Here is a 71,893-nt window from a genome sequence, read left to right on the forward strand (position 1 = left end):
CAAGACTAGATGGCTTAGATGATTAGTAACACACAACAGTCACCAACTGGGCACTAGCCCAAAGCTAGCCAAGGCTGGTAATCACCAGGGTGCTTTGTCGGTGCCTGGGCCTGGCTGATGCTGGCTGCAGCGTGACTGCTGGCACCAGCCCAGGGCTCTGGGAGGATCAGCACCCTCAGTGCCCTTCAGGTGCACACCTATGCTGGAACAGCAATCCTGTCCTGCGGCTGTCACCAAGACAGCTTTATGAATCAGAAACAGTAAATAAAATAATCATAGAATGGTTTGGAAGAGACCTTCGAAACTCATCCAGTGCCACCCCTGCCATGAGCAGGGACATCTTCACCCAGACCAGGCTGCTCAGAGCCCCGTCCAGCCTGGCCTGGGATGTCTCCAGGGATGGTTCATCCACCACCTCTCTGGGCAACCTGGGCCAGCGTTTCACCACCCTCAGTGTAAAAAATGTCTTCATGTCGAGCCTGAATAGGAAAGACTATGCAGCCCTGCCAGCCCACCTGCTTCTGCAGGTAAAGCGCTGTCGTCTCGTCAGCGGTGGCAACAAGGACCTGCCGGGGCACGGAGCGTTTTCAAAAGCCACCAGCAAAGCTGGAGGACACGGAGAGCGCGCCTGCTCCGCTCCCGCCCCCCTCTCTGGGGTGACCTCCGGGCCGCACCCCGCCCGCCACCGCGGCCCCGGCCCCGCTCCCGCCCGCCCGGTGCCGCCGGCCCGAGGGGGACGCCGCAAGGTCACGCAGCCGGCGGCGCCGAGGGGAGAGAGGCGAGGCCGGGCCGGGCCCTGCCCCAGGGTAGCGAAGGCGCGGTAACAGATTTAACCGCCCGCCCGCCAGCAGTGCCAGCCCCCTGACTCCCCACCCGCCTTTCCAGGCGCAGCCGCGAGCAGAGGGCGGGCGCCAGCAGCAGCGGGCAGGCCGGGCCGGGCCGCCGGCTCCTCAGTGCGCGAACGGTTGGCGGCGCGGAGGCCGGCGGAGCAGCTGAGGCAGCAGCAGAAGCGGCAGCTCGGGAGCCCGCCCGCGACAGCCGCCGCTCCACACGCCGACAGGCCGCCGAGCCGCCTTCCTTCGCTTCGCTCCCTCTCCACCGCCGGCTTCTGCTCGGGCCGCCGCGCTCCGGCGATGGCGGTGCTGGCTCTGGCCCTGGCGGGACTCGCCATCTTCGGGTTCATCCTCTTCGTCGTTCTGTGGCTCATGCACTTCATGTCCATCATTTACACGTAAGCGCGGGCCGCGGCGGGCCGGGAGAAGGGGGCACATGGCGCCGGCGTTGTTCCCTCACCCCACCCACCCGCCCGCCCGCCATCGCACCGAGAGCGGCCCCGCTGCCGAGGAGACGGGCAGCGGCCTCGTCTCCCTCCACCGCGCCGCCTCCCCCGCGGGCCGGCGGCACCTCTTCTCCTCCTCTCCCCCCGGGTGTCAGGCGCGGGGGGCCTCCCGTCCCGCCTCCCCTGCCCCGGGGCCGGCGGGTCTCAGCTGAGGGCCGGCGTGCTGGGAGCGTCCGCCGCCCGTGTCCGGCGGCCGCCGGCGTCAGGCCCGGAGGAACCCCGGGGGTCGGTCGGGCTGGCGGTTGCGGGGGCACAGCTGGTATCGGCCTTCGGGTAAAAGCCGCTCTCCGCAGCTTTCTGCCGCCTGCTTTTGCACCGTGATCTTTGTTCCTTTGCCTCAGCGCTGGTAGGGAAGGCTCGGGTTTTGTTGTGTGCTGGTACACCTGTGCAGCCGCTTTTCTGCGGGTGGTGAGGGACAAATGTGAGCAGCAGTTACAAAGTGTGTGTTTTTTCACTGTGTGCTGAGTGTACAGTAGAACCAAAGCAGCGCAGTACCCTGTGCTGACCAGACAGAATTTTAGCTATAAGTACGCCTTTTTTTTTTTTTTTTTTTTTTTTAAAGAAATAATGGTAGGGCTAGTAAAAATATATATGGTGTGCCCATACCCTTGGATAACTCCGAGGAAAAAAATGCTTTAGGGTTTTATGAGGAGTGTTTGCATTTTGGTGGCCAACAAAGAAAGCAGATTCCTGCTTGAGCTTGGCAAAGGAATTGTCTGTGGGTATGTGGGGAAAGGATTAAGAACACACCCCTCTTTCTGTGAAGACCATGTTTTTACCCTCTTAAATAAAAGGCCACTGTTGCATCACTGAAGGGATTAAAAAAATCTGAATTTCTGTTTGCTTTACTTGTGCTTATCTGTTCTCCTTTCTTGCTGTTACACATGCATCTGATAGGTATCTGTGATAAACCTCAGCCCTTGTTGAAGGCAAAGCTCCTCTTGAGTTCGTGAATGCTAGAGAATTGCTTTTGGTACTCTTGGTCATGGTTGCCTTTTTCTTTATGTGAAATCACTTATAAGCTCTAATAATCTTCCTGTACTGTAGTTCAGTTGTCTTTAGATCTTATATTTACTGAAGTAACTAACTTCTTTCTTGAAAACTAGCAGTATGGGTTGTCTTGGGCACAAATGGCAGGATTTCAGAACTGATGAGCTGCCTAGCAGGGGAAGAGAATGTGGACTACCATGGGCACAGCTGATTCTGGACTGCTTTGAAGCTGATGAAAACAGCCCATTTCATGCTGAAACCTCTGTCTATCAGATGAGCGTGTGTGATGTTGCTGCTCATAAATCTTTAAGGAAGAGTGGCAGCTGTGTGGTGCAGGAGATACATGTTTGAGACGATAAACAGGAGAAAAAAGGATGAGATACGCTAAGAGACGTGAGACGAGAACCAGAGGAAGGGATCATTTTTGGGCAGTGCACACTGCAGAAGCTGTGATCCTCAAAGGGAGTACCTTCTGTGGAGGCTGCACGTGGGAGCAGGGGCACTCCTGGGTGGTCTGTGGGCTGCAGGTAGGTCATGCCAGAGCATGGCCTGAAGGAAGTGACCCGTGGGCAACCTGTGCTGGGGTAGAAACACCCTGAGGGACTGTAGCCGATGGGTGACCCACCTGTGAGAAGACTGCAGCCCATAGCAGACCCGTACTGGGGCAGAGAGTGCCAGAAGGGTTGCAGCCTGTAGGTAAGTCACTCTGGAGCACGTACACCTGCTACAGCAGAGGAACAGTTGAGAAGCAACTGGCAGTGGAGAAAATGAGTAAGAAATGTGTCAGAAAAACCATTACGCACTGACCCTTGCCTCCTGTATTGCCTTGCTGAAGGACTTGGGAAGAACTGAGTGTAAGGAGCAGTGGAAACAAGAACAGTTCAGACAGAAAGGTGGGGAGGAAAGGTCTCTGACTGAGGCTGATCCTGGGGAAGGAGGACAAATGCTGCTTCCCTAGTAGGTTGGTTGTTTCTATTTTTTTTTCCAGTAACCAAATTGGTAACTAATTGGCTGTTACTTTGCAATAATTTAAGTAGAGTTCCTTGAGTTGAGACTGTTTCTACCAGTGACAGCAAACAGTTGGGAATGTGGGCAGCAGCTCGACATGATGTGGCATGGGGCTGAAGTACTTGCCATGGTGTGATTGATTATTTTTTTTTTTTTTTTTTTAATTGGGAATTTGTGTTAGAAATGTATGTATTGTATATGGTGAGTTAATCCAAGCAATATTTTAACAGGTGGAAAACTTGCCAGCTGTGAAGGGGCTGGATAAGAATTGGGGTGATCTTGTCCCAGCCTGTGAGACCCAGAAGAAAAGTGTGCTTCCAGTAGGGCTCTCAAGTTACTGTCTCAGCAGGTTCGGAGCCAGGAGCTGACTGTCTTTGTCAGAGTAATGGGCTGGTGGTAACAGGTCAATGTAGTGTTCACTGCGAAAAGGTGGCCCTTGGAGCTGAGCAGCTGGTAGCACTGAAGTCACCAAATTGCAGCTGTGCTGGGTTGGCAGGCTGTTGTGTTGGAGCTGCCCCAGTTACAGTGATTTGGCAGATCTGTGGAAACAGGACCACTGCTCCCCATAGCGTGACCACGTAGCTGCCCTTTGCTTCCAGTGAAATTCAAGAGATGCTGGACACCTACAGCAGCCATCCCAGGGAGATGTCCTTGCAGTGGCTGTGGTGGTGCTGGGAAACTGAAGCTGGTGGGATATAGCTGATGGCTGAAGAAAGCATTGCTCTGAGTTTGGAGCCTGTGCCTCTTGTGAGCGCTGCCCTGCACAAGGGACGAAAGCTGTGGGCTTGTCTAGTGGAATGGTATGTGGAAGAAGGGCCTTGTCCTGCAAGCAAGACACCCCTGTGAAGGGAATTAGCAGAGGAAGGTAACCAACTGTGTTTGTGTCAACTGCTGGAGTGCATTTTTGGGGAAGGGACCACAGATAGATGGTTGTTAATTCCATGGCCTGAAAATTCTGGTGGCTGGATATTGTCATTAGTGTCTCTCATCATATTGAGACTCTTTTGCCCTGGACAACAGGCACATCCTACTGCACCCTTTCCTAGACCACTGAGGTATGAAGGGGTCTTCAGTTATAGATGGAAGCTCCTTTTGATGTCAGTGGGAGGATGTAGTATTAGACACTGCATAGACACTGCACCTGTTACAGGAAGTGAAGAAGATGAAACTAATTAGTCTTCCTGTTGTGTTTTTTGTTTTTTTTTTTTTTTTTTTTTTTTTTTAGTGGACAGTGTTGTTGGTTTACTATTTTTTAGAGTCGTTGGGGTAGGGGCTGTTTGTCCTTCATCTGCACTGCTTCTAGCAGTGCTGAACTAGTGAGTTAGAAGGGCTGATCTGTGCCACTGAAGAACTAAGATAATGTTGCAACATGTCAGCAAAGCTGTTGTGGCTGAGGCAGTCGTCCTCCTGTGGTTCCCCACTAGTATTTTAGATGTTTGATTTGGCAAAATACTTGGAACATATGTGAATTAAGTAGATAAATAGGATTGTTCAAGAAAGTAAGCTTTTTTGTCTTGAAGTGGTGTCAGCAGTTGTCAGGGTTAAGGTCATGACAGCATTTCAGCTGTGTTGGTTTGAGCTGTAATTGCTTTAAAAGATGGAAGTTTGGGATGTCTAAGGTACCATACAAGGTCTTGGTTGAGGAAGAGTATCTGTTCTTCCAGACTTCATTTGCAGAATCTGGGTCGTGCCACCTCTTTCCCTACTGCCTTCCCCACTTTGAGTGGTTTTGATTTATAAATAAGTATAGTAGGATGGGTTGATTTAATATTCCTATAAAATAAACAGGTGGGCTGAATCAATGAATGGCAAATAGCCACACTGTTAAGTGAAAAGGCAAATCTTTATAAATTGTCTAACGTATGTGATTATGAAATGGGTCTTGGTTTGGTGTTCTCTAAGTAATACACAGTCAGTGAACTAAAGGCAATAAACATGGAGCAAATAGCAGGTTTTTATAGTTAGTGCAGTTTGTATGTGTTGCTATACAAAGCAAGGCTGTTGTATTTGACTTGTTGGAGCTGTTGTCCTTTATGCCCAGCTTGGGACCTTGACTAAGACCCTTTCTTGCTTGTATATAGGACGTTCAGCCACCAACTGATCCAGTAGGAAGAGTTCAGTGTTGGAGATTATTTGATATACTGACTCTGAAACCATCTGAAGTTGTGTATTTGTGTGGATAACTAAAATGAACTTTGAGAACTAAACCCAGATGTATAGCTGTATCTGAAATGGAAGACTCTGGGTATGATGTGCTAATAATGGAAACAGATTTATAAGTATTGGCTAAAGTGTTGTTTAGGAAACTGAGGAGTATATATTGATATTGTAGCAGACTACTAAAATGCTTAAGTAATGATTCTTACTAACTTCCATTCTGAGCATGTACAAAGGGCACAGTAGAGCTCTTAAGAAATCACGGAAAAAGTAAAACCAAACAAAAACCGACAAAAACCCTCACAAGACCCCAAACAAACAAAAAACACCAAAAAGCAAAAAAAAATTTCCCCCACCCCACAACTAGAGCTCTTTTCTTGGGCTTTATGGCACTCTAACAGATCTTTTAGTTCTGAATCACTAGCTGGTAAGAGCTGTGACAGTGAATTTGCTGATTTAACTGTATTTCAAAATAGGTGGTTCTCATTTAATAATTATAGGAGCTTTCTGAATATGAGCCTCTTTCTAAAATAAAGCTGGCAAGTGAAGCCCACAGAACCTAGAAAATACCTTATTTAAGCATAATCAATCTGATCTCAGTTTCCTTAGTATGTCTTCAGGCTTTAGTCTAAAAATGAATTATTGAGTTTATATTTTATGTTTCTCTGAATAACTCACTTTTAGTTGCTGATGATTATTTCAATTTGAACATGAAGTAGAGGTGTGTATTGTAAATTTATTCTGGGATTGAGGAGAGGCAATAGAGCGGCTTATAAGTTAAGGAAGTAAAATTAAATCTTTGACTTGCACTCAACATAGCAAAAGAGTTCCTATGAAATGTCTGGTAAATCTCTTAATATGTTTACATCTTGTCGCTTTATTTGTCTGGTCCCCAAAACCAGACTCATGGAGTTGTGTTTTGATTTTGAGTCTCCATTGTTCTTGTAACAGTTGTTGATCACTATTTAAATATAGCATTTGCTGTAAATAACTTACTTTCTTGAAAGCATCTACAGTCAGTTGATGCTGGGGTTGTTCTCAGTTCCCAGGTATAAGTGGGAATGGTAGTGCATGTCATTTAATTGATAAACACTATTGTACTTATCTTTCAAAAATGATTTTGTCTGTAAGTTACACTAGTCAATGAAGAAATAGTGAATTCTGCATTCATGTTGGCATTTGGACAATTGGGCCCATTGTGCCGTGTTTGTGCGTGAAACCTGAGACTTTCAGATACATATAAATGTAATAAAAACCTGAATCTAACTAGAAGCAATTAATAGACTTAGCGTAATGCATATGCACACATGGAGGAAATTCAGTTTGTACAGAGGCATAAAACTTAAGTTTCCTGAAGTACTTCTGCAGGACTGAAGAGCTTTCTAAATGTGGCTTTGAAACCTAGATAAAAAAACCTGTATAGCCAATGTTTGACTTCTTTTTTGTTATTTGAAGTCATTTAGATCTTTTGGTTAATAATTTATTACTGTATAATAATTGTGACCTTTTATTCTTAAGAAAATAATTGTATTTCTCTTGGCAGTATTCGATTGTCGTGTCACCTTGTTTTTCTCTTTGTTCCTCCCTTGCTGCTCAGCCCATGATTTGTGACCAGGCTTACCCTGCTCAGTTCTCTGGCCTGTCTGCTTGTCTTCTATCATCTCCTTTTGACATTTTGCTTGTTGGTGGGGCTGTGTCTTCCTTTGAGCTGTCTTATATTTTCCACTGTCAGTGTCTGGCAATAGATTGGCTAAAGTAGCTGTTAAGAGCCATAGTAGTCATTCACTTTGCCCTCATAGGGTTGCATTTACTTTGACTTGTGGAAGTGCTTCAGAGGCAGTCTTGTCACAGACAGGAGCCGGGAGGGCATGTGGTGTAGATCTGGTTTAGAAGGTGATCTTTAGAGAATTTGCCTGTTACTGTCAAGTGTTACCAGGCACAAGTGAACTAATATTTTGGTTAACTTTGGAGATAATGTAAATACTTATTTCTGAGATTAGAGGTACCCTTGGCTCTTCTTGATGATCAAACAGAAAACTGAGAAGTGTGATTGTACTGGAGCTTCTCCATGCAGTGGCTGGAAGATGTCTAGCATGTGCAGAATGCTATGCCTGTGTTTGAGTTTGTCTTCATTCCTTAACTGAATGTTTTTTGAGCTTGAACCACTTACATTGAAGTCTTCCAGGCAGGTTGTCTGCTTCAGGGTAAATAGTTATTCCAGTTACACAGCTGATAAGCTTGATGGTAAATTGTTGGTAGCTCTAACAGCAGATTGTTGTCTGTGATCTTGTATGTGTGGAACAGTGCAACCTCATGATCTGTATTAGTAATCTGTTAGAGGTAGGGGTGAGAGTCGGTTTTCCAGCATTGCGAAGGAAATCAGAGTGCTTCAGGCTGGAAATGCCTCTTGGAGGTTCAGTTCCAACCACCTGCTCAAAGCTGGACCAAACTTTAGCAGTTTGCTGTATGTGCAGTAGATAGATAGATAGAATAATGATAGCTTGTGATAGAAGAGGGAGACCACTGTAGAGGTGCTAACCTTGAGATGCCCAAAATCATTGGGGTCAGTGTTAGGACCAGTAGTGTTTGACATCTTCATTAATGGCCTGGAAGATGGGACATAGCAGCAAGTTTGCTCACGATACAGAAACGGGATGAGTGGGTGATATACCACATGAGTGTGTTGCCATTCAGAGCGACCTGGACAGTCTGGAGAAATGGTCTGACGAGAACTTCATGAACCTTAACCAAGGAAAATGCAGAGTCCTGCATCTGGTGGGAATAGCTCCATGCATCAGCACAGGCTGGCGGCTGAGTGGCTAGAAAGCAGCTTGGCAGAAAAGAACCTGAAAGTGGTTAAATTGGTTGGATGCCAGTTTAACTATAAACAGCAGTGTGCCTGTCGTGGCAAAGAAAGCTGTCAGCATCCTGAGTTGCATTGCTGGCAGGTTGAGGGAGGTGATCCTTCCCTTCTATGCAACACAGTAAGGCTATGTCTGGGGTGCAGTGCACAGTTTTAGGCTTCTTGGTGTGAGAAACATGGATTTGGCTTAGGGCTGTGAAGGTGGTGGGACTACAGCATCTGACATAAAAGGAGGAACTGAGAACTGAGGCTGTTCAGCCTGGAGAAGGCTTGGGGGAGGCAATCCCATCAGTGTGAGTAAATACCTGATTTTTGAGAGGGTGGAGAGATGTAAGGAAGACAGGGCAAGACTCTCCTTAGTGGTGCCCAGTGACAGGATGAGAGGCAACAAGTCTCATTCTAGTGAAAGACTCTTGTTTTAAACAAAGGAAGACTTTCATGGTTGAACACTGGAACAGGCTTTCTGGAGAGATTTTGTATCCTCCATCCGTGGAGACAGGAAGGGGTGACTGGATGGTCCTGAGCAACCTACTCCAGTTAACCCCACTTTGAGCCGTGGAGTTGGAGTAGCTCATCTCCAGAGGTGCCTTCCAGCCCTTGTTGTGCTGTGATTTTTGTGAAAGATGACAGCCAGGCTGCTGCCTGGACTATTAGGAAGCGATAGACTCAGAAGGAGGTTGTGTGGAGGGTGTAAGCTGTGTATGTTGCTTATTTTCAACAAGCTGAAATTTATGTGATGCTATGTAGTCACAAGGTTTAAATTTATCTAATCCTTAGGAGAAGACAGATCTGGAGAAAGCAGGAGTTAATTTTTTTTTAATTTATGTTAAGATTGTGGTTGAATGAGTTTTTGTATTAAAAGATTAATAATTAGGGAAAGCAAAACAATGCAGAGCCAGAAATCTGAGAGTGATAATAATGTGGGAGAAACCCCATAATGTTGGATGCAGTTAGGGGAAGGCCAATTCTTTAATGGTTTGAGTTGTGAGGATAAGAAAGACTAGAAACTTTGGGGTGACAGTATGGTAGTAGCATCTCTGAACGTGAATGATTTCACAGTGCAAGGAATCAAGGCCTAGATTAGACTGTCTAGCATAGATTTAAAGGCAAGGAATTGTGGCAGACTGGATAGTATGCTTATGTTGAGAGGAGGGAAGATGGTGCAATAGTTGTGACAGCTGGGTTTTAAAACCCCCAAAAAATTGGGTTTTGTGGAAAGCGAAGAGAGAACGCTATCAGAGTAGGTAAAGTGGAAATGAAATGGGTTAGGTTAGTGCCACCCATGAAGCTGTGGGAGGGAAAAAAAGCATTCAGGTTTGTATGTCAGCTGAGTGGAAGAAGCTGAACAGTAGGATTAGGAAGAATATAACTATTTGTCTCCTTTTGTCAGGATATGAAGATTTAAAAGAGTTTTAATGAAGCTGATGCTTTACATGAACCATGTTTCTATAAAGGCATAACTTTTGATTAAGATGGGCAAGAAGAGTGGTAGATGATAAGTGACCTTAAAAATGAATTTGTGAAATTTCTGTGAGAACGGCTCTGTGGCATGCTAAGTATGTAAGTAGTTTTACTGGTTTACTAGGGCACCCTTCAGTATTTGTGTCCATCACTCCCTGGGAACTGCTTAATGCCAAGTAATGGTTTCAGAGTTCACTGGGCTTTTTACATTTTATTTTAACTGAAATGAGGTTCTGTGGTTTTGACACACTTAATAGTGGTTTTGCATTTTACTGAAAACTGTGATTTAAAATAAATTATTAATTGTGAGAAGTGTTTTGCTATAGATCAGAAAAAGCTTTTCATTTTGCTAATTGCAAGGTGAATAGTTTTGCATTTTCTTAAATATGTTGCTTTTAATAATAGTTGAGGACCTAGGCTAGACTATACCATAGCTTCTCTTAATTGCCTTAGGTTGAATTCATACCTTGAGTCAAATTATTGGAGTTGCAGCATGCATAGAGAAAGTCTTACATGCTGTCCTTTGGACAAGTAAGGTAAAAACATGTTTACAAGCACAGACAAAGATAGAAAGCCAAAATGAGGCATTGTAGTAACTGAAAGATCAGGACCATCTTGGCAGTGCTACTTGTAACTTTTTGCTTTGGAATTGTGTTTCTTAAAGTAATCCTTGAACACTTGATAGGTACTTCAAGTGGACTAATCTTTTTTTATTAAAACAGTGGGCTGACTAATAATGTACCTTTGGATGGGATAATGAATAATGTATCTTTGTTGCTGGTAGTTGGTTTGATCTGGTTTAGCACACTCGTATTATTGTCCCCCTCTTCAGAAACACTTTTTTGTAAACCAAAGACTGGGCTTTATTCCTCCCCTTGGTATGGCTCATCTTAACTTTGAGCAGTACAGTCCATGAGGAGGAATCTGTAAATGGAGTTAAGCATGCATTTTTATATTGTTTGCAAATGTCCCGTTTTTCTTGAGGTCTTTGTTTAATGTGCATGTATAGTGATGACTTCCCAGGTGACTGTTGCTTTGCTTTAATAATGGGTCGTGTGCTACATTTCATTATGAAGCAGAAAAAATGTTTCTCTAGTCATATGCTCACCTTGTTAGACACAGAGCAACCAAGCTGCTGAAATTTAGGTTTTGGTCAATGTACTGAGCTCTTATTGAGGAGATATCCTAAGCAATTTCCAATGAATTACTTTTTTAGCTTAAATCAACATGCATTTTTCTTGCAAACCTTGCTAAATTAAGATTCTGCATTAAAAAGAGGTGCAAAGCTTTCAGATTCATCTTCATGAGAACAGATAGTGTGAACTGTTGAAAATAATTATAGGAGTAGCAACTAGAAAGTAAGAAGTTCTTCCTGGTTTTATTGTCACAGATAGCTATGATGGGCTAGGGCAAAGTGGGGAGCAGACAGGATTTTCAGGCCGCAGGATTTTGTGGGATTTTTTGGCTGCTTTTTTCACCTACCTGTTATACACAGTATGAGGCAGTACAGTGTTTGGTTGAAAGACACTGTGTTGAGGGTTGTATCTGTTAACCCTTTGAAATACTAATGAGGTGCTTCAAAATTAAGACACGCCACACTTCCTTTTAAGCAGTTTTAAGAAGCATGATACAAAAGTTTCATAACAGCGTTTCCAAGTAGAATGTGTAATGGTGAGGAGGGTAAATGTTTTTCTTGAGGGTCTATTTACACAGTGTTGTGTGGCTTGTTTTGTTTTTGTTTTTAATAGAGGAGGGTGATATTTACCAAGTTAGTTTTTCTGATTTTTATCCGTTGGAAACAAACTAATTGCTTTTCCAAAATGCTGTCAAACATGGTGTTGAGTGTAGAATTGTTACTTTAATTAATGTTTTCTTTGGAAGGCTTTTTCTAATTGATTTCTTCAGTTTCTGATGTTGCTTATAGGAGACTTATTCAAGCTTTCCAAGGCATTTCCAGCACAAGGGCAGCAAGGATATCTTGCTGACAATTGTGTAGTCCAGGCAAGGTTTAAAGCTATTTTTATTATCCTCAGTTGGGGTAATAGGGCCTGGAACTGTGTGTTCAAACTTGTGAGAGTTGGTGTTTGAGTAAGGTTTTTGTTTGAGTGGTGTGCTGTTCTGTGCTCTGGAAACAATTGCAGCTGAGTTACATAGAAAACAGCCTGCCATCCACTGAAAAGAAAAAATAATATTGGCATAGTATCTGCTTTATGATTTGTTAATGTAGTTTCTGTATAGTCGTTAACACAATTCTGTTGCTGGCAGTTAACTGTTTTGGAAGTTTTTAGGGAAAAGAAACTTGAAAATGCTGATGGGTCACAGTGATCTTTGGCACACAGGGAATGGTAAAAATCAACCTGGAGCTTGTAGGAAGCACATTAATGTTTAGCAAATGATGTCATTTAAACTTATGCCTTACAAAATGAATATGGCTGAGGTATTTTAATCCTGCAGATTTGCAAAATAAAGGTCAGAAAAATGAATTTATTAGTTTCACAGCACAAATGTTCTAAGGCTTTGTGTTTTAAAAGATCCCATACTTAAAATGTGAAGGGTTGATCACGTATTAAAGCTGTCTACTGTGGTTGGTTTGTCTGGCCCACAGTTACTGCCATTCTCAGGAGGTGATTTCATAAATAAAATACAAATCATGCTGGATGCAGTTCCCTGAAGTTGCATAATGTTATTTGCAAGGAGTCTGTATCAAAAAGCATTTGTTATATCTGTGTCTCAGTGGCTTTCAGTTTGATGCTGAAAGGGATAATCCAAATCACTTCCTGCCCCTACACCTTTCTAAACACTTCTGCCATTATAATCTGCCTTTAGTGAGCTTGTGGCTACATGGTGACTCAGATCAGTAAGCTAGCTTTTTCTGTGGAATAGTTCTCTGTTTGATCAGCAGCCTGATCTAATTTATCTTGTGGTGCTGACTGCTTTAAGCCACTGGTAGGCTGTGAGGGTGTGGGAAAGCAGGAACAGGGAATGAATTGCTATTTCAATGGCAGCCTGCAAATAAACTGCAAGGAAAAACTGTGTTCATTTTAATTCTTGGTGTCATCCATGTTATTGGCAACTTGGTGTGTTTTTGTTAAGCACGTTTCATTTCAGCTTGCTGAATTGTAAACTGTCTAGGATTCGGACAGTAGAAGGGTTCCCATTACTTCAGATTTAACTACAATCTATTGTATGGGAGCATGTTTTTTTTCTCTTATCATGTAGGTGTGTGAGGACAGGGAGAGGGGAGCGATTTCTAGATTAAAAAAATGCAGTGTTTTCTGGTTTTAGGATGAGGCCTGTAGTGTTGGCTCTTTCTTTTTCCTGAATAAGGGTATTTTTTTTACTTAAAACTCCTAAACACACTTGGAAAAAAGTTTTACTTCCCCCTGCACCCTCCTTTTAAAAAGAAAGAAAAAAAACTCTGTCAAGTCATAGGTGCATCTACTGAACATGATTTTTGTGATAACATTTGGAAGATGCTTCTTAAAGAATTTCAGCTCTGTATGAATATGTCAAATTCATAATGTTGAAAAGCACTAGATCGGATTTCTATTGTTGTACATTGTATGATTTTATTTGTCTTTACTAGCCACTGATTGAACTACTACTTCCCAAAACTTTAAGAACAAATTGATGTTTGGTTTTTGAGAACATTTACCTTCTGAAAAATTAAAATTATCACAATCTAGGTCCTTTCTCAGTTGTGTCTTCTCAAGACCTTTAGTTCAACTTTTTATTTTTGGTGGTAAAGCTTTCTACAGTCCTTTTTTTTTTTTTTTTCTGTCTGTCTTTCTTTCTTTCTTCCCCCCCCCGTCTGTGGGGTATATGTAGTACAGAAGAAAATATGCATTGAAAGTGAATGAAATGTTTTGTCTGCCTTCTGCCCTGAGCTGGCATGTGATGAAGCTGTAACTAGTGGCAGCATGCTTTTCAACATAAACTTCTAGTATGCAAACAGTAGGATTACATGGTTTGTTTTCAGGTTTTTTTGCAGGCATGCACAAACCCATGACTATTTCTCTGCTGGCAGTCAGCCACAAGAAGTCTGTACTACAAAGTGGGCTTCTGAATCTTACCCACCATTTCCTTCTTTCAGACTTGTCTACTTCCCTCTACTTCTGAGCATTTTATCAAGGCCAAGTGTCACGGTAATTGGTTTTGATTACAATTGTTGTCATTTTAAAAGTGACATTAGGATTTCCTCGTAAGTCCCTTCCACTCATCCTGAACTGTGCATTTCTGCTCCTCTGTGTTGTTGGATCTAACTCTTGTGTAAGTTTTAGGTTGGTGTGTAGGTGGATCGACTTGTCATGTGTCCCTGTGGCCTCTGAATCAGATGTAGGTGAGTGGCAAGAGTGGCAGATGGGGAAGGCTGCTGACCTGAGAACACTGGTTGAATGGTGGGAAGGGTTGACCCAGGCAGATAACGGCAGGGAGCAAGCTATAAGGATATGAATGCTATAAAGGAAAACTGATGCAGAGCTGTTTATGGAAGAGTTTTCAGGAGCCTGACCCTACTCCTTATGTAAGTTTCTAGAGGAAGGTGTTGTACCCCTGGTACTTCAGTTGTGCTGACACTGGTCCTGCTCTGACTTCATGGTGAGTGGGTTTATGCTTCTCATCCCCTGGCAGCTTGGCTCTTCTGGAAGTTCACTGGAGTCTGAGAAGGAAGGAGACCCTATTCCTCCTCTTCTCCTGTGATCTTGATACCACATTCACAGCCTCCTTCTTGAACATGCTCTGCAACTTCTTGCAGCCTTCCCTAAGGTGCCCTAACTCTAATTTGGCATAAGACAACCTGAAACAGGAGAAAAAAATTCACATTTAATCTTCTGTAAAGTCAATGAGTTGATGCAGGGTTGTATGGGCATTGATACTGACATGATGTCTTGTTTGGCTGGTGTTGATGGCAGCATAGAGAAGGAACGCTGGGAGATCTTTGCTGCTAGTGAAGCTGCATGATCACCTTGCCACGTCCTTTCAAACTGTATACTTGCCAAGTTAAACTGACAAAATGGTAACATTACAAAATGGTAATAGTTATGTGTTGATATTAGTATCTTAACTGGGTGACTGTGGCATTGGACAAATGTCAGCACCACTGAGAAGCACAGCACATCCCAGAAAAAGAGGGGGAAGGAGGAAAGAGGGAGTGCCTCTCAGCAGTAGTCTGTAGTTAAACTGGTTCAACTATGTTACAAAGCATCACTCTAGGGGGGGAAAAAAGGTTGAAAACAAGATAAAGGTGTTTCATTCTTGATTTAAGAATAGTTCTGTTCATTTACTAAGAGGCCTCTGGCCACAGGTGATTTTTGTTTGTTTGTTTTATTTTGCAATTTTAAAATTTATCGGAAGTCTAGGGGTAATAGTGTAATAGGCCTCTTAATGCACAGTGGTATGCTGGTGTGCATAAATCTGGGTATAAGAAATAAGTACTTGATAATAGTGTATTATTCAGACTTAGTTGTGTCATTGCGGAGAGTCCTCTTGTGCTTGTCTGCCTCCACACTCAAGTGTCTTGTTTTGCTTCCTGGTGTGGTGGACCTTTTTTTCCTGAGTTCCAGGCAAAGCTCTCTGTTCAGCCAGGCTGGTCTTCTTTCCCATCGGCTTGTCTGTCATTACATGACAACAGCTGGTTCCTGTGACTTCAAGATTTCCTTCTTTAAGAACAACCAGCCTCCTGGACCCCTTTGCCCTTCAGGACTGTCTCCCATGGACTCGTTCAGCCAGCTTCCTAAACAGGTCAAAGTCTACCCACTGGAAGTCCAAGGTGGCAGTTCTGCTGACCGCCCTCCTTCTCTGAGAATCAAACTCTTCTTTCGTGATTGCTGTGGCCAAGGCAGCCTCTAACCATCACATCACCTGTGAGTCCATCTCTGTTTGCAAACAAGTCCAGTGGGCTGCCTTCCCTAGTAGGCTCACTGACCAGCTGTTTCAGGATATTGTCTTCCATATACTCCAGGACCCTCCTAGACTGTTTCTGCTATGTTGTATTTCTAGCAGACATGTGGTAGGTTGGAAGTCCCCCATGAGAAAAAGGGCTAGTGATTGTGGGATGTCTCTCAGCTACTTATGGAATATTTCATCTGCCTCTTCATGCTGGTGGTCTGTAGCAGACGCCTACCAGGATATGTGCCTCATTAGCCTTCCCTCCTGAGTCTTACCCATAAGCACTTGACCATATCATCACCATCATTAAGTTCTAGAGTAGGGTGTCAAACTCATTTTCACTGGGGGCCACATCAGCCTCACAGTTGCCTTCAACATTAATACAGTCCTAAAATTACTTTGGCCCTTTGAAGGCAACTGTGAGGCTTATGTGGCCCCCGGTGAAAATGAGTTTGACACCCCTGCTCTAGACAGTAAAACCACTCCCTAGCATACATGGCTACCCCACCTCCTTTCCTTCTTTGCCTATCTCTTCTGAAGAGTTCATAGCCATCCAATGCAGCACTCCAGTTGTATGAGTCATCCCACCATGTTTCTGTGATTGCAACTTAGGGTTGCAATTTAGGGGTTGTCTGTAATACTTATTGGACTCCTCCAGTCTTTCAATTATATTTAATGCGCTGAGCAGTGTGTTGTACCCACAGCAAATTTTATTTTTTCTTCTGTGGATAAAGGTACCTACATTTGGAAATGTTTTAACACAAGATACGTATAAAAAGGAAGATATGGGGAGCTTGTCCTTTTTACCTTTCTGTTGCCAAAGGAAGAAAGATAATATTATGTTTTATTTCTCTTATGCAAGCTGAGATCTCCTGCCTCTTACTCCATAGCAGACTGATACAAATACCTGCTCACTAGTGCGAAAACAAACTGGGGACAGGAGGGGCATGTAAATTCAGAAGTAGAAGCAGGAAAACAGCCCCTTTCAGAAGGATCTGCTAGCGTATGTTGGTGGTTTGTGGAACCGTAGCCTTCAAGTTGTGTTCAGTGCTGTCTTGCAATATTTAAGGATCTGATACAAATTTATGACCAAGAATTACTTACCTCCCTCTAATAGGGTAGTTCTTTAAGTAGAGTCACTGCTGAGGGAAGGCTGAAGTGACTGAATAAAGAGTGTTTAGTTTTTTCAGCTGCTTTGAGAAAGTGTATGTTACTATCTCAGCTGAGAGACACAGCAGTCTGTCTGCTGTAGCAAGCTTTTTGTTTTTCCTGGAATACTCTCCTGCCCTCAATGAGGTAGGCAGAGGAAGTGTAGTCTTGGCCTTTGAAGTAAGTTTTGTTGCTTAATTTAATACAGGTTAGCAAAAATTCATCACGTAGTGTACTGGGCAGTGGTAGCTTAGTTTTTTTCTTTGGAAACGGTTATTTTTGTCTGAGAGAAGAAATCTAGATTGTAGATGTTTCTATTGGTTAGTTATTATCATGGTGAGGAACCTAAGTTTGAGAAAATTTTGCAGATGCATCTTATGTGGTCTAGGAAAGTTGAAGTATAGCTCCTGACACCATTTTGTATTCTGCTGCTTTTTTTCTTTTCTCACGTGCCTACGGCATCACCAGACTGCTTAGACGGAATTTCACAGTTTCACTATCTGGGGATTGCCGGCTGATCCGTTTAATATGTGTTGGCACAGAAGTGCCTATGGGTAATCTGGCTACTCATCTTTCACACATAGGATCTGAAACTGCCTTTACATAGTGCTCTGCTGGTATCTGTTTCAGAGCTCAAAGTTGTTATACATTCCTTGGTGTAGTGTTTTTCTGCATCTTGCTTCATTAGGCAGAGGTAGAAAAAAAATGCATTAAGCATGTACAGTATAGTTAATGTTTATGACTGCTTTGGGCTAATTTCAATGCAAAATAATATATTCTATATGTAATACAAACTTTGTGACAGGTTTGCTTTCCTTTATCATTTTGAACTGCACATGTCATATGTTCTCTGTGGTAGTGAAGATCATCGCTATGATCACATCATCTGCCTGAGAGAGCTGAACCACAATGACAAGTTTGTGCTCAAAGTACCAACTTACTGCTTCATCTTACCTGTACTTTGGCAACTTTGCATATTTTGTAACACTCAACTTCATCAACAATGTTCCTGTTGTTTAAATTTAGTCTATTTTGACTTTCAGCCTTAGTTGAATATTGTAACTTGTTTTGTAGAATTACAGAATGTCCTGAATGGGAAGGGACTCACAAGGACCATTGAGTCCAACTCCTGTCCCTGCATATGACAACCCCACAGTTCACACTGTGTGTCTGAGGGTGTTGTCCAGTCTCACTGTCAGGCTTGGGGCCATGACACCTCCCTGGGGAGCCTGTTCCAGTGTCCAGCACCCTCTGGGTGAAGAACCTTTTCCTAATGTCTGACCTGAACCTTCCCTGGCACATCTTCCTGCCGTTCCTTCAGGTTCTGTCACTGGTCACTGAAGAGAAGGGTTCTGTGCCTGCACTTACTCCTCCCCTTGTGAGGAAGCTGTAGGCTGCAATGACGTTTCCTCCAGGCTGAACAAATAAAGCGACTTTAGCTGTTCCTCATATAGCTTCCTCTCTAAACCCTTCACCATCTTCGTAGCCTCCTTTGGACACTCTCCAGCAGCTTTTACCCTTTTTATCCTGTGGCACCCAGCCCTGCACACAGTGAATGCTCCAGGTGAGGCCGCACCAGTGCAGAGCAGAGCGGGACCATCCCCTCCCTGCCCAGCTGGCGATGCTGTGCTGGATGCACCAGGACACGGGTCCCTCTTGGCTGCCAGGGACACTGTTGGCTCATGTTCAACTTGCCGTTGACCAGAACCCCTAGATCCCTCTCCATGGGGCTGTTCTCTAGCCCCTCGTTTCCCAGTCTGTATGTACAGCTAGGGTTGCTGTGTCCCAGATGCATAAAATCTGGTATGATTCTAGAATGGTTGGTCTGCTTCTTGGGTGATGGTAGATTTTCAATTGCAATTTTTGATTCTTCAGAATATGCAACTTCACAAGTAGTCCTCAGTGTAAAATAAGAATGTTAAACATGAAAATGTTTACTGTTAATTTGCCTTTTACTCTGTAGAGTCTAACAAACCATTGCAATTACGGGTGTAGAAATTGCTTTACCTTAGTGTCACAATACCACAGTACCTTCTGGATGGCTGGCTGCCACTTCTGTGCAGTGTTATGAATAGAACATGAACTGGAGTCTTATTTTTTAAGACAGCATATTAGAGACAGTCAAACCATACTCTTTGTCTCAGTGTTTGGTGTTTCATAGCTGAGCAGATCCTCAGTGCTTCATCCCCTATTTATGTTTTCCAAGGTTTCCTTCTTGCACCATGTGTAGGCTTTTCCGTATGTAATTCAGTCATCTGCGTAGTCCTATGTGTCAACATGGTTTGTAATACAATGCCTTGCAATATTCTGCAGTGTTATCACTTGATGCTTATTTTTTATCACGGTCCTGCCTCAAGTCTGTCTTCATCCTTTTTTCCACTAACTGTACCACTTATTTCTTCTTCATCAAGGCCTTTGTACAAAGCTGTGAGCATTGCTGCAGTCTGTTGGTCTGCTTTAAATAGATTTTTTTTTTTTTTTCCTTGCATTATCTCCCTTTTGTCCCTCTTTGTCCAAGTTGCATCCTTGAGACTCTCGTTTCAGGTTGTCACTAAAGCCTTTGTTTGCTGTTATGTTTGTGAAAATTGGTAAGGCAATCTCTCTCTGTGGTAGCTATCTGATTATTGCTTCTCTTACTTTGGTCTAACTGTCCTTGGCTGTTAATTGCTCAGCAAGACTATTTCAGTTTACCTCTGCAGTGCCCAAGCTTGGACTCAATAACAATACAAGGATGTAATCTGCTTTTCTTTGTCTTTGTGGTGAGCCCAGTGTTCATTCTCTGTAACAGCATTATGCCCCTGGTGTCCAGCTGCAAACTTGCCTGAAAGGAGTGTGCTGGAGGTGGGGCTGATGAGGTAACACATGTAAGGATGTCACTATCCCATTTCAGGAAAAAATAACTCTACAGAGCTACTGGAATCTCTTCTCCTAGTGGAGCTCCTTCATAGTTCAGTAACTTCACTTGGTCAAGCAGATTCTTCAGGAGCATGCTTCTTAAGAACTTAACTACTTTTTTACCATTTAACCAGGATGAAGTACTCCATAAAGCAACCTTACTCCCATTTTTGTTTGTTTTGAGGCAGCATCTTGTGAATTTTAAAGTGTGAAAGTTTTAAATTTAGTTCATGCAGTAGTGTAGGATTAAACAATCATGCTATTGAGTAGTGACATGATCATCAATTTACTTCATACATTCATTACTGAAATACTAGTGACTGTTTGAAATTCTGTTGTCAGTTTGTCTAGATTTCTGACCCAGCCTGATGTCCAGTTTCTGGGATTTTTATACTGTAGTTGATTGATCTGTATCTTTTTCTCAGAGGTGTTTGTTAACAAATTGATTGGTAAAATCAACTGTTTCCCCTGTGCTTTCAGCTTGCTCTAAGTTTTACGTAACTTAATGCAGGAAAAACCACCTGACCTGTTTAATTTTTTTGCCTTGTTTACAGTAGATTGGTTTATCTAATCATTTTGTTACAATGCTATGAGTCTTAACGTTATGGAGGAAGGCAGAAAAAAAATCTTGTCTCTGTAGTTTGAAAAAAGGGATGCTCTTATTCTTCAAGTGCTTAGTGCAAAATACATTAATCTGAAATGTCTAAGTTGAATTTAACCTACATATGATGCTAAAGGTTTTTTAGACATTGTCTGTGAAACATCAGCTGTCAGATATAAACGTAGCTGTTTCTTCAACCAAAATTGGTGTGGTGTTTTGTTTTTTTCCTCAGTAATTTTAACTTCCAATCTTGCTTATTTCTGACTGTATTTTGAATTGAATTCTCTAGCATATTTTCTTTATGTGGTTGTATACATTATTTCTCCCTACAGACGGCTCCACCTCAATAAGAAAGTCACAGACAAGCAGCCATATAGCAAGCTTCCTGGTGTTTCACTTCTAAAGCCATTAAAAGGTGTGGATCCTAACCTGATCAACAACTTAGAAACCTTCTTTGAACTGGATTATCCCAAAGTATGTATACTATTTAATGTCTGTTTTTCCTTCTCATGCCCTCCAAAAGTTGTATCAGGAGCTTGGGCTAGAACTATGCAACTTGATTATGTCTCGGATTGTTCTTCCTTCGACAGCAAATACATAATCGTGCATTTTACATGTTGCAAACAAAACTTACTCCTTTTTAAAAAGCTGTCTATAGAGGCATGAGCAAAGCTTAGAGGCAAAATATTGTCTACACTAAATTTGTTAAATTATTATTCCCATATTGTGGTGGTTATAGCTATATGAAACCCGTCAGTGTATAAAAGATCACTTGAGAGGCCAGATACCTTCCCTAATTAGCTACTACTGGAGAACAGTTGAGTTGTAGCCTGGGACTTTCTGCTGCTTCTTACTGGCGGATTATCTCATGAAGAATTGCTCAGTGATGAGGTGGTGTACCTCACCAGTTTTGGTAGGTAGGATAGTCTCCAAGACACTTGTTGGTGTTGGGAAACAAATAGTTAATAAAAACTTGCATTTGCTCTTGAACACTGTTTGACTTTGTAATACAAGTGATAAGTAATGTAAGTAATCAGTGTGTCAGATGCTGTCCTTGCTCTAAGGAGCTTACAACTTAAAGGAGAAACCTGTAAATGCTTGCCATATCATTTACTACTTGGTGTATGTTCCTGTGGATAGAAAAAGGACATTTTTCTACTGCATACCTCCTGAATTCTAAAACTTTTAATTTACCTTTAATAAAAATGTTCTTAAGTCTTCTTGAAACTGCTGCTGACACTACTGCTTTATTTATAAGAGGTCAAAGGTATGTGTAAGCTCTACAGTGAGTTTCCTTTGTGTATTCTGACCAAAGGCTTTAAACTTACTCCTAAGTAGGCAGGGTAAAACAAACAAAAAACCCACCATTTGGAACTTATTGAAAATTGGATAGTTTTTCTGTAATGAAGCTTGGGACCTTTTGAAAAGCTTCAGGCATAAACATTTGAATCCTTTTAACTCAATGAAAGTGCAGTAAGGATTGTGTGGCCAAGACAATTTTAAAGCATACTTGAGGCATGCTGTGTATGCCAGTATTGCAAACAGTGCAAAGAAGCTGCAACAATATCTCAAGCTATTTTATTACTATAGTGAGCATCAGTGTTATGTAGCTGGAATATTTGACTGCAAATACAATTTGAGAATTGAGAAAAAGTTAATGCTGGGTCTTGCATTGAGAGATAGTTTTGACTCTTACTTCTGAGAGCTTACACATATGGGTGACAGTCAAAAGATTGTTACTCCACACAAATCTGAATTTCAGAAAATAATAGTGACAATCATATTTTTCTCAAGGAGAGTAAAAATGCAGTTATTAATGCTTTGGTTTGCTGGGGCACAAATTATACAGTGCAAGCAAGTCCTCAAGCTGTTTGAAAACACTTCTGTACAATAACTACAAAAATACCTAATTGATTGTCATTATACAACAAAAGTTAGAACAACAGTGTTGCCTTGTATTCAAAGTTCAGCTGCCCAACGAAAAATTATTAAGAAAGAATAATGTTAAACTTGTTCCAGTGAGGCTGAGTTCAACCTGCAGTGATACTGATTCTCTGATACTCTTTTGTGATACTTCATGTGTGAAATAATCTGATCTTGCATGGAATGCAGTTATACAGCTTCTAAACTGCAGGACTTACACGTAATACTTTTATCAGTGAACACTTCTTACATACTGTGCATATCGGGCATTTGGCAGAAACCTTTCTATTCATGCTATGTCCAAATGAACCTGATTGTAATGTTTATATAGATACGTGTCTTTGTATTTCTTCTCCCTTAGTCGTATATTTTGTAGTTTTTTACTTTCTTACTGCATACGAAGGCCGTATATTGTGCATTTTTCTGGTTTTGAATATTGGAGTCCCAAAGCTTTCTATTATTTCTGCTTGAATTTCTTGGAGAATATGGATATAGAAGTGTCACAGCAACTGTGGTTTGAAGATTAGTTAATAAATTAGTAGCAAAATTAGTTGTTCTTTTACATATTTAATTGGATGAACAATAAATAACTGATTTCTTCAGTTGGTAATTTCTATGGTGTTCGTGCTCTCAGGATTGTTCTGTTGTGGTGGAAGGACTTGTCGGCATAATGAGACATATCTTTTACCCTTCAAATTCTGTTTTCCATTCTGGTAAAATGACAGGAAGCAAATACTGCTTGCTCTTTAGGCAAATTGGCTTTGAGTTTGCATTCCCAGAGGTATAGATGTGTTTGTCTGATAGTTTGTAGTGCTGGATCAAGTCTTACTGACTCCCATTTAGTGGTAATGATTAAGTTTCCACAGTATTCTGAATGCAGCTAGAGTAATTGTTTTTTTTGTGTTTAACAGTATCGGGTTTTTTCTTGGAAGAATCTATTAACTTAATGTCTTCTCTTTTATGAATAGTTCTAACTGAACGGGAACATCAGGGATTGTCATCACTGAGCCCACAGGCAGATTTTGAAGTTCAGATCACTTTCAGTAAACTACTTAAGCAAAAAGTAAAGGGCAGCAAGATGACAGAATAGTGTAAGGGAGAATAAGAACTGTTTTGGTCACTATTTGGGTCTCTTATTTACAGGTGCTATATCAAATGAGATACAATAAAATTGTTTTTATTGACAGTGAATTTTTAAATCTTGGACTATAAAAATGTCTTCTATTTGTCTGGATGAGAAATCAGTTTTTTCTGAATTTTATTGTTTGGACTGGATTTCTAACTTGTAGTAGTTCAGTAATTTTAACTGGGAGAGGGGAAGGTTGTATCAAGCAAGGAGTATTCAAGGAATTTGCTGGTAATGCAGAAACAGAAATGCCTCCATCAAAGCTTGCAAAGCTCTCTCAAAATTCTGAGGAATTTCTAAAATGCTATTCCCTCATCTAATGTCTGCAGCTAATGTGTAACAAGCAAGTAGTTCGATTGCTGAAACAACTACAGTTTTCACTTACCTCTTCTTGAGTTTTTTAACCATTATTCTATTAATGAGGTAAATACATATGTATTACACATACATATACCAGTTCCTGGAAGTAATTTTGTTACACAATTCAGTGTGCATGTATTGGTCTCTGTGGGTTGTCTTCCAACTCTGTTCTGCATATGCATCTACAAAGTAAGGGAAAGGAAGGTGTAGTTCCGAGATGTACAGTCAAGTGTATCATAACATCATTCCTTTAACATCTTGTGTGCTGTAATTTCACTGAATAAAAGATTAGATTTAAGATTCATATGTGAACAAAAATGGAAACTTAAAGAAAAAATTTACCATGCATAACAGGATGTTTTGGTTCATGCGTAATAGAAACTCTTCTAATAATTGGAAAATGTTCCTCAATACAAAAGTTTACTGGGATACAGGGTCGATTATTTTTCTCAAATACTTGGTTTTGCATTAAAAATAGTCTTATTTAGCTGTAAAAACAACTCCTTTTGTTTTTATTTTAAATTCTATAATTATATATACAATTTTATATATCTATAAATTTATATATTCAGTGTGGGTTTTTTTTCAGTTTGGTACAGTTTATTCCCTAGATCATGTTGACACAAAGTGTGTATCTGTAAATAAATTTGTATGTGTATACATTTGTTTTCACTAGTATGAAGTACTACTCTGTGTACAAGATCATGATGATCCAGCTATTGATGTGTGCAAAAAGCTCCTTGGCAAATACCCGAATGTTGATGCTAGACTATTCATAGGTAAGCAGTGCAATGCAAAGGTGGGACTCTTGCTTGTAAAATGTTTTTAGGCCTTCAACACCATATACAATATTCTAAAATAAATAGTTGTCATCTTCAGCCCATGTTGGCTCTGTACCTTAGTCATCAGTTTGGTATAAAGAAGTGAGTTTGTAGTCACAATCTGTGATGTCACACCAAAATAACTTTTGGAAGAATGATTTATGCAACCTCTGCAACTTTTTCTTTCTAAATCTGAAACTGCAGTTTAGATCCTGTCTTTGCACTGAACTAAATGTGCAGAAATAGACTTGGACTGTATTTGACCTCGAGGTGCTGCAACAATCCCTTTTTGTCACCTTAGGCTGTAGGGGTCTTTCTTCACTTTGTTTGAATTAGAGGAGGGAAGAGATATTAAAACTAGATGGTAGAATGTAAATTTTTTATTTCTGACATGAAACACACTGCACCATGTCTGTCAGTTGGAAGCAAAAGAGTGTGTCTCACTTTATTCTGCTCCTTTTTATTTTTTCTGCTGAAATTACTGTAGAGTATAATGGTCATAATCAGTAGTCTTAAGAAATAAAAGGTAGAATGTGGTAGAATGTGGTAAGCTTTGTAGTTCTGCTACCTTTTTAATTACATTAATATTGTTATTCTGCCATTTTGAAGAAGCATTTGAATTTTTTCTCCCTTCATAATTCTCTGCATGATTGTAGTAAGATCTTAAGTACAGAAGTGAAGGAATACTTAGTCCGCTTTTATGGGAAGAATTGAAATTTTAAGTATTAATGGGTAGACATCTACTGTTCTTTAGTCAGCGTATCTAAATATTTTGGGTATTGAGTCTGAATTCTAAAAAAACCCCAAACATTATTTGAGTGTGATGTTTGTGTTTTTTAGGTGGCAAGAAAGTTGGCATCAACCCCAAGATTAACAACTTAATGCCTGGCTATGAAGTTGCCAAATATGATCTCATATGGATTTGTGATAGCGGAATTAGAGGTAGGTGTGTGTTGTAATGTACGGTTGTGTTGCTGTTGTTCCCTATAAGCAAGTAGTTGTTGGAGATTTTTTTTTTTACCCAAAATACAAGGAGAACTAAAAGTTAAATCTGGAAAAATTATTTTCATGGTATAAAAGTGTTTACTCTCTGAAGGTAAAAATCTCATTAAATATACTGTCAGACTGTTTCATTGTATTTGTTGCCATAATAATGGTGTTAATCATTATTATTTTTCTGAAACTTTGCTCCAAAATACTCTGCATCGAAGTATACGTGCTCTTGATATTGCTAATCGAATGAGAATTAATGTCTCTATAGAGTAGTGTGCTAATATCAGAATTGCTCAATGGACTGTCTTTTGTTCATTTGTCACTTAGTGACGCCGGACACACTGACAGATATGGCCAACCAAATGACTGAAAAAGTAGGCTTGGTCCATGGCCTTCCGTATGTGGCAGACAGACAGGGCTTTGCTGCTACCCTCGAACAGGTGAGTGGCATGTTGCTGGTTTTGTTTGCTTGTGGTTTTTTTTGCAAGACCTGTCTGACCTAAAGTTGTACAGTGGGTCCTGCACCTTTTACATGAAGAAATGTTCATTTTCAGCTGCACTTGCACTTCAAACCATCTAGGATAACTTGATCCAAAATTCTACTGTGGTGCTCTGAACATTGATTCCGTATTTAAGTTTACAGTACAAATAATAAAGATTACAGATGAAAATTATGGGTTTTATTTCAAAATTTATTAAAACTGAAGAACTCTTTCTAGTGCATAGTCGGGAAGGGCCACTAATTTTTATTTTGATGTATGAAAAGGAACACAGAAATGGCCATGAGAAGTCAGAGCCAAGTCCAGCTCACACAGTATCTTATTTCCAGCAGAGGTTATAAGCGGAGTCTTTGAAGAGAGTAGAACACAAGCAAGTTTTATATCCTGTTTTCCTGTAATACTGCCTCAACTTTCTACAATTTTAAGCTGAGAGACTTCCTGAGCAGGAAGTAGACTTGTGTATTTGCTAATCCCCAATATATTAGTATTTTAGTAAGAACAAATTTCTTACATGAACTTTTCCATTCCTTCTTTAAGTCTATATAGATTTTGAACATCTGTAACTGCCTGTACCAGGAGGTTCCATAGATCTACTGTCTGTTACAGGAACCACTGCCTTGTTCACTCTGACCTTTGTTCTTCTATAGTGCTATTTCATGTCTCCTAATACTTGTTTTGGAAGAGAAGGTGAAGAGTTGATTTCTATCCACCTATCACTCATTCTAACCTATTCTTCCCTCTCTTCTTTCTCAGTAAGTTTTCTTTCGTAGAATGAAGAAGTTGAGTTTTCTCGTTTGTTCCTTGTATCTCAAGGCATGTAATTTAATCAGCCATCTTTTATTCTAAGCTGACATGTACAAGGTATTTTGGCCCCGAGGCTAGCTAATGTGTGTCAAAAGCAGAAATGTGAGATGAAAGTGCAGTGAAATTCATTAGGCCTTCTTCATTGTATAGAGAGGGTAGCTCAAGTGCTTTTTTTTTGTTTGTGTGTTTTTGTTTTGTAACACAAAGTCTGTATTTCCTCTTACAAAAGAGGAGCAAGCAGCTATAGCACAAAGCTATAATACTGCTATATGCTAAAGCAGCCGTAGCTTTTTGCTTCCAAATCAAGTATACTGCAAGATGGGCATGCGTTTTCTTGAATGAGTTACTATATTGGTAATACCAGTGTGAAGGTCATATGTAGGAAGAATAATAGTGACAACCACTAGCACTTCATCCTCTTGTCCCTTTATAGGACCCTCCTGGTTTAAAGTTATTTAATTTTGTAAAAAGACTTGCTCACAGTCTGAATATTTTCTTAACTATTTCTGTTAGCAAGTACATTAAGTAAACAAAATTCCCCTGCTTCTGTAAAATTACGTAGTAAGTTTCTAAAAATGTGCATGCAGTAATGCAGTTACCTTTAAAAGAGGAAGGGGTGACAGCATCTCTGTCAGCTGTCACCAAATAATGTATTAATCTTAGTGATTAGTAAGTTACTTAATGGATTTTAATGTATGTATTCCATGAGAACAACCTCAATAATGTGGTAATTTAATATGTAGATTTAAAACCTGTTTATAGGTTTGTAAAAATATGGCCTATATCGTACTAGATTTGTCAGATTTTGTGGTAGATTACATTTCTTAGGTTGGTGGTAAAGATCTTTTCAGATACACCATTATAAGTGGCCATGTCTAGCACTCTTTTCCCTCCAAATATTCTTGGAGAAAAACTCATCAGTGAGTAGTACTTGCATAAATACATATGGAGTGTTAAACGCCTTATCTTTTTTTGGCAGGTTTATTTTGGAACTTCACATCCAAGGTCATATATTTCAGCCAACTTAACTGGCTTTAAGTGTGTAACAGGTATGTCGTGCTTGATGAGGAAGGATGTCTTGGACCAAGCTGGAGGACTGATAGCTTTTGCACAATATATTGCTGAAGATTACTTTATGGCCAAAGCTATAGCTGACCGGTAAGTTGACTCTGAAGCAAGCTTACTGCTTTAAGTGTAGTTTAAATTTATTTTTTTTTAATCACATGATACATACTATAAGCGTTCACGTCAGCTTCACATGTGTATAGCAAACATGCCTATGATATGTGCTTTGTCTTATCAATATAGTCTTTTAGAAGTAAAAAGCCAGATCATTGTTGATTTGTTTAGAAGAAGGTTTCTGAGAACTTGAACTTCGTTTAAGTATTATATACAGCTGCATTTTTTCTTTTTTTGTTTATACCTGTTGTAATAATATGGCATGTGTGCCAAAGAAGCTTTTGAAGCCTAATAAAATCTTTGGGTGTTCTAACTAGTTTTTTGCATCTCTTGTTTGCACATTTTTTATAATACTAAATTCATATTCCAGGGGCTGGAAATTTGCGATGGCCACACAAGTTGCAATGCAAAACTCTGGTTCATATTCGATTTCTCAGTTTCAGTCCAGAATGATCAGGTAAAATTTTATTCTTCTCCCACCTACCCTTGTCACCTGCCTCTCATGCAAATAACCTGATAAGGAGGGAATACTTTTTCCAAGCTAATTTATCTAAAGTCCAGAATGCTGAAGTTCCAATGCACAGCTTGAGGCACGCTTCTCATTAGTGTTGGGAAGGAGGTACTGACTTTCCACAGAAGCATGACTGATAAGTATTAAAAAAAAGTTTAAAAAACTCCTTAGTATCTTTTAAACACTACGTGCAGTATCCTTGAAAGGGAAAATTTTGCAATATTTTATTCAGAGGTGTAAATTAAATGAGATTTGAACTAACGTTGTCAGAAGAGACTGTGGTGGCTTATCATTTGATGAGGTGGAGGAGGAGGGCAAAAAGAATAATGTCTAGTCCGAACTGATTTGTTTGTCTTTTCTAGGTGGGCCAAACTGCGAATTAATATGTTGCCTGCCACCATAATTTGTGAGCCAATCTCAGAGTGCTTTGTTGCCAGTCTAGTTATTGGATGGGCAGCTCATCATGTGTTTAGATGGGATATAATGGTATTTTTCATGTGTCACTGCTTGGCGTGGTTTATATTTGACTACATTCAACTAAAAGGTGTTCAGGTATGTAGCTTCAATTTCTTTGGAGGTTATTAAAGTTAGTAGTACCACCTACTTCAGTAAAAAGCGAAGCCTAATTGTAACAAAAATATTTTCTTGACATCAAGGAAATAACAGTTCAGATACCATTACTTCTCAATCTTCCAGCTTCAATTAAAGTAGCACAAAAACGAGTTAAGTGTGCTTTGTTCTAAGTTTGTTTCTGTCACAAATCGGAACAGCATTTCTTTTTCTAATGCTGTAGGAACTATTCGAACAACATTCTGCTGTGACCATATTCCATCCAAACCTGATCTATAATTACTTGTATATTCAGTCAAATAGTTCTCATCATACTGAAAAGTATTCTTTTGGTAGTTTTAACACATACTAAAAAAAAAAAGTCAGCCTTGTGTTGATTCTGTAGGACTCCAGAAGGTCATTTCAGCTGTCACCTTTCTGATTACTCCTCTCACCATGTGCAGTGTGTGAAAGTGCTTTGTGGCTACTTTTCCTCTTTTGAAACTTCTTTGATTTCCTGCTCTGCCTATAGCTGGAAGTTCTCAAAGGAGCAGAAAATTAGAGAGGATGTAAGTGTGAGTGTGTTTTTGTGTGCGTGTTTTTTGTTGGTTCCCCTTCTGCTGTGCAATAGCCCAAAGGCTTATTTATTTGAATTTCACTCCTCTGGGAATATGCAGGAGTGTTCTGTCAAGATGCTGTTTTTCTGGGGTCTGTGGCAAAAACCCAGTGTCTGCTTGAACAAAGAAAAAAGTGAAATTGTGACACTTTTCCTTGCCTTTTGCTTTACATAGAAGTCTCTTTTCGAACCTGGATCATTCTGCCAAGCTCCTCATGTTTAATATGGGTAATCCTGTCTTGACCAGGAAAATGTCACTGGCTTATTAAAAAATATGCTGTTATATGTAAATCTGTATAATAAGCTTTAGCATAGATTTATCTGTAATATAAATGTTTTAAGTTACTTTAAAATTGCTTCTGAATAATCACTATTTTATGTACTTGTTTTTTGTATTCCTAGGGTGGTGCTCTGTGTTTTTCAAAACTTGATTATGCAGTAGCTTGGTTCATCAGAGAATCCATGACAATTTATATTTTCCTGTCCGCTTTGTGGGACCCCACTATTAGCTGGAGGACAGGACGCTACAGATTACGTTGTGGAGGCACTGCAGAAGAAATCCTTGACGTATAGCCTCAGCTTTGTAACTGTGAATGTCAAAAAGAGAAGGGGGAGAAGAAAAGTACTATAAATTGTTTATATAAATACTTAAAAGAAGATCTACCTTCAGTAGTTTTATTACTTGTATGTTTTGGTATCTGTTCTTTAATTTATTTTTGCATGGCACTTGCATCTGTGAAAATACATCTGTAGTCTTGGCCAAATGGTACCTTGCTCCTATGTACAAATAGAAATGGAGAGAATTGGTCCTGACATCTACAGGGTGTTTCAAAAAGATGGACCCAATTTCAAATATACTGATTTCAAATTGAGTCCATCTTTTTGAAACACCATGTACTTTCTGTAGGAATACTCTGCAGTAAACTCTTCAAAAAAGTATCCTCCTGGATATGAACAGCTTCTTACTCCATGGTATGCTAGCCTAGCAAATCCAGGGTTCATATAGCTATTTTGTGTCTGGATTGTGCAAGGCTGTACCTAGTAAAGTCACAGAAGTACAGCTGAACTCTGTTTCATCCCACTAAATTGAGCTAGTCACAGGACCTTGGGAAAGAAGCTCTTAAATGCTTTATGCCTACCTCTTGTAGTTGCTGCAGAACAAAATGAATGGAAAGGTGAAAATGCTTTGCAAAAACAAACTAAAGTAAAGCTGAAGTCTTGTGGTTATCTAATGTATATATGAAATACTGTAGTCATTGCAATGAACCAAAAGTGGACTGAGTTTGATAGAATGAGTTGGAAGAAATTACTGGTCAGGCATGTGTTGAGGGCATCTTTTGGCCAACTCTGATCTGGTTCTGTCTTGAACCTTGTTAAGCACTGTGCTGTAACTAGCCAAGCTGGTCCCCTTCAATATTTCCATCCTTTTTTAAGGGGTGTTTGTTTTCCCCTGTGAGTGAATGCTTTGATGGGGGGAGGGGGGATGTGGTTGTGTGGGGGACGTAGTAGGGGGTAGAAGGGAGCAGAAACACATTTTGGGAACATTTCACACATGAGCTATTTTCTTACACAATGTCTTAAGAATGTAATTTCATGATGCAGGTATTTAATATCTTTTTAAAGTAAACATACATACCTATACTAGTCATAATTACGTATTCAATTGCAGTAGATATTGTGATTATATTAAAGGGCCAGGTGAGTTTGCTGTTACTATTAAAACTGTAATCTTAATTTAAATGTCAAACTAAGTCTACTCTTGGCTTTTGCCTCTACCATTAGTCGAGCCTTTAAATTGGACTTTTGTATTCCACTGGTATGACTAAAAGGACTAGATTATAATGCATGCTGTGTTTTTCCCCTCTCTGCTCCCTGTAGCTTGGTTGCCAACCTCATTGTGAGACTTCCTAACTTGTGGTGAACTGGACTCGTTTTCTTTGAACAGTTTTATTTAAAAAAACACAGCAAAGCTCGAGAGGGATGTTGCATAAGGCTTTTGTTGTTATAACTGTATTTATGCTGCTTTACTTTTCTTCATATGGAATGGCATATTGTTACTAGGAATGCGAGCTGCGAATTACAAGGCTAATGCCAACAAAGCAGCTTTAAAAGTTGGATGATAACGTGTAGCACATTAGCAATAATGACATGTATTTATAAAAACAGACATTTTTACCCTACTGAGCCAATCCCTTACGTGTCATATGCTACACGGGTATAATGTGTATGTATGTGTCATAAAACATACTCTGGGCCAAAATGGTTCATCCATGTTTATCTCTTTGCCTTATGATACCATGGAACAGTTTCAATGGGCATTTATGTATGAACAAAGGCTTTTGCTGCATGCTTCATTCTTTTCATGTGAATCAGGAAGAAGCACTTTTCCTGAGGAAGGTTGCACACTGAAAACTAGTCTAGTTGTGACCCACAAAAACATTCTGGTTTTGATACTGAATTTTGCTGATGTTTGTATCTTTGTTTGTTTTATGAAGTTTGCTATTCATTGCACTGCTAAAGTGAAGCTTAGCTTGCAACTTAGCTGTATGCTGATTTCTATGCAGGCAATGGAACAGAACCAAAAAAAAAAAAAAAAAGAAAAAAGGAAAGAAAAAAACTGAACAAACTTCATTTGAAAAAAAATAGATGGGGATAATTGTTTAAGAGGTGCTTTTGTATTAGTAGAACCATCTTTGGTCACGAAAAATAAAGCTTCACTTAAGCAAATAATTTCATTTGGGTATTGTTCAGTTGATGATGAGATGGAAACCAACACTGTCAAATGTAGAAGATGCTGCAGCAGAACTTCTAAAAGTTAAAAGTGGCTAATGTAAAGTTGTGTTGATCTACAGATGTGTAGAATATACCATGTTTATTTAAAATCATTGTCTTGTTTTTTCTTGTGTTTAGAAATAAATTTAGAATACAATCTGTTTGGAATACAGGTTTTTTTTGCCCTTTGTTCAATGCTTTAACATGACAGCTTTAAGTATTTATAGAGTGTTAATAGATTTGATTTCTAGTTAATCTTAACAGCAATAAATGGATGTGGCTTTCTTTTGAGTTTTTTTTAAACCTGGGCCGTCTGGTTTGGATTTTATATTTCGCTGTAGTTAACTCACATGTGCCTAAATCTGATTTTGAGTTATCCTTATTATCTAAAATAACTTCAGTGTATAAAGACATCACAACAGAACAGATGGTTCCCTGTGTATTGTACCTGGTCAGCCTAAATTTGGACTTTAGAGATGGATGGGTATTTTTGTAACAAAACTTGTTGAAGTTGAGGAGTAGTGTTGATACTTTGCTTTTAGGTACTCCATGAAGAAAACACTCTGTGCTTGCTCTATCATCTGACTTGTCTTTTTCTTATATTGTTCCTGACACTTATTAATATTTTCATGCAGAACTTAATAAGAGACTGTGTGTATGATGATTGTTGGAATCTGGGAGACATATTAGACAAACACCACTGGAATTGTTTGAAAGCTAGTTATAGAAATGTAAATATTCCTGAGTGTGTTTTGTGCTCAGTACATTTGTAGACACACAGCACAACACTAAAGTCCCCTTTCCTGAGTCCTTTTATTCTTTTCCTACCTGATAGCAAATGATGTTTTGATTTTATTCTGTGTTTTCAAATGAAATCTTTCCCACTTGAATTCATTTTGTTGCCACGCTTCTGTCTCCTGATACTGACAGTTGATTGCCTGCATTTCCTCTGTCTTGTCAGCTGGAAAACTTTCTCTCTTTCCAGCCTTCTGCTTCACTTCTGGAATCTGTTCCATTCATCTTAAAGGCTTCTTTTAATCCTCACACCTGATTTCTGATTATCTAATTCTAAGGTAGGTTTGAGCTTCAGCTGGTCTTGGGTTGAACTGGTCCCCCAACAGCTATGATGCTAATTCTGGCTATTGAGACTGAGGAAACCCGAAACCTTGTATGGCAATAGACGAACTTTTTACAGTTACACAAAGTGACTTCTGCTTGGATACTCTCCAGGCTTGTGTAAATATGTGGAAAAAAGGATGGCAGTGTATAGAACTTAGTCAAACTTAGTCCAGCTTTTGGGTCTGAGGATGCATAAACTGAAGTTTCTAACTGTCAGATCATTCTGCTTTGGTCTACTACTTGGATACTCAGGGTGAATACACAAGTTTATTTAAAGGTGTTTTCTTAGCTCTCCAGATAAACTGCTCCATAACAATTAGTGCTGCATATCTGGGCAGATGAGAACCTCCCCTGGGAAAGTAATCTCTGCCTTCATGTTGGCCTTAGAAATCATACATGCCTTTTCCATCTTAGTGTTGTAGAACTGCACTGTGGCTCAAGTGGGAGATCTGGGATGTGCTTTTAACAAAAATGTATATATTAAAAAAAACACACCCCCTGTGCCCAAAAAAACCCAAAACCAACCAACCCCCACCCAAAAAAAACCCCAGAAAATAACAACCAAAACCAACCAACACCACCACAAAACACAGAACCAAACCCCACTGGCTTTGTGTATCCTATAGATGCTGAGCATTTGAAGTCTGACTGCTTTAAAGGTTGTTACTTATGCACTGCATAAGTGAACTTCTGTTGCCAGCTATCAGACAACTGAGGAGTTACATTTCTTATGGTTAAATTCCACACATTCTGCTTTCAGTGCTTATTTGTCTGCTCCTTAGAGAATGAATCTTTCACTATGGAAGCAAAGTTTATTGAATCCCTTCACGCCAGTTCAGTCACTTGCCATTTTGTGTTAAAGAGTCTGGTTACCTGTTTCATGTAAAAGGTTGCTGTTGACTATATTGCAAATCTTTGCTGAATTTTTTTATTTTGGTGGTAGTTTCAACTGACAGCTGGCTCTGTTTTCAGTTTTAAGTCCTGCATGCAGATCAGTGGCCAAGTTCTCCTTCTAAATCTGTCTTGTTCAGCTACAAGCAAACCAGCCATTCTTGGGGATCCTAAGGCTTTGTTGATGTTCAGCTATAACCTTGCAACATTATGTCCAGTGTGTTTCCTTTTCAAAAACAGATATAGGTTAGTGTCTTGTATGTGTTCTATGTTTTTCTATGCTGAAGCTGTGCAGTCTGTGTATGGAAACAAGTGTGTCTGACTAGCCTTTTCAGGGGAATATGTTTGTGGTTCTTGTCTTCACACTTTGCTTAGGTTAAAATAACTAATCAGCTTATTCCTGTAAACTAAGACTAAAAAAAAAAAAAAGAGAAAAAAATAGTGTTTCTAATACTTTCCAACGCAATTTTTGAAGTGCTTTATTTCTTAATTTCTCATCAGATCGAGAGTGGGCTGCTACTTCATTGTGCTTCTGGGCAGGATGTGCTTCCTCTTCTTGATCTTAACCAGCTCTAAGTATTTTTGCCTGTTGGTGTGACTGTAGATGATCAATTAAGAGGTGCAAACCAGGCAGCTGGCAGTGGAAGTCTGTGGATTGCTGCATGTTTCCGTCTCATCCCTCCATGCATCCCCCCAGCTCGTTTTCCCTGTAGCTGACAGGAAGGAAGGGCCCCAGCCAAACCCGCGTGCCAGCTGGAATTAATGGCCATTTTATAGACAGCCAACTTGTGGGTGACTGGGAGAGGTCAGCCCGTGTGCTCGTGCAGGAAGCGAGCCAGCTCACTGGGAGCAGGAAACGGGAGCTGTCGAAAGAAATCTCGTCACCGGGCTTTCACATGAAGCGGGTTATTGTTCTTGACTTGGGCTTTGCATCCTCTGGGCCTGTGTTAAACTTAGATCTGCTCAGAGGGTTGTAGTGAGCTCAATTGAATCTAAAGCTGCGCTAGCCTTCCCCTCCACCCTTACTGTAGAGGCGTAGCTTTTCCTCTTCTAAGGCTCGTCTGTTGCCTGGAAAGGGTGTATTTTATGTATTCAACAGTAACTTATTTTTGGTGGTAATGGCTCCTTCCTTTCTCTGATACCAAAATATTGGAGGAGGTGATGAGATGACAGAAGACTCATAGAGCACACATGTAAAATGCAGTAACATATTCAAAAGTGACCCCCCCCGCCACAGCCCTGTGCAAATAAGGAAATATGGAGAAATTATGAAGGCTTTGGGGGATTCTGTCAGTATAGATAATAAAGTTTATTTTTCTATTTGCACATACATAAAATTATATATAAAAATTTATAAGTACATACATTTTTTATATGAACTTTTATATAAAATCGTATCTGTACTAATGCCAAAATAAAACCTTGCAAGAAGACTTGAATTTGAAAAGCCCATTCTTTTCTGTGGGTGGACTAGACAGGTAAAATAACATTTTTTGAATATAAAAAGCCAGCAGCTCAAATAAATCATGAACCACCGGGGCTCGTATCCAGTTTCATTTCATCTCTCAGTAACCAGACAGAGGAGGGCTCGAAAGAACGTCAGAGACTTTTTTCTGGACTCCGTAGTCATAACCTGAACAATCTTTTATTCGTCTACCCTCTGGGGTCATCTCAATAAGTCCCCACTAAGGGAGAGTTCAGAAACTCTGCTCCCTTACCTGGCAGCCCTGCAAAATCTGAGCAAGGCAAGGCACGTACTTCTGTCACTCGTCTCCTTTCTGTTCAGTTTCACTGGCTTCTGCTCTTTCCTCTTGGGATGACTGTTTTGCCCATGAAGTTCTTCATAGAAGTAGCTTTCTCCTAGGACAGAAACGTGGGAAGAAGAAAGAACAGAAAGATGGGGGGAACTGTAGTGAATGCAGGAGTTAAATTTGCCTGTGACTGATGCTCCGGAGTGCAGGAATACCATCAAATCTGGGTGCTTTTGCAACAAGTTGGGTAAAAGGAAAGAATATCACACAGGTGAAACCTTAGGAATGTTTTTTGAGGGTTCTTGATTGGGTAGAGACAGACCTTTGGGGTGTTCCTCCAGGCCAGCTCTCTACAAGAGGCCTGTTTCCCTTGAATTGCACGGAGCTTCCAGCAAGATCTGCTGTAGGGTTATGTTGTGTGGCTGGAAAAGGAGGAAGACAGGTCAAGAGGGGTGTCTGCCCACCCTGCAGCTGATTAGCAACACATGAGAACCTGCAGCTGTTTTCTCCTGCTTACAGATCACTCTGAGACCTTCTCAGTTTGACTCCCCATGTCTTGGAGCGTTCGGTCACATGCCAGCTCCTCCAGATGACTTGTAGGATAAGGATGGCTTGTCACTGTTGGCCCGTTGGAGAAGATCCCGGTTTGGCCAAGTTTGGGAGTGTCTGCAGCCACAGGCTTTATTTGAGATGCCAGTGGGTTACTCTTGAAATTGCTGCTGGCAAATTTCCCTACTGTGAAGGGTTCCTGCTGATGATGTGGGACCTGAGGACTCTGTTTGTCTAAAGCAGATGGTGTAGCAGGGAGGTAGAAGGGTGCCGGCAAGTGTTAGGAGTGTTGTCCTGTGAGTTCAACCTGTCTAGCCCTGGTGGTGTGGACTACAACCCTTTTTTTCAGATACTTAACATGTCAGTGTGTTTCAGGCATGCCCCACAATTATGATGACAAACTGAGCTGTGTAGCACATGGCCAATGATGACTGCATGTGAATATAAAGTGTATCTTGTCTGTATGCGGACTGATATAAAGAATGATCTCATCATAACACGTCAGCAATATGCTGACTGTGCTAGGAGTGAACAGTTGTATTTGACATCCAGTGGTACTTTCATGAAGATAGTCTTTGTGCAGCCAGAGTACAACTGCATAATATTTTCATGTTTTTTCTGTCAAACAGGTTGCTTTTGTATGCAGCAGGTGATGGCTCAAGAGGTGATTTCATTTTGCTTAAAGCCATAGCTGAAATGAGCACCAGAAGTGAAATTTGGCATTTCCAGCCCTCTGTGCTATGATAAACAGAGAAGCTGGTGCATTTCTGCCTGTCAGTCTGCTGCTGCTGTTGAACAGTGGACCCATTCTTTATCGATGTATAAAGCTGTCACGGTTTCTCTTTTCTTTCCCTGTACGGGCCACTAATTAAATCTGTCAGGGTTTGATTGGAATGTGACAATAAACCGTGGCAGATGCTCTCCGTTACCTAAGTGACAAGGAGAAAGGAAAAGAGACTTCAAGTTGGAAAGGTTCTAAAGGCTTTACTAATGCCACTAATAAATAGAGAAAATGATACAAAATATGCAAAACCAATCTTTAATGTCCTGGGGTAGTGCAGGTCATCTTATCAGTCCTGGAGCAAACAGTGTCTCAAAAAATATGCAGCTAACTTCAGGAAAGTGCAGTTACTTAGAAGAAATTAACTGAAAGGAAAACTCACTAAAAGAGGACTGGTCTTTAACAAAACCAGGACAAAAGTAATAAAACCAAGTCCATAAACCACAACAGACTGCACTTATGCATAGGATCTGTCTCCAGGCTGGTTTTGCAGTCTCAGCGAAGCAGCCTGAACCCAGCAGCAGAGTTGTGCCCAGAGGCCGTGTACCATAGAGCAGTTCAAAGTAAAACTGCTACAGCTGTCCTGGGAGAAATGACCCTTCAATGGCATGGCTGGTGACATCTGTTAGAATCATAGAATCATTTTGGTTGGAAGACACCCTTAAAATCATAGAGTCCAGCCATAACCTTGCTCTAGCACTAAACCATGTCTCCAAGAACCTCATCTATATGTCTTTAAAACACCTCCAGGGGATGGTGGTGTCTGATGTTCTGCAGGACCACAGTGGCCGGTTTGCTGGCCACAAAATCATGCCATTTTACATCGCAAGAGTAACATTTCCTGATGTTGCTGTAAGTCTAAACACAGATCATGTCCTGAAGGGAACTACTTTACAAACTAAAGGAGGTCTTTTTTACTAACCTCTTTCTTCCGTCTCCAAAACCCAGTAGTTTTCCCCTCTAAAAACCTTTGTGGAATTAGCTAATTTATTACAGCACATTGTTGTTTTTCCCCCCCCACTTGGCTGTGAATTGTTTTGAGCTTCTCGTTCTCTGGGAAGTTGTTATCATCATAAATTTGCTGGACACATTTTTCCAGGTTGCTGGAGGTGGCAAGGTGTCTGGAGGGACTGCAGCTCTGCTGTTTCATCGCTGTGCACTTGAACTTCCCTGCTGCGTTGCCTTCGCTGAGTTTGTGCTGCAGCTACTTCTGATGTCTGCTGCACCTGTGACAGCCATTTGCCACCACTGCAAAACTGCAACTGGTGAATTAATGTGTTCCACCTAAGCAGAGGAAAATTACCACTCCCTCACTGCTGTTAGCAAGGGATGGAAATCAGAGGGCACTAAAGGGCACACTTGTGTCCTGGCTGATGGGTGTTGTCTCCATGTACCACAGTGTGCAGATGGTGTAAGTCTGACACAGCTGATGCCCCGCAGTCCCTTGCTGGGAACTAGTTCCTGCCAAGGTAGTTATAGAAACAGAAATTAAATTAAAAAAAAAAAAAAAGGAGAGAAAAAGAAAGTTAAACCTTCACTTAGCATTTACTCAGAGGTAAATAGGTTGTTTGGGAAGTCTCACTGTAGCATTCCTGTGAAAGACAGCAGTTCTTGCCACCCTGCTCCTTAGCAACGTTTCAGGTTCCGGAACTTTTCTCCATACATAGCTGAAACCTATTGTTTGCGGGGGAGGAAAGTGTGTCATTGCTCGCTTGAGTTTGATCAGATTGACTAAACCAGCCATCCTTTTTCTGCTGTCCATCCAACTGATAGACCCTTCAACATTTTTGTCATGGGTGGCCTGTTGAAAGCTTTCTGTGACAGGTTCATTTTGCTTAGTTACTTTCTGTGCATCCTTTAGAAGTGCTCTACACATGTCCACAAGGCAATGAATTAGATGACACCAGTCTAAGAAAACTTTGATGAAGAAATTTCTACTCCCCACCAGAGAGGGTCCATGCTACCTTAGGTATCCTCTCGGTAAAACTGGGAATCATATTCTTCACTGGAAGATAGACAATCGCTGCTGCAAACAGCACTATATAGCCACCATGAGCATCCTTGTAGTGCAGGGTCTTCTTCCTCCCATGTCCATCCAATATTAGATGTATGTGCTGCTGTCAGGGAGCTGCAATGCAGTTCTCCCCACAAAGAGTTAAATGTGAATCTCAGACTTGCACAGTGAGGCTGGAAGGGAGCTCTGGAGATCTAGTCCAGCCCCCCTGCTCAAAGCAGGCTCATCAAGCGCAGGCTGCTCAGAACTGCGTCCCGTTGAGTTTTGAGCATCTCCAGTGATGGAGACTCCACAAACTCTGTGGGCAACCTGTTCAGTCACTCTCATAGCAAAAGTGTTTCCTGATCAGAGGCAACCTCTGGTGTTTCAGTTCGTGCCCATTGCTGCTGGACACCACTGGGAAAAGTCTGACTCCATCTCCTTTTCTGCACCCTCGTCGAGTATTCATACACATGGATTTCAAGATTTCTCTTCTTCAGGTGGAGCAGTTCCAGCTCTTCCAGCTTCTCCTCATATGTGAGATTCTCCCTTTCCTTCATCAGCAGATCATAGAATCATTTCAGTTTGAAGACACCATAAAGATCACCGAGTCCAACCATAACCTAACTCTTAACACTAAACCATGTCCCTAAGAACCTCTTTTAAATGTCTTTTATCACCTCCAGGGGTGGTGACTCCACCACGTCCCTGGGCAGCCTGTTCCAATGCCTGATAACCCTTTCCAGGAAGAATATTTCCCTAATACCCAATCTAAACCTCCCCTGGTTCAACCTGAGGCCATTTCCTCTCGTCTTATCGCCTGTCACTGGGAGGAGAGACCAACCCCCTCCATGCTCCAACCTCCTTTCAGGTAGTTGCAGACAGTGATAAGGTCTCCCCTCAGCCTCCTTTTCTCCAGGCTGAGCAGCCCCAGTTCCCTCAGCTGCTCCTCATCAGACTTGTGCTCCAGACCCCTCACCAGCTTCGTTGCTCTTCTCTGAACTCTAAGAACTCCAAGTCTGTATTTCACACACTATTTCTGGCTATTGTGTACAGTTTGAAGGTCTGACTGGACTTGGGTTTTTTAGACTTCCAACTTCGGTTGATGTGAACTGGATCTGAAAGTACTCTAGGCATCACTTGGCTGCCTTAGTCAGGCTCTCCTGCCTACAGCCAGACTGCAAGCAAAGAAAATGTTGATTTCACAAGTGTAACGCAGTCGGGGCTGCCAAATCTTCATGTCTGCATTATGTGTTGATGAACAAATAGATGCATTTATCCAGGGAGCAGCATTTGAGTCCCTCTTAAAGCATTCAGATTATGAATCTGAAATTATTTTACTTCAGTATAAATAGAGAAAAAACATTCTGTTACCTGAACCAAAAGGAAATTATCTCCTTCTCAGTCTGAAATGGAAACAACACAAATGGATTACTGATTGTAATCATTGGCTGTGACTGCTGGCTCCATCACTCATTCATGAAATAACTAGGTGAAAAAAGAAAATAAGTGTTTGTTTTTTTTTTTTTTTTATATCCCTGATGTGTGCATCTGGGCACAGATTCTGTGTGCATTCATTGCATTTTAGATAAAAATGATCTTTTCTGGGTGAGGAAATCAACAAACTATCTTTCATCTCAAGCATTCCTTTTTGCCCTGGTGCCCCCTGTCCCTCTGCCAGGCTTCCCCACTCCCCTGCTCAATGTTCCCACCACCATCATCTTACCTCTAGGTTTGCTTTCTCCCCTTTTGTGTCACATTTCTTCCCTCCAAGCCAAGTGCAGATTCAGGCTGCTGCTCCCTGCCCAAGGGCATGTCTGTGGGAATGAGGTGGATGTCCTTTTCTGTGTGCGGGGTGCAGGGACTGACGTTGCTCTCTCCATTTGCTCTTCTCTCTGGTTTCCAGGGGGTACCAGCTCATGCAGAACCAAACGTGCATATGCCGCTGGTGTGTGCCCTCCTGAAGGACCTGCATGTGGGAAGAGCCTGCTGCTCGCTGGAATACAAACACAGAGGCAGCCGTGGTGACTTGATGGCCACCATCACACTGACCACCAGCTGGTCCTGCTGGTCCCATGCATGTTGGGAACAGGCATCATGTGTGATGGGTGCAGCATATCTTTCTGCTGGGTTCAGGGTATGTCCAGCCTCTGTGCCAGAGCCCACTGCCTGAAACTTATAGGCAGGGCTAGGGGCTGCAGGAATAGGATTCTGGATGCTCTGGAGGTGCTTCAGAGCAGAGAGAAAGGCAAATTAGGGAATAAAACATAGGGCTTAGGTGCTGTCTGCTGTCTGTGTGTCTACTGCCTTGTGCTTTTGTCTGACTATTCTGGCATTCAGAAACCTGGTGTGAAGAGTTGCTGTGTGTCCCTTAGAAATGCAACTCTCTTGTTTTAGACAAACGTGCCGCTTGTCCTCCAGCCTGCTGAGGCACCAGGCGTGGGCTCCTGGGCTTGACAGGACGGTACAAGTTGTAAGCATTCCTTGAAATAGACCTTTAGTGGCAGAAACTTGGGCACCTGCCAGCTGCAACACACGAGCACAGCTGGGCAGAGGCCGTGGGAGTCGGATGGTTTCCAAATGCTCCTCTTTGGCGCCGGCTGCAGTGATTGCCAAACGCTTTGCAAAGCTGTTCCAGTGAAGCAAACCCAGTTGCAAAGCAGGGGAAGTAGTCGAGGTTGGGTTTGCGGGATTTTGGGGTGCATTTTTTTGTGTGTTTGTTGCTTTAGGGGTGGAAGAGCTCAGTGAAGGGCTGGGTGGCTGGCAGGAAGGAGGGGAATCACAACAGCCAGCACCAACACCGGTACAAGCTGCAGTGGGCTCACACCCTCAGACAGCAATGCCTTTTGTGGCTCAGCCTAAGTGTCAGTGCATATGCTGGCTTTTGGATGTTGGGCTAAGGGATTTAGGCTTTATGAATGGCCACTAAAGCATGCAACTTATTCATAAAATGCATTAAGCTGTGGGAATTTGAGTTGCATATTGGATTAGCTTTAGTGTCAAGCTAGCTAAGCGACATTAACCATGTGCATATTGCATTTATTTGCAATATCTTCACTGTCAAACTAAGTATATTCACTTTCATATTGACTCCTAATTTTTTCTTTAGGAGGATATATTTCATGTAATTTTAAATAAAGATGAGGCATGCTTGTTTGTGCATGTAAATAAAAAACAAATTAAAAAAAACACAACAGAAATCTTGCTGTTTATAAACCTCTTCCCCTTTTTTTTCCAATATATACATAAAATTTCTATATTAGTAAATGAAAAAAGCTTTTCATTTGCATTCTTGCCTTTCTGCTGTCTGGAGGTTTTGCATTCCCACTTACCAGAAACACGTTTTGTTCAAACACATTACTCTTTCAGTAGGGTAACAGATGTTACAGAAACACAAGCAAACCAAGAACTTAGCCTTGAATTGTTCCACAAGGTGGTACATCCTATTCCTGAGAAGCTTCAGTATTTATCTAGCAGCCACAGGGCTGGATTCCTCCCTGTGTCCATTTATTCCAATGCAAAAGAGAGGAGAAAAATATGAAATGCTGCCAGTTTGAAATCTAGTATCCTCCGTCCTCTTTATTCTAGTTTGACTGACATAATGACTCATAAGGCAGTGGACGTGTCCTTCTTATGTCTCATTTGAGTGGTTACACTTGTATTTGCCTGCAGTGTTATTTCAAATTTATCTTTTTTTATCTCTAATTGCTATTTTCTAACCACTGCCTTTATTAAAACTAGCATTTCTCACGCGTCTGTGTTTGCAAATGTCTCCTCCAGATGCAAGTCCTTGGACTTGCTCTTTTGGGCCATGTTGCAAGCTCAGAAAGGAGCACAAAGTTTTGTCACTGCCCTCCCATGAAAATGATGCACAGAAAGTGCCGTATGTTGATTAAGTCAGACAAAGCCCCTGGACGCTACCACAGAGGAAGATGAATGTGTGGGTTTGTTTTCTTTTCTTGGAAACACGTGGCAAATGCCTGCACATCTACCGTGGCACTGCACTCACACCTAGCGCACAGGGTGGTGAGGAAAGCAGGCTGTGGTATTTGCTGTGTGCCCACAGAGGTGGCTGAAGCGTGCGAAAGCGGGGACTGGGTTCAGGACTTCCAGGCATCATCGACGTGCAAGTAAATGCCATGAGCAGCCACAGCCGCACGTCATGGGGACCCATGTGGTGTAACTTGCTCTTCTCAGCCGCCGAGCTGTGACCTGAGCAGAGGCAGACTGAAACAGAGCACTTCCAACCAGAGCCACATACCATGTCGTTTTTTCTCCTAGGCTGTCTTTAGTATTGTATTTATTCTAGGTATTTACTGGTAATCCCCCTGAAAGGATTTTGAATTATCTTTTGGACTTCAATGAGCTTTGCAGATAGCACTGTTCCCTTGCCAGTTTCTTACACTGTTTCTTTGATAGCTGAAAAGCTATTTAATAAGGGAATCTTTTCTGAAAGCCCGCTCTATTACTAGACCACTGCGTACCATTGTTTTTCTCATTAACAGCCCTTTTCCTGTTCAGCCGAGAGCACAGCTCTGTCTTTGGGCCTGTGGTTTTGCTAAGAGCTGAGTCTGGGGGGGCGAGAGCTGACCCAGGGGAGCGGAGCCTGTGGGGACACATGGTGCTGTGGTCAGTGCGGTGCTGGGGACGTGGGCACTGGTGACAGGGTGCGTGGCTTTGGCATCTCGAGGCAAACAGCCATCCCTCGAGGTGTGCCACTTCGACATCCAACTGTAATGTGAGCCTTGAAAACCTGGGAAATGAGAAATGACAAGGACAGGTTGTGCAAACCTGTCAACTGTGCCTGTTAGACTGAGCCAGGGAAAAAGGGTGTGAGGATGCCTTCTGCTGTTTGAAGCTATTCAACCTGCCCGATTTTGGAGCAAACGTGGCTGCTGTCCATGAGTGCGGCTCCCACCGCTGTCAACGAATGGGCTTGGCTGGGCGCTGGGGTCTGGAAATAACTGTGGAAATAATGCCTTCACTTAGAGGTGGTGTAACTATTTGTCCCACTTCTGTGTAAGCCAGGATGGACGGCACAACTTCATACAGCAAGCTGCAGACCTCCTTCTGTGACAGCCAGGTAGCATCTGCAGGCAGAAGTTGGGGAGAATGGGCTTTATGGCAAATTCAGAAAAAGACCGTGGGGGTGATGGAGCTGGGAGGGACATTTTCTCACCTGTAAATCGTGTGTGCCTCTTCCCCTTCCTGACGCTGGGAGGACGTGATTTGGAGGGGTGTCCTGATGCGTCCTCGCTCAACCCTGCCTGAGTTATCACTGCACAGGGAAATGGAGGTGGGTGGCTCCCCACATCGCCCATGTCCAACAGCGATGCAACTGAAAGCAAGTAGTCAGCACAGCCCATTTCGCCTCATGGTGCTGCAAAGGTGGAATCTCTGCTGTGGCACATGGTGAGGATTTTGTTGCTGGGCTCTCACGCTGGAGGAGAGAGTATGAAGAAGCAGAAGAAAGTGACAGAGTTGGCATGGTCCCTCTGTGCGGCTGCTCCTGCCTGTGTAGGAAGGAGGTGCTGCCAGCCCTGTTTGTGCCCTCTGGACCGCCAGGGGCAGGACTTCTTAATTAGGTTTTCATTTCTCCAAGAAGATGCTCCCCTGAGAGTCAATTCACCACCCAAGAGCTGCCAGCACAGCACCAGGTCCCCACAGCCTGGGCAGTGGGGATGTGAGATACCTCCGGGAGTCCCACTTGTCCCTGTTGGCACCACACGTCACCTTCAGGAGGTCTGGAGCAGCCTGCTGGAGTTGTGGGCAACAGCTGCAAGATGAGCTGTTGCCTGAAAATTTTGCTGAATCTGGGCTGCAGACAGAGGCAGCAGCCTTGTACTCATGCAAGGGGCAGGATCCTAGGACTAAATGTTGGGAGCCACCTGTACCCCTGTATCAGCATGTACCCTCTTCCTTATTCTGTGCCCATAGCTACCCTGGTGCATGGAGTCAGTGGATCAGTTAATTCTTGCACAGTCCCATTCTGGTATGGCCTGGTGGGCAGTGGGGTGGCCAGAGCCTGAGGTCATTCAGCACAGCTACGTTGTGTGTACATGTACTCTCCAGCAATGGTGCCCCTTTCAGGGTCATCTCTGCACAGGCAGCTCACATACCCATGTTTCATGAAGGTGTAAGAAAGAGTTTGCAAAGGTGAAAATCAATCCCTTTCCTACACTTTTCATAAAACCAGTGGTCCATCCTCTCAGTTATGAAGTTTTCTGTGGATAGACAATGCTACATGACTGTCCAGGGACATGAGCTTTACCACCTTCCTCCTTAATGGGTGTTCACAGGATGGCTGAGGTTGGAAAGGGCCTCTGGATGTCACCTCAGCCAAACCTCTCTGCCCAAGCAGGGCCACATAAAGCCCATTGTAAGTACCGTATCCAGACAGCTTTTGAATACCTCCAAGGATGGAGACTCCATCACCTCTCTGAGCAACCTATGCCAGTGCTCGGTCACCCTCCCAGTGAAAATGTGTTTCCCGCCGTTCAGGCTGAATCTCCTGTGTATCAGTCTGTGCTCATTGCCTCTTGTCCTGTCACCGGGCACTGCTGGAAAGAGCCAGGCTCCATCCTCTTTGCAACCGCTGCAGGTATTTATCTTTGATAAGATCTTCCCTGAGCTTGCTCTTCTCCAGGATGAACAGTCTCAGCTCTCTCAGCCCTTCCTTACAGATGAGGTGCTCCAGGTCCTTCATCACTTTGCTGGACTCTCTCCAGAATGTCCATATCTCTCTTGTACTGGGAAAGAAAAGGTAAAGAAACCTGTGTGGTAAACTACCAAAAGCACGAACCAACTAAGACAGCAGCTGTGACTTTTTCTTTTCTCCTTTCGGTCTGGTGAAAGGGTTTCAGCTGTGTGAGTTTTTGGTTTTGATTTCAGCCTGCCTCTCTGCTGAGCTCAGTTAAGCTTTCCATCTCAGAGAGTTTCACTCTCAGAGAACTTTTAGTATTGTTTTTGCCCGTAAATTTCAGGTTGTGGTTTCTGCGTCACTCTACACTGAGCTGGTGGTTTTCAGCCTGCAGATCAGCAGTAAATAAATCACTGGAAGAAACCTATTGCTAAAGGTTTTCACTTGCTGGATATCAGTTTCAGCCTCTGTCAGAAAAACCGTAAACTTTGGAAATTAAAACCAAGTTGAAAACAACTGCTGTAATGTAGCTAGTATAATTCCAAATAAATTGAATGCTGTTAGGTCCAAGTACCAGCACTGAAGTCTTGTGCTGGGGTGTAATGATGTTCCTTGGTGAAGGTGCTCATCAAAATACTAAACAAGGAAACACCTTTGCTTAGAGAGGCCATCTTCGTGTGAGGAACTTCACCCTGGGCAGAGCACTACGGGAAGCACCAGCAGCATCCCACACCTGGCTGTGCCTTGGTCTTTCTTCTGTAGGGATGAGTATAAGACTGAAAAGGAGATACAAATGCATGGTATGTTTGGTTGTCTGACATCCTGGAACGCATCTGAAATGCAGACCTTTTTGGGCTGGAAGAAGTTGTGGCTTACTATGTGAAAGGAGTAATGTGACTTACGGTTTGTTGTATTATCTCAAACACAGTGGGGAGTTCTACTCAGGGATCTGGTCTTTTGAGTGCTCAGCACTGAGCAAACCCGGGACAAATGGGTGTCTGGGGTGAAACTCAGGAATTTCCTTTCATCTGCACACTCTGCAGGTGCTGCTCAAATGTAGCCACTCACTTTTGAGGAGCTCCTGTAAAATGTGCAGCTGAAACAAATATTATTTTTACAATTAGCTGATGTGGCTGCATTGACAAAGCTACTGGCTGGAGGTATAAGCCACTTGTGAAGGTTATCACAGCTTGCCTAACTCGGGGCACACCTGCACAGGTGCAGCCAGTGTTGTACTTAAAGGGATTGGTTTCAATTCACTTTATTGTGACCGGTTATTCCCTTTTGAAGTGTCCCCTGTCCTCCAGAACAGGGCTGCCAGGAGCAGCAAGGCTGGCTGTCGCTATGGTCCCTGACCACGTTGCTGAGATGCACACCAAATATCCTCCTGTCAAAAGCTACATCCCGTGATTACAGGCTTCGGCCCATTTTGCTCAAGATTGCTGAGTGGGCAAGACGCTGGATGCTCTGAGCTCAGTCTAAGCCAGGGTTTGATCTCATTTTTGTTTCATGGGTTTAAGAAAGCTTGACATCTGTTTCACAATGTCAGTTTGGGAGTTTTGCACCGATATAATTGTATGATTTTTAAATCACACCTTTTTCAAGTCTGCAGTGTCTTGGAATAAAAGGAGAGCTTAGATCTTCTGTGATGAAAATCCAAAGAGCACACTGAAAAGGCCACATCTGGTATCTGGAAATGTGCAACACACAGGGATAGAAAGTGCAATCCCCTTGTGGAAAAAACAAAAAAAGTCTCAGGAAAATCTATCTTTTGCAACTGATGTCTCAGTTTGCAATTCTGTCCCTGGGTACAGTGACTAACATGTGCCTCACAAAATTCACAGGGTGGTAGATAATTTGCTAATTTTGTGACCACAGATGTCATTTGGTTCATTTCAGGAAAGTGTTCAGTGCTTCACATTTTGCCTTTAAACGGTAAGGAATGTATTTGCAGGCTGCCGCAACAATGGTTTAAATGACTGCCCTTTGTATGATTTAAGAACAGCTGTTTTGTCTAAGCAGAATTTGCACATTGTCATTATGTTCCTCACATTTGTGCTGGATTAGCTTTTGAAAAAAACCCCAAAACAAACAAACAAAAACAAAAAAACCACCCACCACACAACAGAGGCTGTCAGTGAATCCAGCTTGGGCTACATGCTGAACCGCCTTTTGCTTGTCTAAATGCACCCACTGGAGGTTGATGGGACTGCCTTGTCTGCTCGGCAGTGGCAATGTTCCACTGCCTTTTACACCAGGACAATCCATGACAGCTGTTTGAAACTTCAGATTTTGAACAACGTCATTTGATGGTTCACGTTAAACACCTTGAAAAGTAATCTTTGGGTCTTAGACCTGCAGCAGCACACAGAGGCATAAATATATACTTACATGCATGTGTATGCCCATATATATATATATGTGTGTGTGTACTTTAGTTCAGTGAGCATAGCAATTTCTTGAATTCCTCCACTCAGCAAATGGTCTGACCTGAAGGGTTTACTTGACTCTTGGCCAGAGAAAGGCAAGAGCATTCAACCATCTCTTTTCTTCAGTTTGCACGGTGGGAGGTAGCTCCAAGGATGGTGAAATGAGCCCTTGTTCGTAAGAATGTAGAGGAAGATCTGATTTTCCTTTTATTTACTCCAGTTCTCTGGTACTTCCATAGTATTGGGTTCGACCCTGCTGTACACAACACCAACCGTGCCAGGATCCAGCCCACTGATATTCTGCATGACTGTGTTTTGTTCCTGTTGAGTTTATGGTTCAGTAGTGTTCTGTTTTCCTTTATTATTTTCTATGTGTTAGTGTTCCGAGACTATTTATCCTGTAGTTGCAAAGGAACCTGATAGCTGGGTCTGATACTCCTCAGAGGGAATTAACACTGGAGAGTAAGCAGAAGAGCGTTGCAAAGTGGATCTCTAGAGGGAAAATGGAGGGAGCTTGGTGTGTAAGGGGGAAAAAGGAAAAAATGTTTGAAACAGGTGGACTGGGATGGAAGATTTCAGTAGTAAAGGTGGAGCAACCAGAAGCTGTGACGTTATCATGAGGGTAGCTGAACTTCATTGGTCAAGTAGCCTAGGAATTTGAGGGGAGCTGTGTTTTGAAACAAGAAGAACTTAACTTAGAGACAACTTAGCTCCAGATGCAATGGCTTAGTGACCTTAAGGCTCAAATGGAGTGTTGTACTTGTTATGTGCTTGGGACAGGAGAGATTATAGAAATGTCATATCATGTTTGTGCAGCCTGCAGCTTTCCCTATTACCATGATTAGATTGCACAACTATTTAGATTCGTGCACTTTGCAGTTTAATTAAACCTTATCTTCACCTCTAAGATCACATGCCCTGATGTGATTAAGCAATGACAGTGACTGCACTCAAGTCATATTTATTCCCAGGGCTCCTTCCTCTAACCTTTGACATGATCCAGGCAATGTCTGTCACCAGAGCCTTTTGCAGCATGATGGATGCTCACACCCCTGCAGGCTTTTATCTGTTTTGGCAGCGTCTTTTGTCTCCTTTTGCTGTGGTCTCCCTGGTGTTCCTGTGCTCCCTTTACTGTGGAGTCCCGAAAATACCACTGCCTATGTTTGCCTGCTGCTCCCCTGAGGACCTAGCTCCAGGACAGAGAGACATTGGCTTGGTGACCTCAAGATTCAAACTGGGTGTTTTATTCATTATGATAGAAATCTTGTATCTTCCGTCAAAAGACACTTCTATTTCAACAAGACTCATTCCATATAAGTCAGCCAGTTAGTTTTTTTCCTGTAAATGATGATAACATTATCACATATTACTGACGGGTGTGCAGCTGGCAAAGGTTAATATTGTTCACGTACAAATGGGAAAGGTTAATGTTGTTCAAATGAAGTTACAAGGTTTAGGCCTTATCTGGCCCATCTCCTGTTTAGGTATTGCTGCACTTCAGAGGAGAGTCACAGGCTTTTTTCAGCTGGCAATCAATGGAAAGTTTGAATTTCCATCAAGTAATCTTGGACTTTCCATAACAAGTCACCACTTAAGTCATGGGCTTCTGAACTGTCATCATGGTTCCACACTGATTTTTCTCCCCTGAGTGATGAGTTACTGTCAATTAATGGAAATGGAGGCTCTGGCCAAGCTTACTGGCGAAATTAAGCCCAGGGTTTCTGGGCACGGGATCCCTTGGCATCTCATGGTGGGTGCAGGCGGCAAGTGTGTGCTGAAGCAGAAGGAAGAGGACATAAGACAAGCACAGAGTGAGCTTTGGGGTTACGTCCATCACTGGAGAGCTATCCCCAAGGGAGACAGCTGCTTTACCAGTTTTAACAGCATATGCAAAGCCATGGGCTTTGGCTTTCCAAGTTACCTCACCCCACTTCTATTTCTTGCAGGAGCTTCTGCCCACTACGTGGTGCTGGCTTTGAGAGACTAACCTCACTGCATGTCCCCGTGCTGACTGCATCCTCCTCTCCATGGGAACGGATGCAAGCAGCAGGCCCGTGCTACCCACAGACAGGCAGCAGCGAGCGCAGCCCTGTGTGGAGCCTGGTGACGAACACGCAGCTGTTGGTGCATGCTTCAGGATCCCTTCTCATGCAGCTGTGGCCCTCACGGTCATTACTGAGGCAATTAACCAACCCTGCCATCATACCCTTATAAATGTCCCGTTCAGCACTTGTCCTTCTGTGCTTTGGGGCTTGCCAGCTCCTCTGATCGTGAGGAAAGACCAACACCTGATGTGTGACCTTTAGCAGCTGTGCTCTGCAGACTTTTTTTTTCTTTCTTTTTTTTTTTTTTTTACGGGCAAGGCCATGTTAACTATGGTTACATTTCCTCTCCTTCATTTACATTGAACTGGGATAGTCTTTATCCTCCCCACACCTTGCCAGCTGCCAGCATCTGTCTTCTGCAGGACTGCTTTCTGCTGCTTCCACCACCCACCTGTGCAGAGGGTGCCAGGAGCGTGGAAAAGCAAGGTGGTGCTTCCATGAAGATGCTTCCATGACCACAAGAAGGATCATCAGCCCCTGCAGAAACAGGCACCTGCATTTATTATTTACCTAGCACTAGCCTTGGAAACGAAACAGTCCCAGCAGCTCAGGTGGCGTAGTATTCCTCTCTCAGGGATGAAGGTCTGCACACCGAGAGACAGAAGTGTCCAGTTACAGCTAACAGGCAAAACCATTAGAGCATGCCAGAAGCAATGCAGGTGTGATAAATATTGCATGAAAGTGCTTGCTTTTTGCCCATGACCTTCTGCAGCCTCAGGAGGAAGGGCTTTTTAGTTGAGGGCAAAATGCTTAGCAAAAAAATCCCCATGCGTCTGAAGCAAATGAGGGTCATGAATCCAAACTCCATAGTGCTGGAGATATGTCTTCTTAGGTGAAGTGAGACTAAAATAGCTAATATTTATAAAGCTCTCAAGAATGAATTATTGATTGAAATTATAAGAGAACATTATCAGTCTGAACAAGGCAGAATTTTACCTCACCTGTTTAGGTACCAAATGAGCACAAAGTGAAATTACTGCCATATCAGAACAACACCATCCTCTGGGCATTTCCTGCACCTGGCAAAACAAACTTGCTCTTTTGGGCTCATGGAAGCCTTGCTCCAAAACCAGCTTTTGCTTAGATAGCATTTTTTCACAACTCTCCTTCCACTTCTCAAACCTCCAGCCAGACCAGACCTGAGACAGTCCTTGAGATGAACTTGACTCAATCCACCAGCTGTTTCAACAAAATCTCAGATAGTAGACAGAAGCCATTGTGAAAATGCAGCCAGGTCTGCAGCTGTGGAAGCTCTGGACAAGGGCACACAGACCAGATCTAGGAGGGAGAGACTCAGACTACTGCAGTGGCTGTGTGCAATATAAGACTGTCTCGTCAGGCTGCTCTGGACCTCCAGCATCCTCTGTGCGTTTTGTTTGAGAATTCTGCCCTGTGCAATAATCCCTGTTTTTTTCTAGGATGTCCCATGACTTCAGAGAAACTCCAGCTGCATAGACCTTACTGTATTGTCAGCAGGCATAACCTTGTGTTGCTCTGGATAAATAGTTACTTTGTCTCCTGCCTCTCTAGGCCCCAGTGCCTGCTACTTTATTCCTCTCACTTTTGGACAACCCAAAGTGCACTTCATTCTGCAGATCCTCTCTTCCACTATAGCATTTCCATGCTATCTTTTTATTTTGATGTGTTTTGGAGGCAGGGTACATTTATTACGTCATGGCTGTATCACAGGCGGCACACTTCAGAGCATTTTGTGCCTAACTTGATGGTGTTGTCCTTACCAAAGTAATGCTTTTACTAATAAGAACAACCATGCCAGGAGCCAAGATAGCGTGAACCTGGACCCTGTACAAGTTCATCAAAAACTGATCAAGCCCTCTTGCTGTTTCTGACACTGAGGACAAGAATTTAAGATGTTAATTACCGACATTTGTATGAAATTGTGGAGCATAAGCCGAGCTGCTGTGAATGTCAGAGAACACGCTCTGCCTGTGATAAGAACAACATTGTGTAATGTCCTTTCATTACAGACAAAGCTAATAACAGATTATCTCACATTTCCATTGGCTAAACACATGCACACAGGGTGCTACTGCCCAGCAGTGTGATCCTATCTGGCCTTCAGTCTAAACAACTGCTCTCTGGAGACGGAGAGCAGCTTTCACAGCAGCTATACCTGATTAGACTTGGCCTTACAGCAGGAAGTATCAAACCTATTGTGCTCTCCTGGCAACACTGCCATTACTTACAAACAGCTTAATGGGCTTTGAAATTAGGAGTATTCATAGCACAATATTAAAATTGGTTTCAGATCAGCTTCTGCCTCATTCTGCCTAGCAGGCAGGAGAATCTGTAAACAGAGTATTTTAAAGTATTAATTCTCTGCTCTCTGATTTCTTGGATCTGTTTTAGTGGCCTGACATTTCACCATGCCAGGGTGTACGTGGGTGTGGGGGAAGATCTGAGCCTGAGGAAATTTGGAGAAAAACGTCTTTCATTTTTGTTTCCAAAACTGCCCTTTTGCACAGCCAGAGATCTCCACAGATAGAGGAAGACCGCTCACCCCAAACCACCTCTGACCTAACGACCAAGGATGGGCCTTTTCCATTGCAAACAGGGACACCATGTTTATGGTGAGAATTTTATACCCACTGGTATACAAAACATTGTCACTTGCCCTGGGAAGCAAGGTGCAGTCTTGGAGCAATCTGACTTTTTCTTTCTTCTCTGACAAAACTCCAGAGGTGAGTGAAGACAAACTAGGTTATCCTTTTATTTTTTCATTTTTGATCAAGAAGTTAATGCACTGATCAGTCCACAGAGCTTCTGCCACAGTGAAAGCTGTGAATTAATCTTGGAGCTTATAAACCTTATTTACGTGTTTGTTTCCACCACTTTGACAGCATAAGGAGATGGCAAACTGGGCATGTATGTGATGAATATCCACGGGAAAAAAATGTACGTGCAGACAAAATGTTTTCAAGTATACTTAATGCAAGTGAAAACTGGGCTCACAGCATCTAGGAGTTATTCACAGCTCATAATACCTCTCAGCTGCAACAATGATGAATCTCAGCAACTCAGCAGCTCATCAGTTCTTCCTCTTCTCACACTGGGTACTTGTTTGCATAAGGAGCTCCTTGGAACTGGAGAAAAGGGACCACTGAGTAAATAAACGAGTTTTTTCTCCTGTTTTCTTTTTTCAGCGTACAGAAGCAATCTAAGGACTTCTAAAGTGGAGGCTTTTTTTTTTTTTTTTTTTTTTTTTAATTAAAAGCTTTCCTTCTGAGTGGTAAGGCAGTAGAAATAGACAGTTTTTCCCTGGTGCTCTCAAGAGCTCCTGAGATCATGGCTCTTGCTCACCATGGTCCAGTTGCCTTCACACAACGGTGCTGTGACAGACAGAGCTGTGTATGAGCTCTCCTGGACACCAGCGAGCCCCATTGCCACCCTTTTGCTGGTACACTGTGCTGCAGCCTCTGGGACCAGCATTTGGGGAGCAACACATTCTGTCCTTACAACTGTTTGCGTATGGTCACGCGTCAGATGCCACCCAGGGTGCCTGGGAAATGTGCTGTAGAAGATGGACTGTAAGGTGAAAAATAGGTGTTTGGGGTTTTTTTTTGGCTCAGCTGCCTCTCTGTGAGACTATCACTGCAACATGTCATGGAATAGGAAATCTGGCAAAACACTGCTTTGCTCTTTATCTTTCCCACAACGACAGCTCTCAGCATCTTACTTGACTGTGAAAAAATATCTCTCTTTAATGCAGAAATAGATAACGCTTAGTCTAGATACAGGGACCTGTGACAACACACACCAGAGTCCTGAAAACGGGAAATTCAGTGTTGCTGTAAGCAGGCAAAATGTTTAAAAACAGTCTGAAAATACGTATAAATCCCTATTTCTTCTATCCAGACAACATCGCTTAGCTTCCCACCATGGATAACGATTTTGCCTAGAACTCCTGATAACAATACTTTTTTCTTCTGTTACTTTGGTAGAACCCTTTGTGGACACCCATATCCCCACTGCTTGAACTGATGCAACTCTGTAGGTGCACAATTACTTGTTGTCCCACCTGGAAAAAGGACTTACCTGGCTCAGACCAGTTGACTTAATTGAAAAAGGGGTTGGTGCACTTTGGCAATATCCTTTCCTCCTCACTCGTGTTTTTTTCAGTATCAGCATTTTGCATGTGCCTCTGGATACCTCTCTCACAGGAAGAGATTATCAGTGGCACAACCTCTGTACTGGTTTAATACCTCCCCAGAATGGGTCAATATGATGGAGGTGGGATGATGCAGCCTTGGCAGAAGCAAGACAGGTATTGCCACCCATTTTCAGTCCTTCGTGTCTACAACCCAAGAAATACTCTGTTTTGCTGCCAACACTGGGTTACCCAAGACAGAATGACAGCTTGAAGATCCCTTCAGGAACAGCAGCAAAAGTTAATCCTTTGAGATCCCCTGAGGTAGCCATGATGTTGTGCACATTTCCAGGTGTGCCCCGGTGTACTGCATGGATGGAGGAGACTGGAGGTCAGCAGAGCCTCTTTCAGCACCAAGAAATCAGGACTGTTAATGGCAGCACTGCTCATACAGCATCACCAATCTGCAACAGCCAGTGGCAATGCTGGGGTCCCAGGTTGCCTTCATTTCAACTCTTGTGGAAGACCACCAATGCTCAGATGCTTTCCTTTGGTGATCAGACTGCAGGAGGCCAAGCAGCAGGGAACACCCATGCCATGCTTTGGAGGTATATGGCACTCAGCTGTAAGATGCTTCAGTGCTTTCCTCCTCAGCTCTAGGCTTCAGCAACCATTTTTGCCATGTCTGGGCTTTGGGCACTGTGCATGAACAGGTTTCCCCAATGACCTCCCTTCTACACACAGGAAACTCATGTCACTGCAGTGATGTGGAGGCATGAGAAGCAGATGGTCAGGGAGAAAATCCACAGGGTACAATGGGGTTTTGTCTGCTTGCAGGGGGGCAGCTTGCTGCACCAGAGGTGAGTGTGTGCTGTCTCTCAGCAGCCCCTTGCTTCCACCCCTGCAGCCCCCCTGCAGCAGGGACCAAAGTCAGAGTGTGCCCAACCTGTGTCCCAGCATTGCTCCTTGTGGGGGACAACACACATGCATCCTTTCCCGTGCATCCTTTCCCGTGCATCCTTTCCCATGCATCCTTTCCCATACATCCTTTCCCATCCTTAACAATAAACCATTTGAGAAGCAGTAACAAGAGCAAGCTTCCCCATAAAAACATGATGTCTCCATTGCCTGTTCTTTGGCCACAAATCTTCTTGGAGTGTCACCTGCCCATTTGCTTTGGGTCTGCTCACCGGAGGACTCCCTGCCTCAGGCAAACCATAAGCTCTGGCTTTGGTGCCTGTGCAGGGACAGAAACCTGTCACTTGCGTAAGCGTAGCACCCTGGGCATGTGGCTTGTAGCCAGTTCTTATAAAAAAGCATGGCAGAGGTCTTAGGTCTGTGTGTGGTTGTTGGTAAAATGGCTAAATTAAAAGTGGTTGCTAAATCAATCCCAAAGGCCTCACCATGGTTTTGTTTAGTCTTCTCACGAGGCGAATATTTCTTAGTATCTGTTGTGAAGCATTGATGTTCTCATGGTCAATTTTTTTGCAGATTTTGGTGGGGTTTTTTGTTAGATTTCCCCTTCTGTGTGCTTATGCACTAGAGGCTTAAGAGAAGTGTGGTGCAGAGGGAAAGTGTCTGGAAGTGGTTTTAACTAGCAAGGCAGGAATTTTCTGGTGTTGCAGCATTCTCAAAGGCTCCCGATACATCGCTGTGGGTTGTCTGCCTCTTCTCCCTGACCATCCTGCTGTTTGTGCCCTGGGCCAGGCAGGGCTGTGTGTCCTGGCAGCGCAGTGGATTTCGGTGGGATGCTTTCACCAGAGTGAGTTAGAGCGACTACAGGGCTGCTCCAGCTTGTGCTTTGAGCTGGTTTGGCCCCTGCAGTCTGCAGGAGGATGAAGGATGCAGGATGGTTATGGCAGACTACAAGATAAAGGCCTCATGACTCAAATCAGCTGGGAGGCAGCAGCTGAAATCACAGTAGCTCTGCTAAAGCAGTAATATCATATGTCAGCAGGAGTGTGAGAGAGAGAAAAAAAAGGCACATTGTAAGAAAAAGTGATACTTTTGTAAATGAAATAAGAGAAACTAATTGCACTGACACTTTTGTCCAAGCAAGGATTTTTCCTGGCTCTCTCTGTCACATTCTTTGCCCATCTTTCCTGTCACACTGGCTGAACAAACATTGCTCTTCTTTACCTTCCTTCCCTAAAGTGGGCTTAAGTGATTTTCCAGCAAAGCCACAAACAGCAGCAATCCTGAAAAATCACCACCTTGGCAGGCAGATAGCACCAAGTCGGAGTTGTGCAATAACTCCCACGCTGGAACAGCGGCAGATGAGCACCAGCATTGTATCACGCACATGGATATTTCTGTGTCAGTAGGAAAACCCCTGGCCTGCCCCTTACTACTGTGAAGTCCAGACTTCAAACACCTACTCGGCTGGTGATCGGGTTGGGAAGAGTCGGGGCTCAGGGCTCTGGCAATCCGGACAGAGGCTTGTCTTGGGTCCCGTTAGTGAGCTCCCAGGTGTTGCCCTTCTTTCCCAAGAGAGATACCGGTAGTTTTGGATGGATGGGCAAGGCTTGCTCCGATACAGCAAATCCTAGAAAAGGGGGTACACTGATTCACGCACCCCTGTGCCTGCTCTCACACCACTGTTTCCTTGCTAGCACCAGGGCACCGAGCACTCCCCTCGTGGCCTCCACTTGCCTTCCTTCAAAATCTTTTTGGAAACTTTTTTTTTTAACCCCCCAAAGTGTCTTCTGAATGTATGATGGAATCCTACTGCTGGGCTCTTTGCTCAGTGTGGTGATATTAAAGAACTAAAATCACGCTTTGAAACTGGGACTTTGGCCAACAGGAACTTCAGTGTTGACTTTATGCATAAAGTAGTGCCAATAACATGGTAAGTCTCAGCAGTTACCACTTAGAAAAATAAGTACCACACTGTGCAATCTTGTTGCAGGAACACTTTATGTTATTGTTGCTTCAAAACCGGGAGCTTGAAATAAAACAGAAAGACAAATTTCTCCAGATAAGTTAAGCCTGTCTTTGATTCAAAGTGCTAGGGGAAAAAAGAGAAAGAAGGAAAGAAAAACAAGCAAACAAACAAACCAAACAGGCCACTCTCTTGTTTTGCTGGAGATTTACTGAGCTGGAGGGACCCATCCCAGCCTGGCTTCTGATCTTCCCATTTGTGCTTGATTCTTCTGTCAGTCCTTTGATTAGTCACTGAGGATATTTTCCACCTCTTTGGGGCCTGCAGTGGCAGTGATGGAGACCAGGAGAAGTTTCTCTGCCAGGATTGGTTCAGATTTTGGTTGTTTTCACACAGCAGGTTCCTGCAAGTTGAGAAAAATGGAAGGAGGGAGAGGCAGAAGAAGGAAGAAAGCTCAATAATCTTTGTCATTCCTAACCATGACTATCACACTGTACCCTCCTCCTTCTCTGACGTCAGTAGTAAGCTGAGTTTTAGATTGAGGAGTGGAGTGCTCACTGACAGCTCACCACAAATACAGTTATTTAGACAATCCTTATGGAGTGTGTTCAGAAAACAATTACTTGCGAATCTTCCACCCTTCCCCATTTTTCAATGATTTTGTTTAAATACACAAACATTGCACACAAAGGAGGTCTCAAAATGATACCTAAAGCTTAGGAGATGCATCAGGCCCTTTAATAAACAACTCAGGGTCTGCCCCGTTAATCTTCCTCAGCATTTCACAGAAATACCAGCATAGCTGCTTCTACGGAGCAGTAGGATTTTGTGGAGCTGCTCTCTGTATCAACACAAAAGAGGTGAGGATGTTTGAAATTTATCTTAAAGAAGTAGCTAAAATAAAAATGACTGTCCAGTCATAGCAAGGCTTGTGGACATGCCATGACAGCATGCAACACCTGTATGTTTGGCAATTGCACAGTGTAAGCTATAGTGAGCTTGAGACCCACTACACTTGTCCACACAGGTTCGTTGGTGCTGGCAAAGGGAGTCATGGGGTCTCTGTTGCCCCTCTCCCCATTCTTCCACCCATAACATTTTTAGGAGTTGGCTGAAATATAATAATTTCACATGTATGGAAGATAGAGCCTCTCCCTGCCTGTATTTATCAGCAGTTTTGTCAGAAAATATGTCAAAATAAGCACGAACATCTTCCACTGGCAAACAATGTTTTCAGCAAGGATTTCAGTGAATGCGTATTCAGAACTATGGAAAAGAAACGCAAACTGGAGCAGCTGAGGCAGAGTAAGCGAGCTCCTTGCCACCAATCAGCTCTGCTCTTGGCTGCCTGGCATGGGGCAGCACCCCTGCGATGGGCAGATCTCTGCGCAGAAAGCTCCATCATGCACGAGGGCAGAAGTGCCCCAGGGTAATGTCCTGAGAGGAAGGAACTTTTCAAGGGGAGAGAGGAAAGATGAGCTTCCCCATCTGATAAGGAGAGCGTGACTGGTCCAGGGGGAAGCGTACCCTAGAGAGCACAGCGAAACTGTCAGCCTGGCTTGATGGTGACAGCAAGGAGTTGTGTGGGGTTATTTACACAGACATGTATGCATAAGCTGTGCAACATAGACTCATAGAACAGTTTAACAAGCCCTGCTAAAAAGTTTGTCCCCGTCTTTCTTACAAGCCCCCTTTAAGTATTTAAAGGCTGCAATAAGATCTCCCTGGAGTCTTCTCTTTGCCAGCTGAACAACCCCAACTCTCTCAGCCTGTCCTCCCAGCAGAGCTGTTCCAGCCTCTGATCATCTTGGTGGCTCCTCAGCCCCCTCTCCAACAGGTCCATGTGTGTCCTGTGCTGAGGACTCCAGAGCTGGACACAGGACTCCAGGTGGGGTCTCACCAGAGTGGAGCAGAGGGGCAGAATCACCTCCCTGCACCTGCTGGCCACGCTCCTTTTGGTGCAACATGTACATGGTCTGCTGCACTGGGTCCACCTCTTATGCTGCCAGAAACCTGAGGACTTCATCCTCCTCACCAAGGAGAACAGCCTCGGGCCCCTGGATTTTCAGTGTGTGCTGGGCACCTCGGTGACATTCATGGTTTTCTGGTACCAGCTTCCTAGGGTGCCTCTGTTGTGTGCATCAGCTTTCCAAAGTGGGACATGGGCTTGATCTTCCAGATTGCTGCTGAAAGCAGCAGTTTGGGGAGCAACAAGTTGTCCATACCTTTGCTGAAAAGCATCCAAAGAAGGGGATTAAAAAAATATGTATTACTAGTTGGGAATCAATTCTATTTATATATAATGACAAGTGTTATGAAATGAAACTATGTGACTTTCAAACACATGAGGAGGCTTGCTCAAATCATTCTGATGTGGTATGTAAACACTGCCCGGGCAGTTTGAGGAAATTAGCTGTGTTGCCACGCATTGAGCTCCCAAGAGCTGGAACCTCTACTGGGAGGTTATGAGGCAGCCTTTGCCAGCACTGAACAGCAAGGTAGCAGTTTTACACATGCAAAGCATCAATGCCACATCCCCACAAGGTTTTTGACACCACACAGTCTGCCAGTGAAGCGTTTGAGCTGCAGAGAGGGACTGTGGCTGGAGTTTTGAAAAGAAGACCCCAGAGGGATAATATTTGGGGGTTTGGAACCAGGAGCAGTGTGTGCCAGGTGAGCTGGGCAGGGTGCACCTGCTCTGCTCCACTGGGCTGTGACCACCCCGTCCCCACATCACCTTCATGCACAGCGCTCAGCAGGCACTGGAGAACAAGCAGGGATTTCTTGCAGTGAGGTCAAACAGCTCTGGTACATCTACAGGGATTTCAAAGCATCCTGTGAGCTTACCCTTCAGAGAACAGACCGTTTTCTGTGCTGATGCTGGTGGCCGTGCTGCATTGGTAATTCTTCCTCTGGGTTATTTATTTATATTGCTGTGATTCATGAGCAGGTAGATGCTTCCCTTTGAGTTGTGGGGATAACTCAAAGGAAACAAAAATGCTGACAAAAAGAGGGAGAGGCTTACAAGCTTAGCAATCATGCCATTTTCTGTAGTTACGCAGTCAGGGGTTAGCTTGTGCCAGGTTTCTGATTTCTTTTGGGCTAGCTAATGCACTCTCATTCTTTAAAGCACACAAGTTTTATCACAATAGCTCTAGCCAGTGCTAAACATTAAGAAGTCCATTCTGAGGTATACCCTGGGTTGGCAAGCAAACCTTTGTGCCTGTAATATTTCTGATTTTCCTACCTATATGTTTTTGCCAAAATTTTAACTTCTGTTTATAAGTCATTCAGTACGAAACAGATTTTAATGCCATAAGTTTGGGAGCTTATTAGCCCCAGAAATGTGAACTATCATCTTAAGAGGAAAGATCTGATCTTTCTAAACGGGCTCCTTGCAATGCCTCTTTTATTGACTAAGCTCCAATTCATTATTGTGATGAGATTTTTCAAATTATAAGGGACAGAAAAATAATAAAGAAAGGGGTTGTGAGGGAACTGAGAGGAAATAGTTTACCACACACTTCCCTGCCCCTCGTTCTCTCTCTCCTTTTGTACTTATTTGCTTTCCTTGTCTCCCACACACACCTACCTTCACAAACATATGTCTCAGGACAAACACAAGAGATTTTTTTTAATTATTATTATTATTATTATGTTGTGTTTGAATACTGGGTTGGGAGGGTAAGATCAGGTTTTTTCTTCATAAATGCAAACGTGAAGTACCCGATTAACACTAGTGAGGGAGCGAGGTTGAAAAAATAAAGACAGAGAAACCTGTGAGAAACCTGGAAATAAATCTTCAAGATTTCAGGATTCACTTGAGCTATTTCATGTACATATTTATGCGCTTTTTTAACCTCTGTTTCTCATTGTGCATTTCCTCCCTGATGGATGGAGGGTGGGGAGTGGGATCCAGGGAGGGTGGCAGGCTTTGCTGAATGGGATTCCTGACCAGTGGAGGAGGAGAAAGGTGAAAGGGATGGCAGGAAAAACACCAGCTCCCCAGGGTTCCCTTGTGACACCACCAGAAGAAAGCAGCTCCCTGGTATCCTGGCCCTGACCCTCAGCAGTCATCCAAGGCAATGGAGATGGTGGTTTTGCAGGTAAGTGCAGTGGAACAGGGGATGCAGCATCTCAGGGAACATGCACCTTCCTGTCCTCAGCGAGGCAGGATGCCCTCCCTGCCACAGAGCATGGACTAGACCAAAATATTTTATTTTCCTTGTGAAGATATCAGCCCAGACTCTGCTGTGTGATAGCAAGCCTGCAGAGCCCAACATTGTTATCCCTGTTGAGCGTTTGGTGGCTGCCAGTACAGGACAGCAGTACCTGGTCACCATGGTACACATGGCACAGGAAAAACTGTCGTCTCAGACATAGGCTCTTTGCAGTCTCCATGAGGCTCTTCGCAGCCCACAGCACAGGCATGAACAGCTGCCTTTGGGATCACAGAACCACAGAACAGTTTGTGTTGTAAGGGACCTTCAAAGCTCATCCAGTCCAACCCCTGCCATGAGCAGGGACGTCTTCACCCAGATCAGGTTGCTCAGAGTCCCATCCAGCCTGACCTGGGATGTCTCCAGGGATGAGGCATCTTCCGCCTCTCTGGGCAACCTGGGCCAGAGTTTCATCACCCTCAGTGTAAAAAATTTCCCCTTCATGTCTGGCCTCAATCTCTTCTCCTTTAGTTTAAAACCAGCACCTCTTGTCCTGTAACAACACTCCCTGCTAAAAAGTCTGCCCCTATCTTTCTTATAGGCTCTTTTTGAGTACTGAAATGCCACAATAAGGTCTCCCTGGATGAAGGGTGTGTTTGGATTTCTCCATCTTTCCAGCATCTGTTGGGCTCAGCCATTTGTCTGGCATGGCTGCTTTCTGGTGAGTCTTTCCCTCTCTCAGGTAGCAATGTGGTACAGAACCTCATTGCTGGCTCCTGACAGTAAGCTAAGTTCTGCAGGGAGCTCGGAGCACAAATACAGCTGGAAACCCCCTCCCATGGCTGCTCGCTGAGGTGCATGGATACACATAGGTGGGGGCACATGTGCAGCCCCTGGACAATCTTGCTCCCCCAAACATCCCCTTCTCCTGCCTGGCACACAGCCTTGGTGCCCTTGCCCACCTACAGCAGAGCAGTAGCCTTCTCTGCACCCATATTTCTCACTGAGCACATGCTTTCCACATTCCCAGCAAGCCGCTAGGGCATGCTTCTGCGATGTGAGGCTCAGTCCAGGACTAAGGTCTGTCGAAGGCATCTTTGTATTTGGTGAGACCTGCTGTCAACTTCAGGTGGATCCCACCTCCATGAAAAATGCCCCATGGGCTTCCACACAGCCCGCCTTTTGCCTGGGGTGGTATGGCATTTTGTCTGTAAAGGGTGTTACTTTCTGAACAGCTTTAGCAACAGCTGAATAAACTCAGTCCCTGCAAACACTAGAGATCAATTTCCATTATCAGTACTGGACAACAAAAAAGGAATTAGTGTTTCCCCCTGGCTGAACCATTTTAATCAACAGGAATTTGGGAGGACTCACTTCTGCTTTCATCTGCTGCATGAAAATCCCGGGGAACTCCAGATCCTGCCCTTCCTTAACTTGCCTATCTAAGCAGGTTACCTGACATGGCTTTTGAAATACTTCATGCCAAATTATGTTGAGCTGAGCAAAGCAGAGCAGTGACTGGGATTATTTGTGGTCCTCACAGACAGTCATGTTGTTTTATTTTGAGTGCTCTTTCACACTTACAGCAGCTAATGTGTGTTACGTCTGTGTATTACTGCTCTTTGCTGGCCCTGCAGAGGGAAGTCCCTACTTCAGCCACAGAACTAATATATCACAGAAAGGGACAAAACAGTCATCTCCAAACTGCCTACTCTGCTGTGGCTGAGACCTCACTAGAGGTAATGGCCACGTCTGTGCAGGGGAAGAGGTTAACGCTGGTCTCAGTTCAGCAAAACATCTGACCACATGCTCAACATTGAATCCATAAATTGCTCTGCTAAGCCAGCTGCCATTACCATGATCTGTCTTTTATTTAAATGTGCCCAGTAAACAAGGTTTTCATTGTCTTGGGACTTCTGCTCTCAGTTACTTTTCTAGACCTGCCAATAACATTGCTTTTTTTGAGGCTGAAAGCCAACATTTGCAACAGACGCACCCTGGCCTGGGAGGCTGTGAACACCAGAATGTGGTTGCTGCAGTTTTCCGATCACTGATTTGATTGTCTCACTTTCTTTTCTCCATAATGACTTTGCTCACTTGGCTGCTTCTTTTAATTGCTCTGTTACTACTTTCTGTTTCTCCAAAGATGTTCCACACAGTGAGCACGATGGGGAGGTGTCCTGTCTGCTCTCTCCCCTGCCACCAACACCCGAGGACATGGGTACTTCTCACCCAGAGGCTTGCAGGGACCTGCCTCCACCCAGGGGCTCGCTTGCAATGTTTTTCTTTTTGTTCCTCCTGAAAAGCTGATGCTTTTAGTACTGCAAGAGACGTTCATAATTTCGAAACTTGGGATGAAGGATAACAACAGTGACCTGCCAAATACAGTGATTGTTTGTGGAAGTATGAGGAAAGCAACCAATGGGTTCAATTCATCTTACTAACTGGCAAGCCAAACTGTATAAACAAGTGGAGGACGCTCCTGCCCTCAGACATTATGATTGCAGTTTATTTTCTTTGCCTTATAATACTTCAAGGTTTCAGGCTTTGAAGCCTAGAATGGACAACAGAGTTTATGAGAGCTGCATTGGTGTGCTGCTAAATTAGTGATCTCCTTGAATTTAAGCTGGTAATTAAAAATTTAGAAATAAAACCAAATGTGCTGGCATAAAAAACATTCATTTCTCTTTGTCCCCCAACATATCTGCAGCTGGCTGATTGCTGAAAAACAGCAACGGAGGAAGGCAAAAGTAATGTGCTTCAAGAGCACACACCTGTTCCTCCCACAGAGTTGTACTGCAAGAAGGAGGCTCACAGCTGGATGATTGTGGGATTGGAGGGGAGTGAATGGCTCAGAGAAGTGGGAATGGCCCTGTCAGTTCCAGAGCAGTGCTCTCCATCCATCCCAGAGCAAGACAGGGCTCCACACTGAGGTTCTCTCCCCTGGGCTGGGAAGATCATTGCTGGATGTGGCCACAGCCACAGGGAGATGCAACTGGGCAGCGGTTGCAGGCAAACCAAGGAGGCAGCAAGCCCACTTTTCCTGGGGAAAACAGACCCAGCACTCCCAGTATTCCAGTGGCACCCAAACTGTTCAGCCCTGTGCAGCATCTTTCTGGTGAAATCTGTAAGGCAAACAATTGCAAAGAGCTGGGCCACTTGGTACATGGGGCTCCACAGGCTCACGCTGGGTGCCTTGGAGAGGCTCCTGCCTTTCTTCTGAATGGTTTGAGTCAGAGCATGAACAGGTCTGGAAGCCCACCCACATTGTTCTAAAATTTCCAGCATGGAGAAACAAAGTGAACAGCAACAATTAACCTCACTATCCTGATGGCCTGTGACTGCTGCTCAGGGAGCACAGGCCTGACAGAGACCCGGTTTCTGCCACCCCTTTGCTGTGTCACTGTTGTAAGCATGGCATAAAACGCATCCAGCGATGTCTGAAGCTGAAAAGGGCTGCAGAAAACCCACCTCCCCTTGGACAGCATGAACAAGAGCTGTTAGCAGGTCTCTGGAGCATGAGGCAATCTGGCAGAGCAGGGAATCCCCTGTGTCGAGCAAAGGCTTTGTGAAATCCAGCTGTGTTTTAGCCCAGACTACACAAAAAGTACTACACAAAAAGTGTTTGTGTGATGCTGGGTTACAGCCCTCCTGGAAGTGAGAGCCCGCCAGGACCACACTGGAATTTGTTTATGCTCAGCCAGCTCGCAGAGAAGGAACACTATTGCTGTGTTGTGAGGATTTCCCAACCTGAATTGCCTTGTGATCCTGTTATCTGCCTCTTCCAAAGAAACCCGTGCACCGGAACATGCCACTTTAAGTCCACGCTGCATTCACATCATGCACTCTTGTGTAGTGTGTCCACTGCAGAGGTAGCAGTGCAAGGGCTGAAGCAGTAAAGGGCCCCATGGAAGCTGTGTTCAGCCTTCTCTCTTGTTTTCCGAGAGCTGATCCAACAACACAGGGCAAACCTTTGATTTACAGGGAAAGGACAAACTCTAACCATCTGCTGGTGCAGGTCGTTTACCTCCACTGAAGTGATGGGGCAACACCGAATTGCAACAGGTGTCAGGCACCATGAGACAATCGCAATGGCCAGAGGACTCCAGCTGACCTTATCACCCTCATCAGAGGTGTTACTACCAAACTCTAGTAAGGTTTATTTTTTCTAAAAAAAAAAAAAAAAAAACAGCATGAAAGCTGTTCCTATTTTCCATATTTAACTCTTCCAACCCAACTATTCTTTGATCCTATGACTCAATGCTCTGACAGGTGTCTTCCAGATCCAGTTCACCTGTGAGAGAAAAGCTCATCCCCGAGGGCAGGGAGAATCACAGAGTTCAAGAACTGGACAAGGGTTGTCTTCTGTGATCTCAGGGAGGATTTTTTTGTGGTCTGTGCCCAATCTCCACATTATTCACCAGACATTAACCAGATAAATAAACCCACCAAATCTGTATGAGACACAAACACATTCAGGTTGATGCCCAAGTTGCGTACTTCAGGTTTTTTTCGGTCGAAGGAAGTATTGCGACAGCAGTCATGCTGCTGTTGCACTGTTGAGCAATTTTGCATCACTATTTACAGGTGCCAGTTTTGATCCAATCTGGCGAGAACTGGGGCAAATTAAACAGCATTACTGCAGAGCCCCTGTTACCCTCTGCATGGGGCTGTTGCTGTGCCAAAGTAACACAAGCTCAGTGGTGCATCGGCCAAAATCAGAGGACAGCAATCGAAAATGCAGAAATACGTGGAAGGAGCACAAAACCACGGAAAAGCTATGCAACTTCTGGTGCCGAGAAATCATAGCAAGGACATTTGTAAGACCTTCCGTCTGAATGATTTTTCATTTGTGTTATGAGAAAGGAAGCAAGTGAAAAAAAACAAAGGTAGTGACACCTCTCTGATAAAAGCATAGAAGAAATTTTATTTCCCTGGTTTTAATCAGTTAATCTTGCCTCAGAAATAGCTACACTTAGCAGGCCCTTGCAATAACTTTGTGCGCAGACAGTAAACCTCAAGCACTTCCCTAACTACTACACTGCAAAACAAAATATTTCTTTGCAAAAGAAAAACATGATGGAACCTGAATATATGCATTTGTACATTTATTTTGCATAAAAACACTGGTTTAGTATGTGCACACTGGCACAAGGATGAATATTTGTGTGCTTGTACATTAAGTTTTCAGCTGTCTTTGTTGAAAACATTTGCAATTCAGCACCCTTTTGCTGTGTGTTGGACCAGGCGTTTCCGAAGGGAAACAATTTCCTAAATTACATTAAAGAAACACTTTGACAATTTAAGGAATTAAGCTCCTTCCAGTTTCTGATGTAGGTGCTTTCCATTCTTGATATACACTTTCACAGCTGGAACAATAATTTGACAAAAACAAATTTCCAGATAGCATAGTGAAGGTGCATGAAGGTGATTAACAAATAGAATGAAGTCGGACTGATTTAGATCTTAGGCTGTATCAACAGTAAGTTAAGTCAGGATTGATTTGTGCACTAATTCTATCCTTTCCTCTCTGGAAGCCAGAACATCTTGAAGACCTCTATCTCAAGGCAAAACTGGGTATCTTTTTCTGCTGAAGATCTGAAGCCTGAGTCCTCAGGTTAGGTATCTTAGCAAGTATTTACCCATTTCCTTCTGCAGGCTAGAAAAAGTCCAGCCCAGTGGGAAACATCATCATCATATGTAATGTTTAATTACAGCCAGGGGTTAAGCAACACAGGATTTTGTTAAAATGTAATTGGATCTTAACCTGTACATACAATTTTTGAATATGAAACGTACCACTCTCAATGCTTACAATTCTTTTTCAATGCATTAGCACTGTACCCTCCAGTAATTTTTAGTGTGACTGGTTTTCACTTCATGCAGAGCCTGTTTTGCCCAGATTCAGCGCAAATTCAGTGCTGCTGTTCCCAGTGCCTGCATTTACAACAACACGCAAATTAAAAGAGGGGCTTCACCTGCAACTGGCAACTGTGGGCACAGATGGGCGCTAAGCACAAAAAACAGGACAAGCAAAGGTTTTCTGGAGCACAGCTGGAAGAACCAGTCCAGCACCCACCTCCAAGGTGTTCTTGTTTGCTCACCCATCCTCTCCCCACCAGAGCTGGTTTCTGCCCAACTTCCCAGGAACCAGTTCATTTTCCACCTCAGGTTTCCTGCCCTGGTTTGGTTGTCGCACCATCTGAGACTTCCTGTGAAATGCCTTCCAGAAATGGATTTATCTACTGTCTTCAAAGAGGGAATGCCACAAGCGAGCACACTGCATAATCTACCACAGGGATGCGTTAAAGCCAACATAACAGCTTGTTTTAAGAGCATGCAATGCAAGGTGACAACGTGTCATCTACACTGGTCTGACCTCAAGAGCAGTTCTGCTGGCTTTGACAGGATTGCTCTTCAAGCATGCTAACATGCTGGCGGCCAGGATTAAGCTGCAGTGTGTATTGATGTTAGCATGGATGAGGACTACCTCTGAACAGTTAAATATAAAGGGACTGAGAAATTCTCACTCATCTTGGCATTCTGTTTCAGGATATGCTTTTTTCACAAAGCTGCAGACATTTTCTGCTGTGTGCTGCAAGAAGCCCGCTATTTGTTTGCACCATTCCTTCAGGAAAAGTCCTCAGCCAAGGTGACATTTAGAGGATCACATTCAGCCTGCTGTCAAGGAGAGCAGCAGATTTCTGTAGCATTTATTAGAGTTTCCCAGGGTGTCTGGCCTTAGAAAGCAGGGTTTCATTCATCTGAACATGAGTTTCTGTTCTGGGAAGGAGGCGGGTCTGGGTTGGTCCCCTGTGGGATTAAAGACTTGGGAAAATGCATTTTCTGCTGTCTTCGTCTTCCTTATTGCTTTGATGGGTGTTCAGCATTCCCTCGTCATTCCTGATGTTAGGACTTCTCCTCAGAAGGCAAATGCAGGTGTACCCTCTCAGGGCAGGCAGCCAGGGTTTATGAGGACTGAGGACATCCTTCCCTTGCACAGGGAAAGCTCTGCGATGCAGTGCTTATGCGCACAGGGACTGGGACCATCCTTCACAGGTGCTGGCATCAGAACCTGGATGCACGGCACAGGGAAGGAAAAAGCCTGCAAACAGCAGCTCCTCAAACACTCACTCGTGCTGGGCAAGCCCCTTCCCTTCTGCCTATTTTTTTATTCAATAAAAATGCTCATGATTACAGACCAGACTTCATAACAATGCCCTCCTTTCTCATGTTCAGCTAGGGGTGATGCAATCATAGGAATATATGGCTGGACAAGACAATAAGAAAAAGGACAGCATTGAGCAGAAATGCAACCTCCTTAGATCACAGCGGACAGAAGCTGATCTAATTGCATACAAAAGCTGTCAGAGAAGGAGATTCCTTGGTGGCTCTACGCAGTATTTTTCTGCCATGCCCTTGCAGAAGGCATTTCTACACTTGCCATCACAGGTCTCGCAGCAAATGAGGCTGGTTACTTGTCTGATTTCTAATAGGCCCTGGGAAGAACAGATCTGTGTTCTCATATGTAACTGAAAGCCAAGTGAAGATGGTGCTGATCTTCTCACTCCTTGGCAAATGATGACTTCTTTCAGCCTTTCTATCTGAAAGCCTAGCTGTGTACTTCTAAAGCTTCTGTGTAGAGTTTCTGCTTTAGCTAGCTTCTTCTGTTAAGTGCCATATCTCTCATATGTGCACGTGTCTCACTGCATCTGAGACCTACACACTTCTAAAGTGAAAATGACCTTCCTTAGCTGGGGCATGCCTTTTATCATCCGCCTCTCAAACCCTTTTTGCAGCAGAAACACCTGTTAATACCGTCAGTGTCTGTTGCTTTCCCTCCACCCACTGCTCCCATGCTGCTACGTGAATACTCTGTGCTCGGTTCCCATAGGTGTGTTTGGTTTCTTTTCCAGGCACCGTGCAGCTTTGCTTCTCTTGCTTTTCATCCTGTTGACTATGGCTGTGGTCCTAGCAACACTGTTGGTGCAGTTTGTCTGCTGAGGTGAAGACAAGCTGGTCAATAAGACATTGACTGGTTGCACTGGCCTTCCACAGACTGTGCCCTTTTTATCCAAGTCCCTGCAAGCCCCTCGATTATTTTTTTTCTCCTCAGCCCCCTTTGATTGATGGCTGGCATCTCCTGTGGGGTGTAAATAGTTTGAGGGAAACTTTCTCCTTGCTTCTGCCCATGAGTTTAAAGGTTAGGGAACAGCTTACAGGGCACAAGCAGAGTCAGCAACTAAATGTGCTGGCTCTACAATGTTGTTGATAGCTATGATGATAGCTGGAGCCTCTGGACAAGAAATAAAGGTATATAGCACCAAGTAGCAGTCAATCCCCACCCAAGCAAGACCACTGGCTCCTATATGTGACAGGAGACAAACAGAACTGGAGGAAGGTTGGGGAAAGCAGAAATAGCAACCATTTGTTCAATGTTCCCCTATAGTGCTGGGGACGTGGGACAAGAGAGTCTGGCTGCTACTGGCCACCAGGCATTCCCATTGCTGTCCTGAGCACACAGTCTCAAAATGTACATCCCAAAGGTGTTGGAGAAGCCCAGCTGCAAACAGACTGAGTTTGGTAGCCTCTTGGGAAGCTCCAGGGAAGGGTGGTAAGCTCTCTGCTATGCTTAGGCCACGATCCTCCCATGGAGAAGAAACAGCTTCCAGAAAACTGGTCCTCTGTTTCCCGAACTCAGCTATTTATAGACCTGCGTTGTCACTCCCAATGAATTTCTCTTTTGCTTCTGTAGCTGCTTGGAAAAAGAAAAAAAAAAAAGCCTTGGCAGCCAAACCGTGTTTACCATGGCATGGAGCAAATGGTTTGTTTGGAGGTGTGCTTTCCTTTTTAAGTAGTTACCAGTGGAACAGAGAGGAAAGCAGAGGAGATTTCCATGTGGGTAATTGACAGGCAAGGGGGGTCAGTACCATCAAAGGAGCAGCTGGACCATCCATCCCCCACATTGCGCTCTGATGCCCACCACAGTTTACTTTGGTCTGAAGGAGCTTCTGTTTTCCCAGTGAGCACTTGAACGCCAGAATGTATTCCAATCTGCCTTTTGGTTCCTGTGCATTTCAAAACCCAGGAAAACCCCCAAAATGGAGAAAGCATGGCATATATCACAGAGTCTCTGCTACTGCACACAGTTTTTCTAAGAAAAACCCTAGACATCCCACACCTTCTCCTATGTGGAAACCTCCAAACAAGAATTGCCCAACATACTGATCATTGCAGAACAGTCTTTTGCAAGTATATCATCCCAACACTTTTGTTTCAGCAACTCATTAGAGGACATCCTGCAATTACTTCACCCATGAAAGCAAGGAGAGGGTATTGCTCAGCACCCACCCTTTCAGCAGTCATGGCATTTGCAGAAGTACATGGAGCATGTGCTGCTCAACCTGCTCTACACAAAGGTGATCTGGCCACAACTGGGAAGCAAACCCACCTCCTGACCAGCATTTCCCTTCTTGTCTGGTACAGGCTTGGGAAGAGACTCGCAATGAGTCACATGTAGTTAATGTTACAAATACTCTGTAGATAAAACCTGCCAGAGAGACAGTCCCACTTGCCTGTGCAAGTAAAGCAATGCAAACCTGTGCAGACAATCCCACCCAAATGCCCTGGGGGGTTGTTAATGTCTCCAGGCACACATGGAGTAAACCTGCAAATGAGAGCATGAAAAGCAAAATAATTCTGTTAGCTTCTGATGTGGAGAAGGGGGAGGGAAAAGAGGAGAGTGTTAATTTTATTATCTACCATTGGATGAACCAAAGAGCAAAGATCTACGGATGCTTCTCCCTTCTCAAACACAATTTGCCAGCGTTAGCTGGATTTGATCAAGATGCTGAGGTCCCAGGCACTACCAGTTATTACCATTTTCATGAAAATAAACTATTTAATAGGGTACTTCTCCACACAATCCCCACTTTACAATTCATTCAGCCTATCTTAGCTGTCACAATATTCACAGAGCAGCT

The 71,893-nt window shown here is 43.2% G+C and overlaps 1 protein-coding gene across 1 annotated transcript; it reads left to right on the top strand.

Moving 5' to 3' along the window:
• Window positions 1–758: 758 nt before the first annotated feature.
• On the top strand, window positions 759–32,806 carry UGCG (UDP-glucose ceramide glucosyltransferase). The gene is made up of 9 exons (XM_065046374.1): window positions 759–1,231; window positions 20,682–20,823; window positions 24,435–24,537; window positions 25,420–25,521; window positions 25,900–26,012; window positions 27,856–28,034; window positions 28,426–28,512; window positions 28,929–29,118; window positions 30,134–32,806. Exons 1-9 carry the CDS (start codon window positions 1,134–1,136, stop codon window positions 30,302–30,304), a joined length of 1,185 nt encoding a protein of 394 aa, XP_064902446.1. The 5' UTR covers window positions 759–1,133; the 3' UTR covers window positions 30,305–32,806.
• The last annotated feature ends 39,087 nt before the right edge of the window (window positions 32,807–71,893 follow it).

The sequence above is a fragment of the Columba livia genome, chromosome Z (assembly GCF_036013475.1).
Source record: "Columba livia isolate bColLiv1 breed racing homer chromosome Z, bColLiv1.pat.W.v2, whole genome shotgun sequence".
NCBI classification, from domain to species: Eukaryota; Metazoa; Chordata; class Aves; order Columbiformes; family Columbidae; genus Columba; species Columba livia.

Coding starts and splice junctions, on each gene's coding strand:
- UGCG (XM_065046374.1), top strand. CDS start 1,134: ATGGCGGTGCTGGCTCTGGCCCTGGCGGGACTCGCCATCTTCGGGTTC. Junction 20,824..24,434: donor TTGAACTGGATTATCCCAAA/GTATGTATACTA, acceptor TGTTTTCACTAG/TATGAAGTACTACTCTGTGT. Junction 26,013..27,855: donor TTGCTGCTACCCTCGAACAG/GTGAGTGGCATG, acceptor TTTTTTTGGCAG/GTTTATTTTGGAACTTCACA.